Genomic DNA, 72,089 nt, shown 5'->3' with positions numbered 1-72,089 from the left:
TACAGCTCCCAGCTTCCTTGGGGAATAGGAAACTTCATATTCACCAATCCTCCGCCAAAGCAACATATGTGCACCTACAACTGTAGGGAATGGTAGTGTAGTGGTAATGTCACTGGGCTAGTAATCTCGAGGCCTGGACTAATGATCCAGTAGACGTGCGTTCAAATCCCACCATGGCAGCTGGGGAATTTAAATTCAGTTAATTAAATAAATCTGGAATAAAAAGCTAGTAATGGTAACCATGAAACTATCATGATTGTCAAAAAAAACCATCTGATTCACTAATATCCCTTTTGGGAAGTAAATCTGCTGTCCTTACCTGGTCTGGCCTATATGTGACTCCAGACCCACAGCAATGTGGTTGACTCTTAACTGCCAACCTACTACGACACACAATAAGAATGAAACCGAATGGACCACCCGGCATCGACCTCGGAACGGCACACCCTGCCCAGTCGACCCGGCAAAGTCCTCCTCACCAACATCTGGGGACTTGTGACAAAAGTGGAAGAGCTGTCCCCACAGACTAGTCCAGCAACAGCCTGAGATAGTCATACTCACAGAATCATACCTTTCAGCCAATGTCCCAAACTCCTCCATCACCATCCCTGAGTATGTCCTGTCCCACCGGCAGGACAGACCCACCAGGGTGGTGGCACAGTGGTATATAGTCGGGAAGGAGTGGCCCTGGGGGTCCTCAACATTGACTCTGGACCCCATGAAGTCTCATGGCTTCAGGTCAAGCATGGGCAAGGAAACCTCCTGCTGATTACCACCTACCGCCCTCACTCAGCTAATGAATCAGTACTCCTCCATGTTGAACACCACTGAGAGTAGCAAGGGCACAGAATGTACTCTGGGTGGGGGACTTCAATGTCCATCACCAAGAGTGGCTCAGTAGCACCACTGCTGAACGACATAACTGCCAGTCTGGGCCTGCGACAGGTGGTGAGAGAATTAACACGAGGGGAAAAACCTACTTGACCTCAGAATCACAGAATCTACAGTGCAGATAGAGGCCATTTCGGCCCATTAAGCCTGCACCGACACATATCCCACCCTACCCCCGTAACCCCACGTATTTAATCCCCTAACACTGAGGGTCAATTTATCATAGCCAAATCAACCTAACCTGCACATCTTTGGACTGTGGGAGGAAACCGGAGCACACAGACAGTCGCCCGAGGCCAGATTTGAACCCGGGTCCCTGGCGCTGTGAGGCAACAGTGCTAACCACTATGCCACCGTGCCCCCCCCACCTCGTCCTCACCAATCTACCTGTCGCAGATGCATCTGTCCATGACAGTATTGGTAGCAGTGACCACCACACAGTCATTGCGGAGACGAAGTCCCGTCTTCACAGTGAGGGCATCCTCCATTGTGTTGTGTGGCACTACCACCGTGTTAAATGGGATAGGTTCAGAACAGATCTAGCAGCTCAAAATTGGGCATCCATGAGGCGCTGTCGGGCAGCAGCAGAATTGTATTCCACCACAATCTTTAACCTCATGGCCTGGCATATCCCTCACTTTACCATCAAGCCAGGGGACCAGCCCTGGTTCAATAAGCAGTGTAGAAGAGCATGCCAGGAGCAGCACCAGGCATACCTAAAAATGAGGTGCTAACCTGGGGAAGCTGCAACACAGGACTACATGCATGCTAAAAAGCGGAAGTAGCATGTTAGACAGGGCTGAGCGATCCCATAATCAACGGATCAGATCAAAACTCTGCAGTCCTGCCACATCCAGTCATGAATGGTGGTGGACCATTAAACAACTAACGGGAGGAGAAGGCTCCATGAATATCCCCACCCTCAATGATTGTGGAGCCCAGCACGTGAGTGCAAAAGACAAGGCTGAAGCGTTTGCAATCATCTTCAGCCAGAAGTGCCGAGTGGACGATCTATATCGGCCTACTCCTGAGGTCCCCACCATCACAGAAGCCAGTCTTCAGCCAATTCGATTCACTCCACATGATATCAAGAAATGGCTGAGCACACTGGATACAGCACAGGCTATGGGCCCCGACAACATCCCGGCTATCGTGCTGAAAACTTGTGCTCCAGACCTAGCCGCGCCTCTAGCCAAGCTGTTCCAGTACAACTACAACACTGGCATCTATCCGACAATGTGGAAAACTGCCCAGGTATGTCCTGTCCACAAAAAGCAGGACAAATGCAACCCAGATAATTACCACCCCATCAGTCTACTCTCCGCCAAGACCACTCGGCTCCCAACCTCATTACAGCCTTGGTCCAAACATGGACAAAGGAGCTGAATTCCAGAGGTGAGGTGAGGTGACATCAAGGCAGCATTTCACCGAGTGTGGCATCAAGGAGCCCTAGTAAAACTGAAGTCAATGGGAATCGGGGGGGGGGGGGTGGGGGGAAGTCTCCACTGACTGGAGTCACACCTAGCACAAAGGAAGATGGTTGTGGTGGTTGAAGGTCAATCATCACAGCCCCAGGACATCATTGCAGGAGTTCCTTAGGGCAGTGTCCTAGGCCCAACCATCTTCAGCTGCTTCATCAATGATCTTCCCTCCAACATAAGGGCAGAAATAGGGATGTTCGCTGATGTCTGCACAGTGTTCAGCGCCATTCACAACTCCTCAGATAATGAAGCAGTCCATGCCCGCATGCAACAAGACCTGGACAACGTTCAGGTTTGGACTGATAAGTGACAGGTAACATTCACGCCACACAAGTGCCAGGCAATGACTATCTCCAGCAAGCAAGAGTCTAACCACCTCCCCTTGACATTCAATGGCATTACCATCGCCAAATCCCCCACGTGTTTGCGTGGGTTTCCTCCGGGTGCTCCGGTTTCCTCCCACAGTCCAAAGATGTGCGGGTTAGGTTGATTGGCTATGATAAAAAATTGACCCTTAGTGTTAGGGGGATTAAATACGTGGGGTTACGGGGATAGGGTGGGATATGTGTTGGTGTAGGGGTTACGGGGATCGGGTGGGATGTGTGTCGGTGCAGGCTCGATGGGCCGAAATGGCCTCTATCTGCACTGTGGGGTTTCTGTGATTCTGTGATTCTGTGATCAACATCCTGGGGTCAGTATTGACCAGAAGCTTAACTGGACCAGCCACATAAATACTGTGGCAACAAGAGCAGGTCAGAGGCTGGGTATTCTGCGGTGAGTGTCTCACCTCCTAACTCCCCAAAGCCTTTCCGCCATCTACAAGGCACAAGTCAGCAGTGTGATGGAATACTCTCCACTTGCCTGGATGAGTGCAGCTCCAACAACACTCAAGAAGCTCGACACCATCCAGGACAAAGCAGCCCGCTTGATTAGCACCTTAAACATTCACTCCCTCCACCACCGGCGTACCGTGGCTGCAGTGTGTACCATCTACAAGATACACTGCAGCAACTCACCCAGGCTTCTTCGGCAGCACCTCCCAAACCCGTGACCTCTTCCACCTAGAAGGACAAGGGCAGCAGGCGCATGGGAACACCACCACCTCCAAGTTCCCCTCCAAATCACACACCATCCTGACTTAGAAGTGTATCGTCGATCCTTCATCGTCGCTGGGTCAAAATCCTGGAACTCCCTCCCTAACAGCACTGTGGGAGTACCTTCACCACACGGACTGTAGCAGTTCAAGAAGGAGGCTCACCACCACCTTCTCAAGGGCAATTAGGGATGGGCAATAAATGCTGGCCTTGCCAGCGACGCCCACATCCCATAAAATGATTTTTTTTTTAAAAGGTGAGGGTCGGCAGGTGGGTGGGCCCAGAACATCTCCTGTGCAGCCTGACCTTCCTATAATCCCTTTGTTGGTCCTCCTTTTCTATCGAACACGTTAGATGGTGGTGATTCTCAGTAAAGGAGCTGAAGGGGGCAATAGAACAATTGACAGAAGGGATCATGAGAATTTAAATGCCAGCAAAAAAAAAAGTGAAGAGAAGCAGGTAAGAATTGGCCAAAATGCACCTAAACATTATGATGTCCTTTCCGTGACCTTCTGTTTACTTACCTTTACCTAGCAACCCTGAATTCCCATGTTGCATCGCATGATTTAGACATAATGGGGTCTGTTTTAACACCTCAGTTAGTTTAACTCCTCAGTGAAGTACCTTCACCACACGGACTACAGCGGTTCAAGGCGGCGGCTCACCACCACCTTCTCAAGGGTAATTAGGGATGGGCAATAAATGCTGGCCTTGCCATTGACAGCCACATCCCGTGAATGAATAAAAAAATGGAGCAGGGGTCTTACCGACTCCTTTCCCACCCAGATCGGGCCGACTCCTATTTTAAATTGCGGGCGGCAAGGACAACCACCCCAAGCTGGCAAGGTCCTCTGTAAATATGCAGATCGGGTTCCAATGATGGCATCAGGGCCTGATCTGCCATTTGAATCGGAGTGGCTGAGCAGTGATGGCCTCACCACCCGGCAAAACCTGTCGGCAACAGCAGCCAGAGCCAGAAGAGGTGCAGCAAGCAAGTTTGGTTTTAATGTTATTTCCTTGTGGGCCATGAGCCTTTAAGACGCTCCTTAAAACCTACCTGTTTGTGACCAAGCTTTTGGTCACCTGCCCCAATGCCTCCTTATGTGGCTCAGTGCCACATTTTGTTTGATAACGATCCTGTGAAGCGCCTTGCTACGACGATTTACTACGTTAAAGACGCTATATAAATGCAAGTTGTTGTTATTCTGAGTGAGGTGTGTCTGAAATGGATGATGGTGTTACATATGAAAGATGAAATTGCATTGTTACAGCCAACCTAATTAACTATCCTCTATACAATGTGACATGAATCAGTCATTCATGAAAGAAAGACTTATGAAATAATACTGAGCGGCCTGCGGGTGGCGCTGTCCAGGGAGAGTATAAATACTCGGGCACGGGCCCAGCTTGCGCAGGACATTCTTAACAGGAACTAGTGAAGGACACAACTAGACCTCCATGTTGTAAAGCAGTTGATTAAAGCTTTGTTTAACGCTTAGACCAAGTGCCTAGTAGTTTTCTTACGTCACAATGTATGAAGGATACAGAAACAACAGGATGAATGAGTGCCTCATGGGATGACTGAACATTCCAAGCGTACACATGTACCCAGGATAGGGAACAAGCAATAAAAACAGAAAATGCTGGAAACACTCAGCAGGTCAGGCAGCATCTGTGGAGAGAGAAACAGAGTTAACGTTTCAGGTGGATGACCCTTCGTCAGAACCCTTCATGAACAAGCAACATGCTTAAGGTTTCCCAGACATGAAATTTGTTTTAAAAACTGCTCTAGAAAGGTCAGGAAGACACTGAAGACAAAAATGAATAAAATCCAACCACATTACTTCAAGAATCAAGAATATTACAATTACATTTATATGAATGTAGTTACCTTCACTACACCATGAGGTAACATTTGTAAATAAATAAAAATTTAAAAATACATATTTCTCTGTGGAATGTTTGAAATGCCACAGTAGCTCCAGTCCATACTGGGACAAAATATGCCAGAGTGTTCTTATATTTTAATGATTCATGTAATATACTACAGTAAATGAATATTTAAAATATAAGACCGCTGCTGCAGCAATATGCAGTGTTCCACCATGATCTGCACTCTGTATTCTATTTCTAGACATACAGATTACTTGCTGTTAAGTTTTCAGATGGCGGATAACAAAGGATCTCCACAGGGCGAGACTCAACTTGGGGCAGCCTCAGTCAAGAAAGAGTGTGATGCTGCCCCAGAACCCTTGAGGAAAAGCCCGCAGGGGACTTGAAGGTTGCTAGTTTCTTCAGTATAGCGGACAGATTGCCAGCTTGTTGTGCCAACTGTATGCAGCCAATTGTAAAATATTACACCAGGTGACCCTATCAGTATGCATCTGGCTGTTACTAGGCCATGGACTGGTTCAAGCAGCATTGATGCATTTAAGGGGAGGCTTAATACACACATGAAGGAGAAGGGACTAGAGGTACGTGGGGGCAGGGTGGGAAGAGGTCATTAGAGTGGGAGGAGGCTCCTGTGGAATATAAACACCGGGCTGTTTCTGTGCTGTAGATTCTATATTTTCACTAGCATGGATGTTTTTCAATGGTTTGTTTAAGCAGGTGCATAGCCTCTTCCAGTATTTACAAAGTAAAAAGTCTTTTTCTTTGTCTTTTCACTATCCTTCAAGATGGTAATTGGCTTTAGGTTGAATTAAGCATGCCCAGAATGCTGTATCTGTGGAGACAAAAATATTTACATATAAATCCTAGACTGTTTGTGAAGTTTTGCAACCTTTGTTGATGTCTTGTGCTATCATTGTCTGTGCCTTCCTACCTGCTTATGGGGGAAAGCACAAAAAGGCATATTTATGTTTGAGGAACTGTTTAAATAGAAAAATATTTTAACTTTTGTCTCCATATTTCACCCTTTACTACCACTACGGTACAAGGCCATGTTCATTCGGAGATATCAAGCTTCATGTTTCCATTCATTCACATGCTAAATTTGAATTATTTAACTTAACTAAGTTAAGAGGCTGTGCGTCTGAATATGTGGTGTTCCTTATCTGAGAGGTAAATGTATTACCTGTTGCCACATGATTGCTAAAGGGTCTCAAATTATAAATAGATCCTGCCGCCAGTTATTTGAATTGTTATTTTGGTCTGAGTTACTGGAGGTAAATAAAATTTAACTTGGCGACTGTGTGTTGTAGCTAGATGAAATATATGTCCTTCTGGCTTCACATTCAGGTAAGTATATTTTTAAAACTTACCTTGTTGCTTGCGGCCTGACAGATGGTCCATTTAAGGACCGGCTATCAGGCCACATGTAGGCCTTGTTTTCCTGACTGCAGCCAACCCTGGTGCCGGCTGCCTCAGAGCAAACCAATCGTGCAGTGGGGGTCTCAAACTCAAACAGGCGTTAGGCCACTTATTTGCATATATAAAGGGCCTAGCGCCTCTTTCAGATTTGGGCATTGCACGCCAAATTTTTGGCATTTACCAATATTGTGGCTCATAATTAGCGTGTGTTTCTTGGCCACCATACAGGAAACTTTTTTTTATCCGGCACCGATGGGACCAACGTGGTGCCGGTTCATCAAAAATTCCGGATCATAATAATAATAATCATAATAATCATAATAATCAACTTTATTGTCATTGTTAGTGCACAAGTGCAGTACAACGAAATGTAGGCTTGCGGCTCCCGAGAGTGTACATTTAGATTAAGACATTTAAACATTCAACATTCATTTGGCTTGTTATACATTAACATAAACATAACCATAATAAAGTGCATTGGCAGATGTGCAGGCTTTAGAGTTTATTTGTGGAGTTCAGTAGGATGACAGCCCTGGGAAAGAAGCTGTTCCTAAATCTGGTCGTTCGGGTGCGAATGCATCCGTAGCGTCTCCCAGATGGCAGGAGGGCGAACAGACTGTGGCTGGGGTGGGTAGGCTCTTTGATGATGGTCCGTGACCTCCGTAAACAGCGTTTCTGGTATATGTGCTCTATGGTCGGTAGCCGGGTGCCGGTAATGCGTTGGGCAGTTTTGACTACCCGCTGCAGGGCTTTCCGGTCATAGTAGCTACAGCTGCCATACCATACTGTGATACAGTTCGTCAGGATGCTCTCTATTGTGCAGCGGTAAAAGTTAGAGAGGATCAGGGGTGACAGGTTACATCCCTTCAGCCTCCTTAGGAAATATAGGCGTTGCTGGGCCTTCTTCACCAGAGAGGAGGTATTGAGGGACCAGGAGAGGTCTTCCGTGATGTGGACTCCGAGGAACTTAAAGCTGTCCACCCTTTCCACCACAGCCCCATGGATGTGGATGGGGGTGTGACTTCCGCCTTTAGACTTCCTGAAGTCCACAATGATTTCTTTGGTTTTCTTGATGTTAAGGGCCAGGTTGTTATCGGCGCACCACTTCACGAGATGCTGGACCTCCTCCCTGTAGGCTGACTCATCGTTGTTGGTGATCTGGCCTACTACCGTGGTATCATCCGCAAACTTGATGATGGTGTTGGAACCATGAACAGCCACACAGTCGTGGGTGAAGAGGGAGTAGAGGAGGGGGCTCAGCACACATCCTTGTGGGGCCCCCGTGTTCAGGGTCAGAGGGGGGGAAGGTGTGGTTACCTAATTTGACAGACTGGGGTCTGTTTGTTAGGAAGTCCAAGGTCCAGTTACAGAGGGAAGTGTTCAGGCCAAGAGTGTGGAGTTTGGTGGCCAGCTTGTTGGGGACGATAGTGTTGAATGCTGAGCTGTAGTCTATGAACAGCATTCTGATGTAGGTCTCTTTACCATCTAAGTGATTCAGTGCAGAGTGTAGAGCAGTTGTGATTGCATCCTCCGTTGATCTGTTTGCACGATAGGCAAACTGGTGTTGGTCAAGAGAGGCGGGAACACTGGCTTTGATGTGAGCCAGGACCAGTCTCTCGAAACACTTCATTATGATGGGTGTGAGTGCGACAGGTCGATAGTCGTTCAGGCACGTCACAGCCGTTTGCTTTGGCACAGGAATAATGGTAGCGGTCTTGAAGCATGTAGGGACTACTGCCTGGGCTAATGACAGATTGAAGATGGCGGTGTAGACACCGAGCGCTATAGTAAAAGATACGAGAGCTGAGAGCTCCGTATAAAGCAACAAACCCTGTTGCTTAGCAACAGGCTCAGAACAATGGCCACAAGTTACAAGCATCTCTGTAGCTTAGCAACAGCTGCAGCCACACCCTTGCACAGCAACAGATGGAGGAAGGCAAGTAATATGAAGTATGAACCTACTCCTGAATTTTGCCGGTTAACCGAGATTTCCGGTTATTTAGGTGCCGGTAAATCGAAAGTTTCCTGTATTAGGCCATTTAGCACCCAAAAAATGGTTGTTGCACTGCACAATTTCTAGGCATTCTACCACCATCTGAGTTTGAGGAACATTTATGTGAAGGCACACGATATAACCAGTAAGCCAAAATACAGGATGAGCGTTTGCCATTCAACTTACTAGAAATTAAGGACGTGGATGCTTATATTGTTAAAACATTATAAACTTACCAGCTAAAAGGGTTAAATTATGAGGATGGGTTGCATAGACTAGGCTTGTATTCCCTTGAATATGGAAGATTAAGGGGTGATTCAATTGAGATGTTTGAGATGATCAAAGGAGTTGATATGGTAGGTAGAGAGAAACTATTTCCCCTGGTGGGAGAGCCCAGAACAAGGGGGCATAGCCTTAAAATTAGAGCTAGGATGTTCAGGGGTGATGTCAAAAAGCACTTCTTCACACAAAGGGTAGTAGAAATCTAGAACTCGCTCCCCAAAAAGATGTTGAGGCTAGATCAATTGAAAATGTCAAAACTGAGATTGATAGGTTTTTGTTCGGTAAGGGCATTAAGGGTTACAGAACCAAGGCAGGTAGATGGAGTTAAGATACAGATCAGCCATGATCTAAATGAATGGTCAAACAGGCTCAAAGAGCTGAATGGCCTACTCCTGTTCCTATGTTCATACGTAGCTGACAGTGAAGCTCTATGCAAGAACATTGAGCCAGCATTCCATGCTATTTTTGAACAGTAACCAGAAGGTCCCAACCACAACAGCTTTATAGATAATTACTTGTGTCCATAAATTTTGGAAAATGTTTCTGATCTTTGGGCATCCAAGCGACAACCCAGGTGGGCCTCCCTTGCACCATACGCCCAGTCCCACTTGGCAAACTGGCCTGTCACTCTTTCACGGGGCCAGGGGTGAAGTAACTCCTGGCCTGGGAATCCCTGCCCTGTCCATTCTCCCTCGTGCTAGTGTCCTAAATTAGGGAGGGCAGAGGCTCCACATTCAACAACACCCTGCAGAAACTGCCAGGGAAGGCTGCGACTCGACGTATCCAGGTCTCAGCCCAATCTGCAGCCCTTCTACCGGACTCCAGCCAGAGTTATGGTAGGACTGCGCTGGAAGGGGCATTGCTTTTACAACAGCAACAACAACTTGTATTTATATAGCGCTTTTAACGTAGTAAAACGTCCCAAAGCGCTTCACAGGAGTATTGTAAGAAAAATCGGGAGAAATTCCCCTAGAGGGCCATTCGGGGCGCTAAGTCAAAAATGTTTGAAAAATTAGCGCCAGGCGCTCACCTTTTCAAACATTTGAGAAATTCCCGTTTTTTGCTCCAAGAGGGAAATGGAGCTAAATCAAGCGCTCCACTCGCCTCTTGGAGCGCAAGAGGCGGGGAATGTCCCGATCCAGGGCAATGTGCCATGTTGCAGGGGCTCTTTCCTCAATTAAAGGCAAGGGCTCTCCGCTGCGAGCTCTGCATTTATTTTGGCATCTGCTGGAGCACCGGGGTGCGGGAGTGCCACTGAGTGCCGGGCTGACCGATCGCGACACTCAGCCCGTGTCCGGTGGTCAGAAATATATAATGGCCCAGAAATTCAGGTCGGGGGCTTCCCGCGGGTGCACGCCTCCGACCTGCACTTATCTTGTGTGCCGGCCGTTGAGCTGTGGGCCCCCGTGGAATTGCGATCCTGGGCCTTCTCCAACTGCCGGCGCGCAGTGCTTACGTATCCCAGGGGCGCAGTTAGTTCGATGCATCCCCTGGGATCACGTGGGCCATGGAGAGCCAATGGTAGCAGGGAATGTGACTTGTGTAGGATGACCTGCTGGCACAGAACTGCCACTGGTGTCAATGCCAACCAACTCCACTCCCACTCAGACCTCACCGTTCTTGGCCTCTTACACTGTTCCAATGAAGCTCAACGTAAGCTCGAGGAACAGCACCTCATCTTTCGATTAGGCACTTTACAGCCTTCTGGACTCAACATCGGGTTCAACAATTTCAGACCATAACCTCTGCCCCTACCTTTTTTTTCCATTTTTTTTTCTCTCTCCCACATGGCAGCTGTCTTTCATTCTGCCAGTGCCATTTACACTTCATCTAGAGCCATCTTTTCTTAACTTGTCCCATTATCATCTCCTTTTGCCTTGCACCATCATCCCTTTTGTCTCTTAATCTCTCCTGCCTTCCATCCTATCACAGACCTCTACTTTTGTTCTTTCCTCCCCTCCCCCTCTCCCTGCCCCTGCACTTGCTTAAAAACCTGTTCCATCTCCAGCTTTTTCCAGGTCTGACGAAGGGTCATCGACCTGAAACGTTAACTCTGTTTCTCTCTCCGCAGATGCTGCCTGACCTGCTGAGTATTTCCAGCATTTTCTGTTTTTATTTCAGATTTCCAGCATCCGCAGTATTTTGCTTTTGTAACTGTCTTGTGGTACTCCATTCAGGTCACTGTAAGAGAGCATGCCTCACAAGGCCAACCGATCTATATGAGCACAGAACGCTGGGGCCAAAATTCCTTGGAGCAGTGAGGGAGGACACTGAATCCGTCAGATGGTGCCCGCAGGGGAGGCAGGAATTTGGGGTGGAACTTGGATCCACTGTGTTGTTGCCCTATGCAACCTGGGTCCTAAATTTGGTTTGTTGGGTGAGGGGGCAAGTAAGTCTTCCATCCATCCCGAGGACTGCAGTCAGCTTTAGGGACATGTCTGCGGCCACTGCCAGGGTGCCCTGGCGTTCCAGCCAATATGCCCTCCTTAGGCCCAGAGGAAGCCACGGCCAGTAAAGGCCCCATAATTAACTGATCTCAGGATAAGTGATCTTTTCAATGCTCCTTGTTGGATTTCCATCAAAATTAAAACATTTTTCTCTCTTTTTCTGACCAATTAAGGGTCTTTGGGTTCCCCTATTACAGCAGCAGGGTGCTTCTTCAGGGGAGGTGCCTGTACAATGCAATTAAAGGCCTGCCCCATTATTAAAGAGGCCCCCGCCCCTGGGATTTTGGAGGGGTCAACGTCGACTGAAGCAGGCATACGTGTGAAAGCTGACTCATTTCCGGATGATATCACCAAGGGTAGAAAATTTATGATAGAACCACAGAGGTTTCTGATGTAAAAAGACTACTGAGCTCTTGGTTTGCGTATAAAACAAGGCTTTAATCAACTGTTTCACAACCATGAGATTCTAGTTACATCGCTAGTTCCTGGTTACAGAAACACCCTGAGCAAGCTGGGCCCACGCCCGAGTATTTATACTCCTTGGACGGCGCCACCAGCTGGCCGCCCAGTGTTACTTCATGAGTCATGATAAGATTCATGACCGTTTCCGTCACAGAAGAAGACCATTCGAGCACCGTGTCTGTGTCGGCGCTTTGCTAGATCAATCCAAAACTAATCCCACCTTCCTGCTCTCTCGCTTAGCCCTATCCTTTAAATGTTTATCTACTTTTCTTCGAAAGGATGTTATGATCTCTGCCTCAAGTACTCCCTCTGCCATAACATTCCACACTTTAACAATTCTCGATGTAAAGACATTTTTCCTAACCTCTTTCCTCACTCTCTTGAAGATAATTTGAAACATTAAATCATTACTGACTCCCTAAACAGAGCAAATAGTCTTTCCTTATTCACCCTATCAAATCTTTTCATAAATTTGAAATCCTCTATTAAATCTCCTCTTAGCCTTCTTTGCTCCAGTGGAAATAGTCCAAGCATTTCAAGTCTTTCCTTATAACCATGCTGTACACTGTGGCTTTAATGCCTTTTCTATAAAGGTTTTCCCAAACTATGGTCCAACTATTGCCTTCTACAAAATGTTAATTACCTCTTCAATCTTTTACTTTAAGAACATAAGAATTAGGAGCAGGAGTAGGCCATACGGCCCTTCGAGCCTGCTCTGCCATTCAATAAGATCATGGTTGATCTTCGACCTCAACTCCACTTTCCCGCCCGATCCCCATATCCATTGATCCCCCTAGAGTCCAAAAATCTATCTATCTCAGCCTTAAACATACTCAACGACTCAGCATCCACAACCCTCTGGGGTAGAGAATTCTAAAGATTCACAACCCTCGGAGTGAAGAAAACCCTCCTCATCTCAATCTTAAATGACCGACCCCTTATTCTGAGACTATGCCCCCTAGTTCTAGACTCTCCAGCCAGGGGAAACAACCTCTCAGCATCTACCCTGTCAATCCCCTTCAGAATCTTATATTTTTCAATGAGATCACCTCTCATTCTTCTAAACTTCAGAGAATATAGGCCCATTCTACTCGATCTCTCCTCATAGGACAAACCTCTCATCCCAGGAATCAATCTAGTGAACCTTCATTGGACTGCCTCTAAGGCATGTTTAAGAACATAAGAACATAAGAAATAGGAGCAGGAGTAGGCCATTCGGCCCTTCGAGCCTGCTCTGCCATTTAATGAGATCATGGCTGATCTTCTGCCTCAACTCCATTCACCGGCCCTATCGCCATATCCCTTGATGCCCTTACTAGTCAGAAATCTATCAACTTCTGTTTTGAATATACACAATGACTGAGCCTCCACAGCCCTTTCTCAGATAAGGAGACCAAAACTGTGCACAGTACACCAGGTATGGTCTCACCAAAGCCCTGTACAATTGTAGTAAGACTTCCTTACTCTTATACTCCAACCCGCTTGCAATAAAGGCCAACATGCCATCTGGCTTCCGAATTGCTTGCTGTACCTGCGTGCTAACTTTCTGTGTTCCCTGTACGAGGGCCTCTAAATCTCTCTGAACACCAACATTTAATAGTTTCTCACCATTTAAAAAATATTGGGGGAGAAATTCAGTATCGCCACGTTTGGGGCGTTATACTCGAGCGGGCGCGAAATTTAGCGCCCGGCGCAAATTATCGCCACCTACTGCTAAATTGACCTGCTTCGCTCCAGGAGGTGCTTGGAGCGCTAAAACAGGCGCTGTCTTAAGGCGCTAAGCTGGAGAAGCGAGGCGCTACCACTGAGGGCGGGCACAGCGCAGGTGTGGCCAGTTAGCGATTGCGCGCAGACACGCTGGCGCCGGTCAGCTCTTAAAGGGGGGGGGTCGATTTGGATTGCAGCCACACCCTGCGCATCGGAGCCCTGATTCTCGGCCTGGACAGACCTGCTGCCACATTCTAATGCCTAGGACCATGGAGAGGGCCAGGGAGCGAGCGCAGCGGTTCAATGAGGGGGCCCTGCAGGTTCTGGTTGGCGCAGTGGAGCGCAGGCGATCTATCCTGTTTCCGGACAGTGGCAGGAGGCCGCTGCCCAACGACTATCGCAAAGCTTGGAGGGAGGTGGCTCACAGAGTGGCCTCCAGCAGCATGGTGCCTAAGACCCCTGTGCAATGCAGGAAGAAGTTCAACGACCTCACTCGGGTCGTCAGTATCCTCTTCATCCCTGCATGTCCACCTCACTTTATGGCCAAAGGGTCCTGAAAGCCCCAATGCCCAGCCCTCATCCAACATCTATGGGCCTTTCATGAAACTCACACGCACATTCAGCACTTTACACACTGTAAGGGCTAATCGACCATGGGAGGCTGTGCAGCCAAGATCAGGGCTTCACACTGTAAGGGCTATTCCACCATGGAAGGCAGTGCAGCCAAGATCAGGGCTTCACACTGTAAGGGCTATTCCACCATGGAAGGCAGTGCAGCCAAGATCAGGGCTTCACACTGTAAGGGCTAATCGACCATGGGAGGCAGTGCAGCCAAGATCAGGGCTTCACACTGTAAGGGCTAATCGACCATGGGAGGCAGTGCAGCCAAGATCAGGGCTTCACACTGTAAGGGCTAATCGACCATGGGAGGCAGTGCAGCCAAGATCAGGGCTTCACACTGGGGGAGGCCGGCCTCACCTTCAAGACCTCAGCGACCTGGAGCAGCGAGTCCAGCAGATTATGGCAGGCCGGATGATTGGCCCCGTCGCCACTGGAGATGCCGACCCCGTTCTGGACAGCAATGGTAAGGTCATCACCTTTTTGACCTCTCTCCTTCCACTTGTGCCTCACACCATCATCCTTTGCCACTATCGAACCAATACAGTACATTGCAGCACTCATGCCTCCCTCGCTGCCGCCCTGTCCTCACGCTAAAGCAACTCTTGTACCTCCCTGCTTTCAGATGCTGATTCACCAGGTGAGGAGGCGGGCCCTCAAGCTGCCACTGTGAGTGATTCTGAAGGCAAGGAGGAAGAGGAAGCTGGACCATCAGTGCCACCCTCAGCCGAGGCAGCCCATGGCCATAATGGGGACACGTCTTCCCTGGAGGGGAGCAGGGGGGAAGGGTCTGAGGAGGGTGAAGCTCCGGGACCCAGCGGGCTGCAGCAACGCGGGGGGGGTGGGTAGGGAAGCTCGACGGCCTTCTCCCCGGAGGGAGAGTCTGGCCTCCAGTCCTGCTACAATGAGCGCAGAAGAGGTGCAGCTCCTCGCTGAAATGGGCGCCCAGGCGGAGCACAGGCACACTGAGCTCATGGCTGCAGTGGCAAGGATGCCCGAATCCATTGAGTCACTGGCAAGGAGTGTCCAGGACTTCGGCGCAGCACTGGCAAGGAGTCTGCAGGACTTCGGTGCAGCACAGGCAAGGAGTCTGCAGGACTTCGGTGCAGCACAGGCAAGGAGTCTGCAGGACTTCGGTGCAGCACAGGCGGCTTCCACGCAAGTGCTTAGTGGTGCAATGCAATCAGTGGCTGGTCTGATGCAGATGCAGATTGAGGCCACACGAGCAGTGACTGCTGCCACCCTCGCTGGATCGGGCACGAATCGCCGGGGCCCTCGCCGCGCCGCAGCAGGCCAGCAGTCTGTGCTTCAGCAGATTGCTCCGCATGCTGCAGTGCTGCCCCGTGGGAGTGCCAGTGTGTTGTCCGACCAGGGAGTGGCTGTCCTCTGTCAGGATGGCAGCATTCCTGCTGCCAACACTGTCACTTCTCCACTGCAGCTGCCACCACCTGTAGGACAGACTGCTGCCGCCCATGCAGAATTGGAGCAGTCAGCAGCCGGGCCCTCCAGGCCCAGAGCTGGTCCAGGCCGTACCTCAAGGGCATCTGCCGACTCAGTTTCTGACACTCAGCAGCCTTCCCCCAGCCTTGCTGCAGCCACTGGGGTCCCATTGCGGAGGAGCTGCAGGGTGGGAAGGGGCCAATCTCGCAAGCGAAGCAGATCACCCTCGAAGGGCAAAAAGTAGGAGGTGTGGCAAAATGCAATTAATTTTTTTAGTGAAGGCCGAGGGTCGTGGTCATTTTTTGTTTACTCTTTTGTTCATTGTCTCCAGGTTGTGAGAGCCAGTTATGTGTCTGACTGCTTTTTTGGGGGTATCTCTCTATTACTTTGTCATGTGGGAAGGGCACACAGTTTGTTAAATAAAGGAGTGTCTTTATTCAGAATGTACATGTTTGCTCTTTGAACTATTTGTTGCCTTGACCGGCTCAGGGGTTGCGGAATGGTTCCATTCATGTTCTTTCAATGGCACAAGCCATTCCCTCAGAGGGGGCCTAGAACCGACTTGCAATAAGCTGCTGACAGACGGCCCTTGCACTTTGTGCCTTCCTACCATCCTGGTGCTCCTCCTCCTCCTCCTCTGCTGGTGCTCTCTGGTGGCAGTGGCTGAGTCCTGAGGATTGCCAGGTTATGCAGCATGCAGCACACTACAACGAAATGGGAGACTCGCTCAGGTGAGTACTGAAGGGCTCCTCCGGAATGGTCCAGACAGTGGAACCGTTGCTTTAGCACACCGATTGTGTGCTCAATGATGTTCCTGGTCGTTTGATGGCTCTCATTGTATCGTTCTTCAGCAGGGGTGCTGAGCGCACGGAGCGGGGCCATCAGCCAGGTGCACAGAGGATAGCCCTTGTCCCCGAGAAGCCAGCCTCCTGGGTGAGCCGGGGCTTCGAAAAGGTCTGCCACAGAAGTCTGGCGCAGGATGAAGGCGTCGTGGCTGCTGCCTGGAAAGCGGGCATTGACAGCTAGTATCAGCTGCCTGTGGTCACACACCAACTGGACGTTCAACGAATGGAACCCCTTCCGGTTGCGGTAATCCTCGGCATTCTCTTGCGGCGCCCGCAAAGCCACATGCGTGCAGTCAATGGCGCCCTGGACAATGGGGAAGCCCGCTATTCTTGCAAATCCCATTGCGCGCTCTTGCTGCTTGTCCAGGGTCATGGGGAAGGAAATGTACTGACGTCTCCTTTTAAAGAGGGCATTCGTGACTTGGCAGATGCAGCAATGCACCGCGAACTGGGAGACATTGGCAATGTCCCCAGTAACGGATTGGAAGGAGCCGCTGGCATAGATGTTGAGAGCCACTGTCACCTTCACTGCCACCGGCAGAGACGTCCTGCTCCTCAGTTGAGGCTGCAGATCTGGCTGAAGCAGGTGGCAGAGCTCAGTGACCACCTCCTTGCTGAATCGAAGCCTCCGAAAACACTGCTCCTCAGACACGTTGAGGTATGAGAACTGTTGGCGGAATACCCTGGGAGGGTAAGGTCTCCTGTGCCGACGCCTGTTGGCCCTCCTCCGTCTGGCCATGATTGGCACTCTCTCTCGGCATCCTTGAGCCCTCTCAATGCAATGGAGAAACCCAACGTTTCCACCCATTGCAGCCCCCATAGTATGTGGCCACTCAAGGTTATGCCAGTGAAAAAGCAAACCAACTACAAAGTTCTGGGCCGAAGCCAGAAGTACCTCTGCGGGCGCTGACTCAATGCAGAAAGCTCTCTCCCTTTGTCTCTCTGCAAATCTCTCTCTCTCTCACAGAAGGAGTGGTCCAAAAATGGCTACCACAAAGAAGCCAGGAAGAGCCCCCTTTAAATAGCGCCTCCCCCCAGCCCCACAGCGACTGGGAACCGTTCCAGTCAACCAGTCGCTGGGAGCGCCTGGCGGAAAGGAGGGGGGGCGCCACTGAAGTTCCGGTTCGGGGCGCCCCCAAGGGCGTTGCACCATGAAATGACGTCAGGATCTGCGCGCGCAGCTGAGCGGGCGTCGAGGTTTTGCGCCGCCACTAAATGTCCACTTAATTTCGCGAGAGGCGCAGGTCTCGCCGCGCCCGGGCGCTAGCCGCATCACGCCCCACTTATCGCCCTCTTAAGGCGCTAATGGGTGGCGCTAACAACTGAATTTCTCCCCCATTCTGTTTTTCTATTCTTCCTACCAAAGCGAATAACCTCACATTTCCTCACATTATACTCCATCTGCACCTTATTGCCCACTCACTTAACCTGTCTGCCTCCCTTTGCAGGCTCTTTGTATCCTCCTTCTGGCTTACTTTATGCCTATATTTATAAAAACCAAGATGCTATTGGCCATTTTTATCGACCTGCAATTGCACTTTCAGGGAATTATTTGAACCTTTATTACTCCTCTGTTATTCACATCCTTCAGCGTTTTCCCATTCAGTGAATGCTCCCATTGCTTATTTTCACTTCCAAAATACATTGGTTACAGTACCAAGGTGGGTAGATAGAGTTAAGATACAGATCAGCCATGATCTAACTGAATGGTGGAACAGGCTTGAGGGACTGAATGGCTGGCTTATGCCTGTTCCTACCTCACACATCTCCATAGGTGGGATCTGGAGGGGAGTCCTATACTGCCTTTGCAGCAATTAGTTTGGGGATATGGAGCATGAATCCAAGGTGGCCTCGGTGAGGCCGATGGAGGCGGCATCAATAATCAAGGTTCCAGTCAGGCCCAGGCTGTTGATGCACTCCTCCGGGATGAGGTAGTGATAGGATTGTCCTTGTTTGCGAGGGAGCAGACATCATTAAGGGCACTGAAGAGGGATAGGGTAACCTAAGCTGGATTTCCCTGGCATAGTACATTGTTTCAGCTAGCATTTGTCTCTTGCTTTATTAAAATAATTATATTGCAATTGTTCTTGGGGTTACAACACATTGATGTACATTGCATTTATACTGTTTACAAAGTATAATACACATGCCGGAATGTAGCTGATAGTTTTTGTGAATTGTGAGTGCTGCTGGCAATACATTCCAGCTAGCGGCCCTAATGTATAGTTTTGCTGTGGCAGTGCCTGTTCGTTGTTCCAGCAGAGCTTTGAGAGTTTTCCTGTTTGGAGGTGGAAAGGATTTGCCAGCAGTTCTCTTCTGTAATCTCCTCCAGCCCCACAAACACGCCCCCCCCCCAACCCCCCACCCCCCACCCAACCGAGACATCTGATTCTGCACTCTTGAGCATCCCTGACTATAACCACTCAACCTTTGGTGGCCGTGCCTTCTGTTGCCTGGTACCTAAGCTCTGGAATTCCCTCCTTAAACCTCTCCGCCTCTCTACCTCTCTTTCCTCCTTTAAGACGCTCCTTAAAGCCTACCTCTTAGACCAAGCTTTTGGTCATCTGCCCCAATTTCTCTCGGTGTCATATTTTTTTTCTTATAACACACCTGTGAAGCGCCTTGGGACGATTTACTACGTTAAAGGTGCTATATAAAATACAAGTTGTTATTCTGAGTGGAATATGTCTGAATGGATGATGATGCTACATATGAAAGATGAAATTGCATTGTTACAACCAACCTAATTAGCTATCCTCCATACCATGTATGAAGGATACAGAAACAGGATGAATGAGTGCCGCATGGGATGACTGAATATTCCAAGCGTACACATGTACCCAGGATAGGGAACAAGCAACATGCTTATCTGAGGAAGGATGTTCTCCTTATCTGAGGAAGGATGTTCCCCTTATCTGAGGAAGGATGTTCTTGCCATGGAGGGAGTGCAGCGAAGATTCACCAGACTGATACCTGGGATGGCAGGAATGATGTATGAGGAGAGATTGGGTCGATTGGGCTTATACTCGCTGGAGTTTAGAAGAATGAGAAAGGATCTCATTCAAACTTATAAAATTCTAACAGGATTAGACAGACTAGATGCAGGAAGGATGTTCCCGATGGCGGGGGAGTCCAGAACCAGGGGTCACAGTCGAAGGATAAGGAGTAAGCCATTTAGGACAGAGATGGGGAGGAATTTCTTCACCCAGAGAAACATAGAAACATAGAAGATAGGAGCAGGAGTAGGCCATTTGGCCCCTCGAGCCTGCTCCGCCATTCAATGCGATCATGGCTGATCATCCAAATTCAGTACCCTGTCCCTGCCTTCTCCCCTTACCCCTTGATCCCTTTAGCCTTAAGAAATATATCCAACTCTTTCTTGAATATATTTAATGAATTGGCCTCTACTGCCTTCTGTGGTAGAGAATTCCACAGGTTCACCACTCTCTGGGTGAAGAAATTCCTCCTCATTTCTGTCCTAAATGGCTTACCCCTTATCCTTAGACTGTGACCCCTGGTTCTGGACTCCCCGACCATCGGGAACATCCTTCCTGCATCTAGTCTGTCCAGTCCTGTCAGAGTTTTATAAGTTTCAATGAGATCCCCTCTCATTCTTCTAAATTCCAGCAAGTATAAGCCCAATCGACCCAATCTCTCCTCATACGTCATTCCTGCCATCCCAGGTATCAGCCTGGTGAATCTTCGCTGAACTCCTTCCATGGCAAGAACATCCTTCCTCAGATAAGGCGACCAAAACTGAACACAATACTCAAGATGTGGTCTCACCAAGGCCCTGTACAAATGCAGCAAGACATCCTTGTTCCTGTACTCAAACCCTCTTGCTACGAAGGCCAACATACCATTTGCCTTCTTAACTGCCTGCTGCACCTGCATGCTTACCTTCAGCGACTGGTGCACAAGGACACCCAGGTCTCGTTGCATTTCCCCTTCTCCCAATCTATTGCCGTTCAGATAATAATCTGCCTTCCTGTTTTTGCCACCAAAGTGGATAACCTCACATTTATCCATGTTATATTGCATCTGCCATGCTTCTGCCCAATCAGCCAACCTGTCCAAATCATCCTGGAGTTTCTCGGCATCCTCCTCACAGCACACACGCCCACCCAGCTTTGTGTCGTCTGCAAACCTGGAGGTATTACATCTAGTTCCCTCGTCTAGATCATTTATATATATTGTGAATAGCTGGGGTCCAAGGACTGATCCCTGCGGTACCCCACTAGTCACTGCCTGCCACTCGGAAAAAGACCCGTTTATTCCAACTCTTTGCTTTCTGTCTGCCAACCAGTTCTCTATCCAAGTCAATACCTTGCCCCCAATCCCATGTGCCTTAACTTTACACACTAATCTCTTATGCAGGACCTTATCAAGAGCCTTCTGAAAGTCCAAATGCACCACATCCACTGGTTCTCCCTTATCTATTTTACCAGTTACATCCTCAAAATATTCCAGTAGTCAAGCACGATTTATCTTTTGTAAATCCATGTTGACTTTGTCCGATCCTGTCACTGTTTTCCAAGTGCTCTGCTATTACATCTTTTATAATGGACTCTTAGCATTTTCCCCACTACCGATGTCAGGCTTACCGGTCTGTAATTCCCCGTTTTCTCTCTACCACCTTTTTTGAATAGTGGGGTAACATTAGCTACCCTCCAATCAATGGGTACTGTTCCAGATTCCATCGAATGTTGGAAGATGATCAGAGAGTGGTGAACCTGTGGAATTCTCTACCACAGAAGGCAGTTGGGGTCAATTCATTAAATATATTCAAGAAGGAATTAGATATATTTCTTAAGGCTAAAGGGATCAAGGGATATGGGGAAAAGGCAGGGACAGGGTACTGAGTTTGGATGATCAGCCATGACTCTATTTTCTCTCCACGGATGTTGCCTGGCCTGCTGAGTTTTTCCAGCATTTTCTGTTGTAATTTTCTATGCTTAAGGTTTCCCCCAGACATGAAATTTGTTTTAAAAACTGCTACATAAAAGGGAATGACAAAAATGAATAAAATCCAACATGCATGAAATCCAGCGTGCTTTCCCTCAGACTCTGCCTGCAGTACATCCTTCAAACTGAAGATTGTCTCACCCTTGTTTAGAGGGACGGAAAATGACGTCATCCGCACGGCCGCCGTCACAATGCCGGTGCGTGTGACGGCACAGGGGCATGACGTCAGCGTGACGCCGATGCCCTTTGTGGGAAGGTGGGGGAGGGGAGGCGGCGCCGGCCGCACAGAACAATCAGTGTCAGCGGCCGAGGGAGAGAGAGAAGTGCCGTGTCACTGGGCCTCGCATTCAGGTAAACCGCGGCTTCGTCACACTACCCGAGCGGGGTTGAGGCTGAAGGAGCGGGCTGGTTGAGTTATTGAGTGGCGGTGGTAGTAGTAGGGGGGGAAATAAAATATTGTTGGTTCATTCCCGCTGAGCGGCCCGTCGCCATGACTGCTGAACACGTCAGGTCGCTAACGTTACTTGGCGGAAAATAAAAAGGGGGGGGGGAGGAGAAAGGCCCTCGGTGCGATATTAGGCGCTGGAAGATGAAGCGCGGCCGGTCGGGATGCGGTGGCGCTTTCCCTGTTAGGCCGGGAAGCCTTGGGTTGGAGTTGGCAGCTGCCCCCCCCCCCCCCCGGGCTGGAAGTTGATGCTCAATGGGATTAGCCCAGACCAGTTCGTGCTGGCTCAATCTGAGGGCTGGGAAGTCCCGCCCACCTCTCCTCTGCTGATTGGAGGTTTGGATGGCATCCGTCGCCTGCGCAGCGCTTGATTGGCTGTCCGCGCCGTCAGGTATAGCACTGCTGGTGCTTGGGGCTGAACGACATTTTCTGGACATTCCCCATTAATGGTGTTTCCTTGTTCTTTGTTCCCTACTAGAGTTTAAAGTTGTATTGCCTCTATTGTTTGGTCGGCAACAGTTCGACAATATTATTATTGAGGTTATTTCGATTTATTTTCTTAAACAGAGACTCAGGGCGTCATAAAATGTAGAGATTGTTAAAGTGTGTTGGTGAAGTAGAAAGCTGAAACAGATTATTGCTGTCTGTTTTTCTTTTGAACCATTGTGGTAATTGTTTAATTGTGAAGCCAGCAGACAATTGATTATAGGTAGGGGTGAAAGAGAACTTTGGTGCTTTGCAGATTAGTTTGTAACATAATTTCAGTGATGGGATTTAGGGTTTAAAACTTCACTCGTGTGGCTATAATTGTGGCTTCTTACTCAAGTACTTTTCTGACCTTTTATGTTTTCAGCATTACTAAGTGATTGTATATGTTGCAATGAATGGCTATTGAATTGAACTGTCTTTGACATTAAAGTGTCTGTTGAGTTTAGGTTCCATGAACTTATTTATGCGTAGTTACTAACTTCAAGGTCTAACATTGAGGATTTTGTTGATGGAGTCTGAAAGGATTATCTCTCGTACTGACACTTAAATTTGTATAATACTTATGGTTTAGAACACACCTTCTCTTCCCCCTCCCCTCCCTCTGAAAATAAATAAATACAGCTCTTAAATGTCAATCCTAAATGTCAATCCTGATATTTACTTCACCAGATAGTTCTGGAATAAAGGTTAATTAAGTCATTAGTTCAAATATGCACCCAACAATGTTTTGTATTCTGTAGCACACTTCACAAAGTATTTAATTTCAGACTATAATTGCTGTCCTAATGCTTTAATGGATCCTCACAAGGGAAAATGAAATCGGGTGGTTCTCCAGTCTTGCATCTGTGTGATGTAGTCATTGCACTGCTGAGAATTGTGGAAGCCACACTCGATTAAACACACACACTTGTGAGATTTTTGTGAACTGTCTTGAGCCCTTGAAGACCCAGTCGCACTGTTGTCATCAGAATTGTTTCTCATGTATTAATACCAGTAAATGCTGTTCAAAAGCCTGAACTCAAGCCAGTAAGCGATAATACTTTTGGTAGTTTTGAAGTAATTGCTTCACTTCAGCATCACATCAGTGCTTCACTTCAGCTGAAACTGCTCCCTGAACCAATCCACATTTGTATGAGCAGGATCTGATTGTACTGATGTGTACTTTTTACAGTATAGTATACAGTATACTGCTTATAATATGAACATTTTACATGTGACCTATTGCTCTTTAGTGAAACCCTAGTTATAAAACCACAGTGTCATTGCAGTGTTGAGGAATCCTAGCCTGGTTGGTGATGGGCACAGTGGCACTTTGGTTTCAAGTGACAGTTCCTTTTAGGTCACAGAGCTGATTTACCTTGCAAGAGCTCACTGTCATTGGGACCGAAGATGATGTCTTGAGCTTTTTTTCGCTGCAAATTCATCAGTTTCTTCTTTCACACTCCTAACCACTTAAATATGGATAATTATAGACAGCCTCTTCTGCAAATCAGCAACGTGTATTTTGGTCCCTCTGTATTGGCTTTTTTTTTAAGGTAAAACTTTCAAGTAAATTTGAGCATTTTCTTAGTGCAGGGATTGCACAGCACAAAGAACATTGGCTTGGAAACTAGCCTTAAATGGTAAATTTCTAATGGAGCTAATGTAATGTGGTGATGTACATATATATCAGATTGGGATGCTATATTACTGACCATAGTTATGTGGCCCTCCAAGAATTTTGTTTCCCCCCCCCCCCCTCCCTGTGTACCAGACAACCAGAGCTTTGATATATAATATGTCCAAAGCTTTGAAGCTTAAATGGGCTTGCAACAACTATAATTTAGAAATATCTAGAGTTTCTATTTGTACCTAGAAACTTTCACTGCAAAATTATAACTGGCTCTTGAAGAAAACGTTGATTCTGAGCAAATTTGTATTTCACATCGAGCCTTTAATATTCAAGCACAGTTTCAAGTGAATGTTTTTGTGCTTGCTGACAGCATTAGATGCAAATACAAGTTTAATGGACAATCTCTCCTGCTGTCTGGCAGATTCTGTGCTGGAGGTTTTGGGGGGGTGGGTGGGAGGGAGAAGAAAGTGGCCTGGTTTTGTTTTTCTCCTATCGTGATGGTGGTGAATCTTATTGGAGTACAATTCCATCGGTGCCAACAGTACTCTTGTACCATGGCAGGCATCACACCTGAAGCTGAGCCAAATATTGCCCACATGAAGGCTTTCCAACAGGATTAACTGGATGGCAGTCAGAAACAAGTATCCTGGATGATTTTATTTCCCTTAAGACACTGAAGTGTAGTGTAGTGCCTCTCTTGCTACACAGACAAATGATCAAACCAGGGTCGACCTTGGTCTCTATTGGCAGTACCATTCAATACAGAGCCACCAGGGGAGAGAAGTATCTGACTTTATATACAGGAAAACTCCAAATGACAAAGCTTCTTGCTAGTGATTATTACACAGAATAGTTTCTGGTTATTGATGGTGTTGAAAACTTGGACACCCTAAATATCCGTGTATTAAACATTTACCAATAGCCTGATATCTTTCCAAAATCATTTAATGGCTGCTTTCTTGGGGTGGGCGAGTTTCCACTCAAATAATTTCTATGTAGACTAAATTATTTTTCAAAATTGATGTTGAGTATTCTGTGTATCGAAACTTATTGGGAGTTTAAAATTTTACTTTGCACTTTAAAGAAAAAGGCTTTTGAGTTTACTAAATGATGTTTCACGGTATTTTTCAATAATGCTACTTGTGAATTGCAAATCTAGTGAGGCGGGGTAAATGAGCTCAACCTTAAGCACTGAACAAATCACTAAATTAGCATTGTCGCCTTAATTATAGAACTCCTCCATTGATGCTGTTGGGGTAGTGGATTCTGCCCTTATTCACATTATGGAGCTGATTCCATTTGTAAATTGTGCATGCTTGACCGTTTGGTTGAGTGTCGGCTGTGGCTCAGTGGGTAGCACCCTCACCACTGATCCAGAAGGTTGTGGGTTCAAGGCTCACTTCAACACAAAAATCTAGGCTGACACTCCAGTGCAGTGCTGAGGGAGTGCTGCGCTGTCGGAGGTGCCGTCTTTCGGATGCGACGTTAAACCAAGGCCCTGTCTGCGCTCTCAGGTGGACGTAAAAGATCCCACAGCACTATTTTGAAGAAGCGCTTATCCCCGGTGTCCTGGCCAATATTTATCCCTCAATCAATGTCACTAAAACAGATTATCTGGTCATTATCATGTTGCTGTTTGTGGGAGCTTACTGTGTGCCAATTGGCTGCCGCATTTCCTACATTACAACAATGACTACACTTCAAAAAAGTACTTAATTGGCTTTAAAGCACTTTGGGATGTCCGGTGGTCGTGAAAGGCGTTATATAAATGTAAGTCTTAAGTTTTTCTTACCGAATTTTCCTTGAAGGCTGAGGAAGATCATATTGGTCTCTGATTTGGTGGGGGTGGCAGTTTTAGTCTGTCTAAAGAGAGAAAAGGCACTACTGTAGTAGGTGTGCTGGTTAAAGCTTGAAAAAATGGGTAATGACATTTGTGCTAGGGAAAGTTGCCTCTCTGGGCCTCACTACAGTACCTTGTTTACCTTACAGCATTACTGCTGAAGTTGCAGCCTTCCCCAAGGCAAATGGAACAGATTAATTACACAACTTGCTGTTGCCGGCAGTTACGTAGACTGAAAGGGGTCTATGCCAATTAAGCTAATCTCAGTGGGGTGCCTTGGCTTCAAATTGGCCAGAACGTCACAAGCGCACACACCCACCCCTCCCTTAGTTTTACAGAACTTCTGTTCTAATAGAAGCCGGTTCTTTTCCTGTTTAGTCTGCCTTATTTGTTTTTGGACTGGCAACAGCAGGTAACTGCATTTGGAGCAACTGCGTAAATATAACTTTAAAGCAATTGTGCACATGTGAATCCAGAGAGCAGAGGTTGCCTGTATGGGTGAACTGAGAAGATGGCCTGCTGCATGCAAACCCAAAATGATGGATCATACCTACATACTACCGCAATTTGTCTCCCACAAGTGACAGCTTTCCAGGGTCACCCCATTATATCATTCCAATAGGCAATCCTGTGAAATAAATGGGATATTAAACACGCGGATGACAACACTCCATCCTTAACCAACAAATGCTGCTATTTCTATAATCTCACCTGACTCTTGTGTTTCAATTATAGTAACCATTTGATTTATCAAAACAATTGGATCTCGCAGCCCTTGTATGTAGCAGGTTTGACGCTAAGGAATTATGTCAGATATGACAGGGTTCACAGTGAAACTCTGTATTTCTTCAAGAGCAATCTTCAATTAGCAAAAATGTCTATCTGTTGATATGAATGGACTGAAAGAAATTGCAACATTGGGGGAGAAGGGTAGTACATGTCCTTCCAGTCAGTCAATCTGTGGCAAGTGCAGAATACTTGTGCAAGTGACAACAACAGCAGTTATTATTCCTGTTGGTGCTACAACCAAAAGGTCATAGCCTCACCTCTTTTTCCGGTACATTGATGACTGTATCGGTGCCGTCTCCTGCTCTCGCCCTGAACTAGAAAATGTCATTCACTTTGCTTCCAATTTCCACCCTTCCCTCACCTTCACATGGTCCATCTCCGACTCTTTCCTTCCCTTCCTCGACTTCTCCGTCTCCATCTCTGGGGATAGGTTATTGACCAACATTTACTACAACCACTGACTTCCACAGCTACCTGGAACTACACTTCCTCCCACCCCGCCTCCTGTAAGGACTCTATTCCATTCTCCCAGTTTCTCCGTCTCTGCCGCATCTGCTCTGACGATGCCACCTTCCATACCAGTGCTTCCGATATGTCTTCCTTTTTCCTCAACCGGGGATTCCCCTCTACAGTGGTTGACACGGCCCTCGACCGTGTCCGTTCTATCTCCCGCACTTCTGCCCTCACCCCTGCCCCTCCCTCCCGGAATCACGATAGGGTTCCCCTTGTCCTCACCTTTCACCCCACCAGCCTCCACATTCAACGGATCATCCTCCGCCATTTCCGCCACCTCCAGCGTGATCCCACCACCAAACGCATCTTCCCCTCCCCTCCCCTTTCAGCATTCCGTAGGGACCGCTCCCTCCGCGACACCCTGGTCCACTCCTCTACCACCCCCAGCACCCCTTCCCCTTCTCCCGGCACCTTCCCGTGCAAGCGCAGGAGATGCAACACATGCCCTTATACCTCCCCCCTTCCCACTGTCCAGGGCCCCAAACACCCCTTCCAGGTGAAACAGCGATTTACTTGTACTTCTTGCAATTTAGTATACTGTATTCGCTGCTCAGGATGTGGTCTCTACATTGGGGAGACCAAACGCAGATTGGGTGACTGCTTTGCGGAACACCTCCGTTCAGTCCGTAAGGGGGACCCCGAGCTCCCGGTGGCCTGTCACTTTAATTCACCGCCCCATTCCCGCTCAGACCTCGCCGTCTTTGGCCTCTTACACTGTTCCACTGAAGCTCAGCGTAAGCTTGAGGAACAGCACCTCATCTTTCGATTAGGCACCTTACAGCCCTCTGGACTCAACATAGAGTTCAACAATTTCAGATCATAACCTCGGCCCCTATCACATATATATATATATTTTATTATATTTTTTATCCACACTTTTTGTTTGGCCCTTTTCTTCTTCCCTCCCACATGGCAGCTGTCCTTCATTCTGCCAGCGCAATTCACACCTCATCTAGAGGTGTTTCTTAACCTGTCCCATTACCACCTCCTCTTGCCTTGAAGATCTCCTTAATGCCTCTCAATGTCTCTTAATCTCTCCTACTTTCTATCCTATCACTGACCTTCCCTTTTGTTCTTTCTTCCCCTTTTCCCAGCCCCTAAACTTCCTTTAAAATCTGTTCCATTTCCTGCTTTTTTCCAGTTCTGACGAAAGGTCTTCGACCTGAAGCGTTGACTCCGTTTCTCGCTCCACGGATGCTGCCCTGGCCTGCTGAGTTTTTCCAGCGTTTTCTGTTGTTATTTAGGTAATAATAGTTCCTTTTTATTTCTTTGATTTTTTTTTTTCCCCTTTATCAGTGGAGGAACACTTTTGACATCCAGTATATGGGTCAAGTTTAATAAAGGCTAGATAAAGAGTACGGCTGCCTGTTTTATTTGCATCCTGTGAAGAAAATTTCTTGTTGCAAGTCAATTTACCACTTTCCACACCAGCTGATTATTTTTTTAATTGGCTTTGTGTGCGTTGCCTTGTGGAGAGTTTTGTGTTGTACACCTATGCCGGCTAAGAACTTAAAGCTGCCAAAACTCACTTCCTGTAGCACTTTTAGAACTGATGGGGAGAGGACCCTTTCAACCCACTCGTCTGGATTCAAATCCAGCTTTATTTACCTCAGTCCTTCAAAATAGGTTTGCTTTATTTCTTGTAAATTATAAAAAATAAGCTTGGGTGATTATTCTGGAAACTGTTAACTCTAGTTCTACCTTTTGTTAATAGCCTTTTGTTTTATCCCCTTCTGTTTCATGAAACACTGACTCATAACTAACACCGCTAGTTAGAAACCAGCATAATTATCAATGGACTAGTAGGAGTGTGATACACTCACGGATCACAGAGTCCTGTTCCAGCACCAACCAGTGCTCCCACAGGAACAGTAAGTCCTTTTTTATGAAACATTTTCCTTTGTTGGCAGATGAGCAGCTTCTGTATTGCACTATGGTTCAGCAGCCTCAATACTGAGCCTCAGTAAATGCTTAAATACAAACTTAAAGTAGCTATATTGCAGTGTGTATCTAATTAAGACTTAGAAATGGGGCCCACCATTCGCGAGCCAAATGGATACACCACAAGACTGGGAAGGTGCGCTTAAAAAGCAAACCTGTTTAATTTCTCCAGAAACCGTTAGCATAAACAGCAGTACCTGTTTACTGATGAAAGGTGTTTTAGAATGGACATGATTCCTAATCTTCCCCCTTGTTCCCTTCTACATGAGAACTGTAACTGATCGAGGGCTGCAGCACCTGTGTGAAAATCTTCTGAGCTATGTAATTGTGTTGCCAATTGAAACTCTCAAAACCAGTGACATTTGAGCCAAACCGGCGTGCAGACTTAAACTGAATCTAATGGCCCAGAAATTCGGGTCCCAACGTGTGAGTACACACGGGGTACTCGCGCGTAGGCCCAACGAAAGTGCCGGTTTCGTGCATGCACGGGAAACCGGAACTTCCGTTCCCCGAAAGAAGGGGTTCAGAGGTCGAACGCGTGTGCCGGAGAGGCAGCGCGTGCGCATTGAACTTGCGTTTTTTTTGCAGGTTTCTCTGGGAGGGTAAGCCTCCAGCAGTTACACTTGTAAAAAGCAGGCGCAAGGCCTGCTTTTAACAAGGTAAGTGGTGAATTAATTAAAATTAAAACCTTTTTTCCACTGGTTTATTATTTTTAAATACTTTAAAGAAAGGTAAGTTTATTTTTAGCCCCGTTAGAAAATGTAATTCATTTTTTCAAAAATTTAAATTATTGTTTAAAATAGTTACTTCATGTAATTTATAGTTATTTTAAAAATGTGATGGTTTAAAAAAAAAATTATTTGAAGTTTTAGTGATGTTTTGGGGCTTATAGTATTTATAGGTTTGACAGCTCTTCCTGTCAAAGTTATGAATGAAGCATTCCCTGCTACCATTGGCTCTCCATGGCCCACGTGATCCCAGGGGACGCATCGAACTAACTGCGCCCCTGGGATACGCAAGCACTGCGCGCCGGCAGCTGGAGCAGGCCCAGGATCGGAATCCCACGCGGGCCCACAGCTCAACGGCCGGTGCGCAAGGTAAGTGCAGGCCGGAGGCTTGCACCCACGGGAAGCCCCCGACCCGAATCTCTGGGCCATTATAAATTTACTTTGTGTATATATGGCATGCCTATATTTTGTTTTGTCTGTTTTAACATGGGTTGGTGCTGAGTAATTAAAATCCAAATAATAAGGGTGCATTAAATGAGAATGAATGTAAAGTGAATGGATGCATTCCTACTTGGAAAAGGGCATAGGTTTGTCTGGAATCATTGATGATAAACCTCTTGTGCCTGGTTTCCCTGACTCTTGTTTTTGCCTTTTGCCTTCAAACTATTGGGGTCTAATCTGTCCAATTTAACAAGTACCATACTGTGAAAATGAGCAGAATTTATTGTTATTTTCTGATCTAATTTGTCCTTCTAATGCAAGACAATATGTAGGCAGAGAAAATGCTGGATACATTCAGCAGGTCAGGCAGCATCTGTGGAAAGAAGGTAGGGTTAACATTTCAAATTGATGGCCAATTGTTGGAAGGGTAGTTCAAATCCTGGCGCAGACACGGTTATTAAAAACGAATGCTCTTAAAACAACTTTAATCCATTCCGGAATGTTCTTTAGTAAACTTCCTGTGGTTTAATTTAAATAACCTCCGCATTTAACTTGAATGGAGGTTTTCAGAATATGAATGTGTAGGAGGTACAGTAATTAACGGTATTAGTTCAGCTTTATTGTGCCGGGTGGTTCACTCGTGGCATTTGCTATGTACATGGTTAAATATACTGACTCTCTCTAACGTTCTGTAGTCCGCAAAGATAATAAATATGCAATTAGATGCCTTCTTCCCCTGCCCTCCCCCCTTTCCCCCCCCCCCCCTTCAAAGAAAATCCAGAACTGAGGGGGTTTTTAAGTTTAATTCTTGGCCCAATCCAGTGATGGAAATTGTCCATTAGACCAGTGACTTTGTTACAGTGTTCACTTTGCTGCCATATTAGCAAAATTGTGTATTCTCTACTGTTTTTAGTACCGGTTTTCTTCAGTGGTAGTGCTCTTGCCTCTGAGTTAGGGTGGTGGTGGGGGGGTGGGTCAATCCCCAATTCATGACTTGAGCACATAATCTAACTGAGGGAGTGCTGCATTGTCTGAGGTTTCTGTATTTTGGATGAACAGTTATAAAAAGATCCCATGGCACTATTGAAAGAAGAATCGAGGTGTTCCAGCCAATATTTATTTGTTACTCAACCAGCACCGCCACCATTAACCTGGTCACTTGTTGTCATTTGATATTTGAAGAACCTTACTGTGTGCAAATTGGCTGCTGTGTTTGCCTACGCTTCAGAAATAAATTGTTAGCTGTGAAGTGCTTTGGGGCAACCTGAGGATGCATGTAAGAAATCACACAACACCAGGTTATAGTCCAACAGCTTTATTTGAAATCACAAGCTTTCGGAGCGCTGCTCCTTCGTCAGGTAAAGTGGAGAGATGCATAAAAACACAGCTTATATAGTCAGATAATAATGTCAGATGTTTACAGGTAATCTTTCTAACTGCCATTTATCACACCTCGGCAGAGAGATAATCACAGCAATCAAAGGTGTAAATGGTGTCCAAACAGGTCAGTCAGGAAAACATTACATCAAAGAACAATGAGGTGGGGTCACAAGGGGTCAAATGTTGCAGATGCTGGGGTCTGTATGAAAAACAAAAAAAGACAAAAAACTTTTTTTTTGCTGGAAATCACAGCAGGTCCGGCCGCATCTGTGTGGATGCAAAAAGTCCTATATAAATGCAAGTTTGTTCTTTGGGCACAGCTATTTTTTCAGCCTTCATTTTGAGTCCTGAAACTCTTGCAGGCTCCAAGTTTTAGTACAAGTTGGCACAAACTAGCATGTCTCTTGAATACAGTAAATGTTTTCCCTCTTCTCCCATTCTAAGCTTTTCTTCCTGCAATCTAATCTTGGAAGGCAAAGGAAATGCTATGGTACTTCACAATCAGTTGTGTGTGGGAGAGAGAAATGAACAGCTGTGAATTGCATGAGAAATGCCAAACTCTTACTTTCCAGGACTTTAGATAGTGCCCAATGCATGCCTCGAGCTCAAAGTTTTATATTGACTCCTTTACGTTCCTTGACTGCATACAATTGGTATCCTTAAAGGTGTCGTTGATAGCTCATGTCGCTTAGGGTCTACGTTTGTTTTGGTAGTGCAGTAAAGTTACTGAGACTAGATCTGCCAGATAAAGTCCTTAAAAGCTGCTGAGCTGTGACTTTGGAAAGTTAAATTAAATCCTGCCTGTGATCTGTTGAAATAACAAGTTAAAGCAAGCTTTGGATGAGCTGATTCTCAAGGTTAATTGTGATCGACGGTACAATGGTAGTCGAATGTGCTGTACCAAAGACTAGCTGCTACAGTTCTTTTTGATTTTCGCTTTGCCATTGAGGAAGGGTACTGAAGTGCAGTTGAGAGCTTCATCTTTCTTTATTTTTGGGATGTGGGCGTTGCTGGCAATGCCCATCCTAAGTTGCAGTTGGTGGTGGTGGGCCGCCTTGAACCGCTGCAGTCCGTGTGGTGAAGGTGCCCTCTGAATGCTGTTGGGAGGAAGCTTCAGGATTTTGACCTAGCGACAATGAAGGAACCGCGATTATATGTCCAAGTCAGGATGGTGTGTGACTTGGAGGGGTAAATGGGACGCGATGGTGTTCCTATGCACCTGCTGCCCTTGTCCTTCCAGGTGGTGGAGGCCACGGGTTTGGGAGGTTCTGCTGAAGAAGACTTCCTGAGAAAGGTGAAGGGAAAATTGGAGGGCAAACTATTCTGCCTACTCTCCAACAGACTAAGTAAGAGCAACACTTGCAGATTTTAAAAAAATGGCTACTGTGCCTGCTGGTAAGACCATCCTTGGTACCTGCTTAATTTGGTCATTGGATCCTTCCCTATACAGGAAACTTTTTTTTATTTGGCACAGACGGGACCGACGTGGTGCCGGTTCAGCAAAAATTCCAGATAACCGAACGCTATAGTAAAAGATACGGAGCTGAGAGCTCCGTATAAAGCAACAAGCCCTGTTGCAGCTTCAGAACAATGGCCACAAGTTGCAAGCGTCTCTGTAGCTTAGCAACAGCTGCAGCCACACCCTTGCACAGCAACAAATGGAGGAAGGCAAGTAATAAAAGTTACCTGAACCTACTCCTGAATTTTGCCGGTTAACCGAGTTTTCCGGTTATTTAGGTGCCGGTAAATCAAAAATTTCCTGTACCATTGTTGCGACAGACTACAGCTGGTTGCTCTTGTTGTATATTTACTTCTAACCCTAGTCTAAGGATTTTGTTCAGTGCACTGCAACACAAACTCATTGTTTAACCCTGTATGTGTACTGACCAACATCAGGCCACTTTTATGGTTCAATAAATTCAAACCATCAATAAATAAATCTGTTATTAGTATACTCATTTGTTAGTGCTACTAATCTCTTGTGCTTCCCATGACACTTGTTAACTTTACGCAGTTTCACATCAGGTTAAGGCTAATGCCTTCACCCACATACAGTAAAAGATACTGTAATCCTTGCCTCATAACTTTGTCTGAGTCCTCCCTATCCTTTAAAATCGCTGTATTCAGAAGACATTTAATTGTGTGGGCAGCCTTTTATTTGCATTCATTCTTCCTATCTCATTTTGTAAAATAAAACCCCTTTTTTCGAAGCTAACGCTGTTCTCTGACCTTTGCCAGAATTGACTTCTATGTGGCTGCTTTTGTGCCTTCAGTGAACTGTTTTTTGTCTAGGGAGCGGGGGTGAAGAAATGGTCAGACTAGTCATGTGCATGTTACACTGCTGTACAAACTACTGGGTCCCCTCTGGGTGTTCAGATTTAACTTGCAAGTAATCTCTCTCTGCCTATCACTAATTTTGTACATTTTAGTTTCTAAAAGCTTTTTTTAAAAAAAAAAAAATCCCCTCCCACAAACACAGCCACATAGAACATCTTCCCAATGCTGTTCCAGATGTTCTCATCCTGATTTGATACAAAACATCAAAGACCAGTGATGTGGTACAGCATGTGAGTATAGTCTGCTGTTAATTCAAAACAATTTTTTTGCCCCCCAAAAAACCCTCATTATCCAGTACTTCAAATTAAGCTATTTTAATAAAATGGCACAGGAGACTGTTTTTGCTTGATTTGAATTTGACCTGACACAATGCAAATTAAACAATTTTGAATTGAGAGAGAATGACTTGTATTTATATACCACCTTTCATGTCCTTGGGACGTCGTAAAGCACTTCACCGCCAACAAAGTACTTTTAAAGTGTAGTCACTGTTGTAATGGAGTCAAATGCGGCTGGCAAATTGTGCACAGAAATATCGCACAAACTGCAGTGGGATCAATAACCAGAAAGTCTGTTTAGTAGTGTTGACTTGGTTGAGAGGTGATCTTATTGAAACATATATTATACTGAGGGGGCTCGACAAGGTAGATGCAGAGAGGATGTTTCCCCTCGTGGGAAAATCTAGAACTCGGGGGCATAGTTTCAGAATAAAGGGTCGCCCTTTTAGAACTGAGATGAGGAGGAATTTCTTCTCTCAGAGGGTCGTAAATCTGTGGAATTCTCTGCCGCAGAGAGCTGTGGAGGCTGGGTCATTAAATACATTTAAGGTGGAGACAGATTTTTGCAAGATAAGGGAGTGAAGGGCTATGGGGAGCGGGCAGGGAAGTGGCTTTGAGCCCAAGATCAGCCATGATCTTATTGAATGGCTCGAGGGGCCAAGTGGCCTATTCCTGCTCCTATTTCTTATATTCTTATGTTATAAATGTTGTCCAAGAGGAGTAAACCATTCTAGTGTGCTTTGCCAGGGGGTTTTCAGCTGAAGATTCCTAGCATGGAGAGTCTGAGATCTCTGGTGTCGACACGTTGCAAGACTGGTTGCCGGCCAGATTCTTTTCCCTGTAGAGAAAAGACAATGGGGATGATCACCATGGGCACTCCTAGTGCGTATCCTAGAAGACATGCAAATAAATTCTCAAACCTGGGAGCAAGTTGGCTGTTTCTGAGGAAGAGGGGTGTTGGTGCATAGCTTGGAGAGGAGAAAATACTGAACTGTTATAAATGTTATATCGATATAGAGGCTAAATTTGTATTCCAAGGAGTGTTTTTGTGACCCAGCGAACTACTTGGCACTTAAATGATGAGATTGTGCACAATCCAGAACAAAAATTCAAAGAGTTTTGAATGGCTCTACCCGGAGCTGTGAAATGCAGCAAGGGCAAAATAGTCCGTGTGAATATTTTTGAGGAATCTCTCCACCTATTAAGACATATAAAGGCCGGTGTCTCATTGGGATTGGCACATTTGGCAGGGAATTGGTGCACTGAGTGTGACTGGGCAATGTTGTCAGTTGGCAGTGCACAGCGTAACAGTTGTTACTTTGTGTACTATGCTAGTGATTGTCTGTGAATGGATTGTGTGTTGTGTGTCAGCACACACTCGCACTACTGTGCTGCTGTATAGAGACAGTTTTTTAAACATGTTTCTGAAATTGCCAATGCCACATGTCTGAATGTAAAGGTGCAATAAATTCATTTTTAGCTTTGACTTTTAATTTTTCAGCTGGCTGTTCTGAAGCCTTTAAGCCCTGAAAAGTTGTGTTTTTCAAAAAACTGCCTTGTTGCCAGCAATGGCCTTTCAGAGAAATTCTCGTATCCTTTTTATCCCTCTTCCAGTTTCTCCCTGGGTCCCTCTTTTTTATAAAGGTAATGATTCCTTTTGGGGTAATATTTCCTGGTTGCCAGCAGCCTATTGGTACCTTTGTCCAAGTGCTTTTTATTTTGAGTGTTGGTGCTACTGAGCTGTGGGAACCATCTGCCTCTACGCACTCACTCCCAGCAGGAGTCGCAAGATAACAAATGAGAGCAGAAAGCTTGCACCCGGGTCGTTGTTGCCTCTGCTGCGGGCGGCTAATTTGGTACAGACCAAGGATCGAAGCTGGAATTTTCCTCGTCTCTGTCGCTCAATCTGATACTGTGGTGCACTTCCCCACTAAACAAACAGAGGAACTTCCAGTATCTCTCATTGTTTTGGGAATGAAATTTTTGAATTGGATTCTGACCGAGACTCGTGTGTTGTTGTATGGAACTCATTAGTGACAGAATTGTGGAACTGATGCAGTAATTTTCACAGAGAAACTTAATTTTGAGACTTGAACTGCTTTTGCAGCAAGAGGAGACTGTTGTAACAGCAGGTTTGATTGCAGTATATTTAACTAGCAATCTCTTAAAAGCAAAGATTTTTCATTAACCTTCCTGTATATTTTTTATACAAAATGTTAAAGTGTGGACATACCAGGAGAGACATGGAGTTAGGTCCTTAAGAAGTTAACTGTAATGGGAGAAAATAATGTATACAGTTGAAAGAACATGATCACATTTTTAAAAAACTCTGGGTATAAATTTCAGCACTCTACTGATTTATTCAGCCGCGCAATCCCAAATCCGCCCTCCTGATTACACTACTGGCACGTGCTGTGGGAGCAAGGTGAAAAATTAAGAGTTTTTCGATTGCCCCTTTGCAACATTGGTAACAACCACTCATAGATTTCACAAAACATTTTTAAATAGAATACTTTTACAGATTTCTCTTATCCTGAAAGAGTTCAGGATTTTGGGATGAGTCTGAAATTAGATGGTAATATTGAAATGGTCTAATTCTACTGTGCTTTTATCATGTGCGGTTGCAGCCTATTTGATCTGCACTCTCTCTAATTTCAGATTGTACAGTGAGTGTATGTAAAACAGGATGGCCCAGGAGACAAATCAGACACAGGTGCCCATGCTGTGTACCACGGGCTGTGGTTTCTATGGCAACCCACGAACCAATGGAATGTGCTCAGTTTGCTACAAAGAGTATCTGCAGAGACAGCAGAACAGTGGCAGGATAAGCCCACCAGGTAAGTCGGGAAGCTTCAGCATGGAACACCATGAAAAAACTTCTCCAAATGGGACCGGGGAACAATATGCTTTTCTGGTCATTTCCCTTTATGCATTTCTGGTAAGCCAAGGAGAAAAAACATATTGGGCCATAATTTGCTGTCAAAATAACAGTGAGGTTAATGGCACTCACTGTTATTTATGTACAAATGTTACAGCAACTTCAGGCGTTGGCAGTTGCGAGGTTAAACGTGGAAACCCAAAAGCTTGCTGTCCGAGATGTGCCACTCTGTCAGCTCTGCGGAAACAGCATCTCTCTGTCTGCCTCATCATTGAAATGCATTGACCAGAGTGAAGTTGCTGTACTTGTGTGGCAGATACTAACTAAACTTGCCACAGAAAGTCAAGACTTGTCCATTTCAGTCTAAAGTATCATTTTAACATTGTGATAAGTGTTAATTACTGCCAAGCAAACTCTCTGGCACTGAAAATGAACTATTACAAGTGTGCAGTCTCATTCCTTCAGGTTTTAATTGCTGTTGGAGATTTTTTAAATGTAAAATTTAAAATTGCATTTTTTTAACACTTCCTTTCTATCGCTTTTCTCTCTCTCTCTCAATCCAGTCTTTCTTCCCCCTCTTTATTTCTCTTTCTGTATCTGATTTGACATTGAATTCACCCATTCTAACTTAACAATTCCTACTCAGTCCTCGTGCTATTAATTTCACAATCCTTCAATCTGATTGGTTAAAGAGATGCACAGTTGCGTGTCCTGTTTCCCTCGCTGCGACGTTATCAGTTCACATTTTCAGCAACTTGCCACGTCAAAAATTTACAAACCTAAACCAGCATGGGCAAGGCAAACTAACAGCGGGCGCAGTACATTGCTCTGTCGCAGTAAATTGTGGGCCATTACACATTATTACGACTCACCCTAACAATGCTGACTTCTGCTGGAGGGACATTGCACAAATCAACTGGTGAATCTGTTGTGTTTGATGCAGCTGATTTGACAGTCTGAACCAGAGATCAAAATTGATTATAACTGGCATAAATACATTCAGTCTGTAAAACAATTGCTTTGGAGCAATAAAAGTGGCTGTACTCAAATTTGACCAAAGATATTTTACTTTGTATACTTGTGTACAAAGTTCCCTTTAAGCATCCATGCAGCTCTCTGAAGGTCCCACGCAGCTGGCTTGCGGCAAAACCGCACGTGTGTGTGGTATTTTGAATGGGCCGCGTGGCCCCCAAAAGATTGCAGGGAACGTTCCTTGTGTATAATATAGGAAATTTACGCCATGTTTTGGGGTTAAGTAAAGAGTTGGGCTCATATACAAGAATGAAAGCTAAAGATTGCATGTACTATCCCAGGTAGTTTCTTCTTGTCCTTTTCAGTTGTGCTTAATTAAAAAAAAAAATAATAATTGCCAGAACAAAGATTAGAAATTCAGCACTGTACTTGTGATGCTCTGGCTGGAATTTGCTGTAATTTGGCTCCCACTTTCCACGTCCTAGATGAAAGTTGCCGACTGTGCTCGGCATGTGGCTGGACTCTGTTCCCTTCCCGCTCGCTGCCTTCCAGATGCAGGTTGATTGCTGTGCCTCTGAAGCTGTGGCCGAATCCAGCTGCAGCATGAATAGTCGTCCACTTGCCAAAGCATTGCCAGTATAATGCTAACAATAATATTTAACCTGCCTTCTTGCATGTTTCCTTTCATTTAAAAGCGGACGTAATTAAAAAGAGGGCATCTACTTCTCCACCTGCAAGTGAAAATGTATATATTTTTCGAGCTCTGTAGCACATGAAATTAGTTTTCTTGTGGAAGGAGGGGGAAGAGAGTGTTGTGACTGATGTGACAACTCCCTAATGTAAGCAAAATTTGAAATCTATTTTTGAAGGTCAGGTTTGCCTGGGAAGTGGGGGGGGGGGGGGAAATGGTATCTTGTATGTAAATGCATACATATGGTTATATACATGTTGACTCCTGAAAATAGTTCTATTAGTGAAGAAATGGTGAATGCTGTTTTAAAAAGCTTTCTTCCTCCTTCAAAACAAAAAAGACACGGTAACAGTTAGCTTTGCTATATACACAGACTATTTATTGGAGCTAAATAGTTGTGTGATTGTTTAGGTTCATGATAAAGATATTCTTGGTATTGAAGTGGTTTAATTACTAACAAATTTATTTCAATTTCTATATGTGAGCTGGAAATTAATATGGCCCAGTGAGATGGGATGTCATTGGTTCTCCTGGTAGTCTTAAGGGTTAAAATTTTTTTGGTTTCAAACTCCCCAGTAATCCAGGGAACTGGATTATTGTCAAAATCAGCAACTTGGCTGCATCTGATTACGTAGAAATCCTCCTCTGCACTTTGTTCAAGCCCAGCCTAGCCCTCCCACTCCTTCAAAGTTTGAAAACTTGGGAAACTTTAGCTCTTAAAACTTCCTGGAGCTGGGGGGGGGGAGGGGACTGATAAAGGTTGACTCCTGGCTGGTCAAACAACTGTAGATCAGCCTTTCCCAGTCCTCCAGGCCTGAAGATTAAAGAGCTGACGTTGAAGTCAATTTTCACACACACAAGAAAGGAACTGGCACGAGTTTGCAGGCTGCATAATAACTCATGGGCCAGATTTGCCCCATAGGCTGCATCCTGGCTATCTCCCAAATCCACTGACTGAATAACAATCTTACTGTAAAATCCAAGATTACAGTGCCTAGGTAATAAATTGATTTAATCTGGAATCCTGTATACATGCACTGCAACCTTTGTACAATTTTAAGGCCACGTCTTTTTCCTCACGGTTAACTTGATTTTGGTTCTGTTTTCTCTTTCCTGATGATGGTGAGTTTCAGGATTACAATTTTTTTAGATACAGGCTGTGAGATGTGCATGTGTGAACATAATTGACTACATTAGCAGTCCTCCAGCACCACACCTGAAGCCAGAGAGGATTGAAAAATGGTCAGGGCCTCTACAATTTCCTCTCTTGCTTTGCTTAACAGCCTGGGACACATTTCATCCGGGCCTGGGGATTTATCCCAAAACGGGAGAAAAGTATAGACCGAGTAATTACAGGCCAGTCAGCCTAACCTCGGTGGTGGGAAAATTATTGGAAAGAATTCTGAAGGATAGGATAAATCTTCATTTAGAAAGACACAGATTAATCAAGGATAGTCAGCACGGATTTGTTAAGGGAAGGTTGTGTCTGACAAATTTGATTGAATTTTTTGAGGAGGTAACAAGGAGGGTAGATGAGGGTAGTGCATTTGATGTAGTGTATATGGACTTTAGCAAGGCTTTTGATAAGGTTCCACATGGCAGACTGGTCACAAAGTTAAAAGCCCATGGGATCCAGGGCAAAGTGTCAAGTTGGATTCAACACTGGCTTGGAGACAGGAAGCAGAGGGTAATGGTTGATGGGTGTTTTTGTGACTGGAAGGCTGTTTCCAGTGGGGTTCCGCAGGGCTCTGTACTAGGTCCCTTGCTTTTTGTGGTATATATCAACGATCTAGACCTGAATATAGGGGGTATGATTAAGAAGTTTGCAGATGATACTAAAATTGGCTGTGTGGTTGATACTGTTACCGCAGTAAGATATATCAATAAATTGGTCAGGTGGGCAGACAGTGGCAAATGGAATTCAATCTGGAGAAGTGTGAGGTAATGCATTTGGGGAGGGCTAACAAGGAATGGGAATACACATTAAATGGTAGGACACTGAGTAGTGTAGGGGAACAAAGGAATTTTGGAGTGCATGTCCACAGATCTCTGAAGGTAGCAGGCCAGGTAGATAAGGTGGTTAAGGCGGCATACGGAATGCTTGCCTTTATTAGCTGTGGCATAGAATACAAGAGCAGGGGGGTTATGCTTCAACTGTATAAAACACTAGTTAGGCCTCAGCTAGAGTACTGCGTGCAGTTCTGGTCACCGCATTACAGGAAAGATGTGATTGTACTAGAGAGGGTACAGAGGAGATTTACAAGGATGTTGCCAGGAGTAGAGAATCTTAGCTATGAGAGAAGACTGGATAGGCTGGGTCTGTTTTCTTTGGAACAGAGGAGGCTGAGGGGAGACCTTATTGAGGTGTATAAAATTATATGGGGCATAGATAAAGTGGATAGAAAGGACCTATTTCCTTTAGCAGAGGGGTCAAAAACCAGGGGGCTGTAGGAATTCGGGTTGACCTCAGTAGGTATTGGACGAATGCCTACTAAATAATCGAGTTTGACTTCAGGAGAACAATCTAGAAGTTGTTTATTTACAAGAACAGCCGAAATACAGCAGGTAAGGCGGTTGGATGCAGGAGCACCGTGAAGTAGGTCTTTCCCCAGCGGGGACGCCACGAGGACTGAGTCTGCAGTCCTGTGGAGAGCGTGATGACGTCATCACGCTCGGCTGTGTTTTCCTGCGCTTCGGGTGTCACGTGACCGCGTCGTGGCGTTAGCGCGCGCTTGGGGCGGTCACGTGACCCACGCCGATACGTCGGCGCGTTTACCCGGCACTGAGGCTGGCCGTTGAGGCCGAAGTCGCGAGCGCGGGAGCTGGAGGCCGAGCTGGGCCGGCGCTTGCCGCGGGAGCGGGAGATCGCGTCGCTCACGTCGGCTGGCCGATGCAGCCGAAGTCGCGGTAGGCCGGGCTGTGCCGGCAGCCGCCATGGAAGGCCGAGCCGGGCCCATGGCCGGCGCGCGTGCGTCACGTGATGCGTGACGTCAGCGCGTTAGGTCGCCTCTTAAAGGAGCAATGGCCCAAACAGGTAAGTTACATACAAACTAGTTAGGTTAAAGTGAATTATGTACATAGTTAGTAAGGAACAACCGGTGGTACCGCCACAGGGCACAGATTTAAAGTAATTGGGGGAAGGTTTAGAGGGGATTTGAGGGGAAATTTCTTCACCCAGAGGGTTGTGGGGGTCTGGAACTCGCTGCTTGAAAGGGTGGTAGAGGCAGAAACCCTAACCACATTTTAAAAAGTACTTGGATGTGCACTTGGGATGCTCTAACCTGCAGGGCTACGGACCAAGAGCTGGGAAGTGGGATTAGGCTGGATAGCTCTTTGTTGGCCGGCGCGGACACGATGTGCCGAAATGGCCTCCTTCCGTGCTGTAACTTTCTATGATTCTATGACCTCCCTAGTCCGTATGGCTAGCTACTTGTTGAATAAATTCATTTCATTGAAAGAGTCTTTGCAGTACCTTTCCTCAAGTTGATGCCCAGTACAGCTTGCATTGATTTGTATATTAACTGAAATGGCTTTCAAAGATTTAGCCATTAACAATTAATGTGTGTAAAAAATTATGCAGCAATTTTCACTTTTGTCAAATTGACTACATTAAGAGGGAAGGGGTGAGTACATATTTTAAAATAAATTGCTGGGTAGGTTTACCAGGTTGCAGTATAGAAGTTCAATGCTTGTTTGTATTCTTTCAGTCTGTAGAGTTGCTTATGTTCCCTAAGATGTATATGTAATGGTTCTTGCCCCACTTCCACATGTTTCTTATTAATTGTGGTATACATTCTGTTAAAGCTACAGTAAAAGGATAAACTGAAATGAGAGTTGACAAAGAAGGAAAATCTGTCTAAACTAGAATAACAGGGCTAAGCAATCCCACAATCAACGGATCAGACCAATGCTCTGCAGTCCTGCCACATCTAGTCGTGAATGGTGGTGGACCATTAAACAACTAACTGGAGGAGGAGGCTCCATGAATATCCCCATTCTCACTGATGCTGGAGCCCAGCACGTGAGTGCAAAAGACAAGGCTGAAGCGTTTGCAACCATCTTCAGCCAGAAGTGCCGAGTGGATGATCCCGAGGTCCCCACCATCACAGAAGCCAGTCTTCAGCCAATTCAATTCACGCCACGTGATATCAAGAAATGGCTGAGCGCACTGGATACAGCAAAGGCTATGGGCCCCGACAACATCCCGGCTATCGTGCTGAGAACTTGTGCTCCAGAACTAGCCGCGCCTCTAGCCAAGCTGTTCCAGTACAGCTACAACACCGGCATCTATCTGACAATGTGGAAAACTGCCCAGGTATGTCCTGCCCACAAAAAGCAGGACAAATCCAACCCGGCCAATTACCGCCCATCGGTCTACTCTCAATCATCAGCAAAGTGATGGAAGGTGTCATCGACAGTGCTATTCTGCACTTACTCACCAATAACCTGCTCACTGATGCCCAGTTTGGGTTCCGCCAAGACCACTCTGCTCCCAACCGCATTACAGCCTTGGTCCAAACATGGACAAAGGAGCTGAATTCCAGAGGTGAGGTGAGAGTGCCTGCCCTTGACATCAAGGCAGCATTTGACCAAGTGTGGTATCAAAGACCCCTAGTAAAACTGAAGTCAATGGGAATTGGGGGGGGGAAATCTCTCCACTGGCTGGAGTCATACCTAGCACAAATGAAGATGGTTGTGGTGGTTGAAGGTCAATCATTACAGCTGCAGGAGTTCCTCAGGGCAATGTCCTAGGCCCAACCATCTTCAGCTGCTTCATCAATGACCTTTCCTCCAACATAAGGTCAGAGATGGGGATGTTCGCTGATGACTGAACAGTGTTCAGCGCCATTCACAACTCCTCAGATAATGAAGCAGTCCGTGCCCACATGCAACAAGACCTGGACGACGTTCAGGCTTGGGCTGATAAGTGGCAGGTAACATTCGCACCACACAAGTGCCAGGCAATGACTGTCTCCAACAAGTGAGAGTCTAACCACCTCCCCTTGCCATTCAACGATATTACCATCGCCGAATCCACCACTGTCAACATCCTGGGGATCACCATTGACCAGAAGCTTAACTGGACCAGCCACATAAATACTGTGGCAACAAGAGCAGGTCAGAGGCTAGATATTCTGCGGCGAGTGCCTTTCCACCATCTACAAGGCACAAGTAAGGAGTGTGTTGGAATGCTCTCCACTTGCCTGGATGAGTGCAGCTCCAACAACACAAGAAGCTCGACACCATCCAGGACAAAGCAGCCCGCTTGATTGGCACCCCATCCACCACCTTAAACATTCACTCCCTCCACCACCGGCGTACCGTGGCTGTGTACCATCTACAAGATGCACTGCAGCAACTCGCCAAGGCTTCTTCGGCAGCACCTCCCACACCTGCAACCTCTTCCACCTAGAAGGACAAGGGCAGCAGGCGCATGGGAACACCACCACCTCCAAGTTCCCCTCCAAATCACACACCATCCTGACTTAGAAGTATATTGCCGATCCTTCATCATCGCTAGGTCAAAATCCTGGAACTCCCTACCTAACAGCACTGTGGGAGTATTTTCACCACACTGACTGCAGTAGTTCAAGAAGGCGGCTCACCACCACCTTCTCAAAGGCAATTAGGGATTGGCAATAAATGTTGGCCTTGCCAGCGACGCCCAGATCCCATAACCGAATATAAAAAAAATAAAAAAAAAAGTATCCACCCAGCACTTAAATCACAAAATTACGATTCTTAAGAATAACAAACAAATGTAGTGGTGGATTTATTTGAGAAGTTGCTGTATATTCTCATTGTTGTGGTTAAGTTGAATGAGTTTGCATTAATACTTTCTTTGCCCAACAGCAGCAAGTGGGGTCAGTAGTAACAGCAGTTCAAGCACAGAGTCCATCCCTGTTCAGTGCACGGAAGGAAACCCTGAAATGTCTGCAGATGCCTCTGGGAATGCCACGTCTGCCAAAACTAGGTATGTCTGCTATTTATGAGATTAATAGAGTTGACCTAGTGGGATTATTAGGATGGAGATAAATGTGACTATTCTAAAAGTTATTTTTTTAACCAAAAGCAAAATACTGCAGCTGCTGGAAATACTCAGTAGGTCAGGCAGCATCTGTGGAGAGAGAAGCCGAGTTAACGTTTCAGGTCGCTGACCTTTCATCAGTTTTTTTTAACCATTGCAGTTCTCTCTCTTCCCCTTCCTGAAAGTACTGAGTGGTGCTGGGGTATGATTTCCCTGCCACCCTTCAATACCTCGCCCAGTGTGTAAGCCTAGACTTCCCATCCCAAGTACAGAACATAGGTGTTTATTGTAGCACTTGGCAACCAACTATCCCCATACAGACTGGGAACCAAACATAGAAACATAGAGATAGGAACAGGAGTAGGCCATTCGGCCCTTCGAGCCTGCTCCGCCATTCAATGAGATCATGGCTGATCTTCGTCTGAGATCATAGCTGATCTTACCAGTTCAGTACCCCGTCCCCGCCTTTTCTCCGTAACCCTTAATCCCCTTAGCCTTCAGAAATATATCCAATTCTCTCTTGAAAACCTGGACCTTCTGGCCTGCATTGCTCAGTTACATGCTGGTTAAAATTCAGACTGATGCAGTTGGTGAATTAGGGTTGGAGCAGAGCAGTTGGCGCTTTTCTTTGCATCTGGCATCTGCCGTACTTTACCTGGGACTGCCTGGGAGTGTTCACATTGTGATTCCTCTACCGTCCCTAGCATAATTATAAGAAATTGTTTTAAAAACTGTGTACACTAAATTCTGAAGAATGACCAAGTGTCTGGTGGTAATTTAGTCTCGGGCTTGCTGATCTTCATAAAGCAGCCGCTACAGTATATGGTGGATCATATTGGGTACAGAAAAAAACCTTTCATTGTTACTCTTAATCGCTAGAAGATATGCTGCCATGATGCATTTGATGACATTTTGAATTCTGTTTGTGATAACCCCTGTCTAGCACTCCTGTAACGCAGCAGATGACTGCGATGAGCATCTCTCAAGATGAATCGAGCACTGAGACTGAGGGAGCTCTAAAAGTTGAAGTCATTACAGCATCAGGTTGGTTTCCTTCCTCTGAAGTAGAATTGTTCAGTGCCTTGAGTATAAAGGCTCATTGAGAATAAGAAGGGGGGAAATTAATTTCCTTTTGATAAATAATCACATCAGTTATGAAAGATTTACTAAGTGGGGAAATAGTTTTAATCTGGTTATGGTGTTCAAACTGGCAGAATTCAATACCACTCTAGTGCTACCGTGTACTGAAGTCAGTGCATAGGAACAGGAGTAGGCCATTCAGCCCCTTAAGCCTGTTCCACCATTCAATTAGATCATGGTTGATCTGTATCTTAACTCTATCTACTTTGGTTTCGTAACGCTTAATACCCTTGTCTAACATTCTTAGCAATCAGATTTTTGAAATTTTCAATTGAGCTAGTCTCCACAGCTTTTTGGGGGTGGAAGAGTCTTCCAGATTTCGACTACCCTTTGTGTGAAGAAGTGCTTTCTGACATCACCCCTGAACGGCCTAGCTGTAATTTCAATGTTTTGCCCCCTTGTTCTCAACTCCCCCACCAAAGGAAATAGTTTCTCTTCTTCAACTCCTTTGATCATTTTAAACACAGCAATTAGACCATTCTTAATCTTTTATATTCACGGGAATACAAGCTTAGACTATGCAACCTGTTCTCATAACTTAACCCTTTTAGCCCTGGTATCATTCTGGTAAGCAGCAGCAATTTATTTTTAATCCTCTTCAGCAGCTAAAGCTACTTTTATATTGTAGTTCTGATTCTGGGAGCCTGGGTTTATACTGTTTAACCTTCGTCTACAAGTGTACTGCCGGTTTATGGAGCTGATCTGTGCAGGCTGGGCTTCCCGAATCCAAGCAACCAGTATTTCTGAAATAACAACAGAAAATGCTGGAAAAACTCAGCAGGCCCGGCAACATCCGTGGAGAGAAAATAGAGTCGACGTTTCGGGTCGAAACCCTTTTTCAAAACTGGAAAGGAAATGAAATAGATCGAAGGCAGGGCTGGGATAGAACAAAAGAAGTGAAGAGACATTAAGAGGTATTCAAAACGAGACGAGATGGTGATAGGACTAGTGGAGACAAAAGACGGCTCCGATTAGGTGTGAAATGTTCTGGCAGAATGAGAGACAGCTGCCATGTGGGAGAGAGAAAAAAAAGGGGGGGGGGGAGGGAGAAACCGCAAAGGAATGGATAAAAAATATAAGTAAAAATGTAATAGGGGCCGAGGTTATGATCTGAAATTGTTGAACTCGATATTGAGTCCGGCAGGCTGCAAAGTGCCTAATCGGAAGATGAGGTGCTGTTCCTCGAGTTTACGTTGAGCTTCCGTGGAACAATGCAAGAGGCCAAGGACAGTGAGGTCTTTCTGAATTGCTTTTAGTATGGTGCATAGCTGTGTGAAATGTCTTTACTTTAACCTGTTTGTTATAAAATTCAAATTCTATTTGTCAGAATCTGTATTCCATCCAAGCATTTGTCATCAGTCCAAACTTAAATCTCTTGGATGTTATATTTCCAGCTGCTGTGAATTTGGAAACTTCAGAAAGTTCCACAGAAGGCGAGGAGAAGGTGCCAGAAAAGTCAAAACCCAAAAAGAATAGATGCTTCACCTGTAGGAAGAAGGTTGGACTGACTGGTAAGGATAGTGTAACCACCTGGGTGCAATGTAATCTTGGTGTAACTGGAGTACCTTGAACTTGAATTGGAGTAACAAGAAGATAAACTACATTTAACTATAGGTGTGGAACTGTCTCTCGTACTGAGTAAGGCAGACACTTTGAATTGGCAACTTGGTTCTTTTGCCAAGATTTTGAACTGTAAAAGATCTATATTTGTATTGATTCCTTCAAAAGTAAGGTAGGGCACTAATTAGCATATAATTATGACTTGATTCATCCATTGCAGTGAAGCAGTTTCTGTACCAGTGCCCAGAGAACAAAAAATTTAAGTCCATTCTGGACTCAACATTTGAAATCTTCATACGCAAGCTCCTGAATCCTGTGGAAAGACCTTTTTTGTCACTTCTTTGTCTTTCAGGCTGTGGTTAAAGAGGAATTTAATGGAGTACTCACACACCCACCGCCCTCCTCCATGCTATTTTTGGCTCCCACCCTTACAACCTTTAACTGCCTCCTAGAATGTCCCTCTTGAAGTAAATACTTCCTTCAGCAAAATAATCGTTCCCGAAATAAATTCATTTCCAACCTCGGTTTTAGCTTAATCTTAACCCTAGTCCTCACTCCAACATAATGGAGTAGCTTTATATATTAGACCTCGGGAGCCTACTGTCAACAAGGGCAGACGTCGACGATGAAGTCCAACACCGCCTTCAGTGTGCCAGTGCAGCCTTCGGTCGCCTGAGGAAGAGAGTGTTTGAAGACCAGAACCTCAAACCTGGCACTAAGCTCATGGTCTAAAGAGCAGCAGTGATACCTGCCCTGCTGTATGCCTCAGAGACATGGACCATGTACAGCAGGCACCTCAAAGCACTGGAGAGGTACCACCAACGCTGCCTCCGCAAGATCCTGCAAATCCATTGGCAGGATAGGCGCACCAACGTCAGTGTTCTTGCTCAGGCCAACATCGAAGCTTTGACCACGCTCGATCAGCTCCGATGGACGGGTCACATTGTCCGCATGCCCGATACGAGATTCCCAAAATAAGCGCTCTACTCGGAGCTCCGGCACGGCAAGAGAACCCCAGGTGGGCAGAGGAAACGCTTCAAGGACACCCTCAAAGCCTCCTTGAAAAAGTGTAACATCCCCACCGACACCTGGGAATCCCTGGCCCAAGACCGCACAAAGTGGAGGGGAAGCATCCGGGAAGACGCCGAACACCTCGAGTCTCTTCGCCGGGAGCAAGCGGAAGCCAAGCGCAAGGAGCGCACGTCAACCCAAGCACCCCACCCACCCGCCCCTTCAACCACTGTCTGCCCCACCTGTGACAGAGACTGTAGGTCCTGCATTGGACTCATCAGTCACCTGAGAACTCATTTTTAATGTGGAAGCAAGTCATCCTCAGTTCCGAGGGACTGCCTAAGAAGAGGAGACAACTTTGATGCCCAAATTAAAATAAAAGCACTTTCCTTGTAACTAAATCTAGTATGTTTGAGTGCATAAATGGCATATGGAAACTTCTTCACAGTTTAAAAAAAAATATTTCTAACTCAGAAGAGTAGGGAAGAAAAATTTGAAGCTTTTTTCTAGATGAATGGTCTCTGCTCCTTTCTCCTACCATAAAAACCTTTTAATGTTCAGTCCTAAAATAAGAAAAATTGCACAGCTGTATCTCCATACCTCTTATTTTGCATTACAGTGCCCAGCAAAATTCACATTGAAAACCATTAAAGGCGCTGTTATGCAGAATGGGAGGTACTTTAAGGTATCTTTGCAAACTTGCAGCCTGAGCTGTTTTCACTAACATGTCTGGCTTCTAATGGCAACTAATGAAGTGTGATGCTGGGTATTGATCTGCGCATACAATGAAGATGGTGTTGAAATTCATAAAATCAATGCCTGCTGATTCTTTCAAAGGACCCTAGAGGGTAAAGGTAAATTCTGGGTTCAAACTGAGTGTCTAAAGTGAATTTAAAACAGTCTGGGAATAACATTTGGGACTGGTGACTGTGTTCAGGTTCACTTTAAACTGAAGCCAAATGCTGATTGGAATATGAGCTTTTACCAGAAATTATGCCAGCTACACACTGTTCTGAAGCAGCTTCAAGGAGCAACGTGACATCCTTATAGAACATGCCATTGTTATTCCTTAGATCTAGGACTTTTAAAATAAATATTTCATGGATAAAAAGTAAACATTGACTTGCATAATGGGAGCTCATGTTTGGCATGAATGTGTACTTAAAATATGGTCGTATTTATAAAAAAGAAGCAACTGGCTTCTCATACTGTATTGGCTCACTTATTGTCTAGGAACACCCAAGATAGTAGAAGTTAGATGAACATTCAAACTTATCCTATACCGTTTCCAAATTAGAAAATCTTGGCATATTTTGTTTGTGTGGATGATCTGTGTCTACACGAGAAGTTTATAATCTTGGGAGATTTTTCTCTCTGCTTTTATTTCTTCCACTCCCTTCCTTCCCCCACCATCTCCCCAAACCAGTCACCACCAGCTGCTGCTACCAATTTGCCAGTTCAGTCATCTGATAAGTTAGTTTTCAACTTCCATTCTACCACTGGTCCTTTTTGTACCCTAGCACTTGTGTGCCAAATCATACTTTTTGCAGTATTGAACTGAAGACAAAGCTGCTTTTCTTTAAGGTTTTTCCCTATTTTTCTGTCCAACAGGATTTGATTGTCGTTGTGGAAACCTTTTCTGTGGACTTCACCGCTACTCGGACAAGCACAACTGTCCTTACGATTACAAGGCCGAAGCAGCAGAGAAGATCAGGAAAGAGAATCCCATTGTGGTGGCTGAAAAAATTCAGAAATTATGAACTGCTATATTGTAGCAAGACTTTCATGTGGGAAAATCCAACATGGTATCTTGAAGAGCCCGGCTTAAGACAAAACCTGTTTTTGTGCAAACGGATAGGCATGAGATTGGCAGATGGTTTAGTCAATGGCTTACTGCTGATGGAAATTTGCCCTGTGGTACAATGAAGAAACTATATTATCAGGTATGGAAACTTAACCAGCAAAGGAACAAGGTGAACTGTACCACACAAGCAGTCCTTTTTCAGCAGTGGCCTTTTGACTGTGCCTTCTGTCTTAATAATCTACTGAGATCAAGTCTGCAGGGAACCAGGCCAGTGTACCCATTTATGTGCCTGTAGGTACTTATGTCCCTTTACAGAAACCTGAGTAATGACCTCATTGGCATACTCCTTTTTTAATGAGCTGTGAACTTGTTCTGTGTGTTTGATCTAGGTGATATGTACCTTTTTTCCCCTCAGGTAATTACCGATGTATTGCAGGCATCTGGAGTTGTGCAATACTCTTGAGACTGAAAGATGGACTTAGAAGCTACCATGGTACACAAGAGAAGAGAAGATGTTGAAATCGATCTAATAAACTGATTTCATTTAACTCTGAATGTTAATTTTAAAAGCTAAAACTAGCAACTATCATACACTATCCTGTGTATCATGGCTGCTTTCTGAGCTTTAAACAAGGGTGCATTCACACAGGTAAGTATAGATATGCTATTCATAACACAATTTCTAAAAAGGTATTTTTTTATGGGTCTTTAGGGCAAGCAGGAGGTTAGCCAAAGGGGTCTTTACCCAGACAAATTAGAGGGACAGTATCTCTTGGTCAGTTTGCTGTGTCCTGGATTTACTGTGATGGATTATATCAACACAACACAACCTACCTTTTTAACATGAACCATTTTTGTGGAAATCTCCACAGCATGGCTTTAAAAACAAAAAATCCAGGCCTGACAAACGACTCCGTTTTTTTTGCAGTATTATTGAAATGGCCTTTATTGAATTTTGAATGAAAAACATTGGGTCTATGGGAGCCAGATTTATTTTAAATTGAGCCAATGTAGAGCAAGAAAAAGTGATTCTGTCTCTAATGGGATGTGACACTGGTTTGGGTGTGGTCCGGTTCGCTGCACACTTCAAGCTGAGCTACATGCAAATAAATTGCAGTGTTGCAGTCTTTTACCAGTTTTTTTTTTCTCCTTTTAATAGCTATTTCAGCTTTGATAGTTACTCACTTTGTAACAATGTACAGTTTAAACTTGTAAATTTGAAAGGGATGTGGGTGGAAGACATATATTGATGATGATTGAATGCTTTGGGTGCTAGTTGTGTGCTTTTCTTTCCCTCCATTATTTTCCTCCTTTCTCCTTTTAATGAAAGTATGATATAAAATGATAATATATTGTAGTTTGCTTGAATTGTGTGTTTCTAGTTATGTTAGTTTAGCTCTGGATTTCTGAAGTTTTGACCAGATGTTGTGCACATGCTCCAACTGTAGCCTTTCACTGTGTATCGCACCTAAACCAAGAGACTGATCTGTTTGGCATTGTATCTGCTGTTGCTCGCTCTTCTTGGCCCACACACAAATTGTGGGGGAAACAAACTGAAATGCTGACCCAACCACCAACATGATTCATCAAAATCTGATCTTGTGGAACCCCATTGAGAGAATGGTTGGTCAAATTCAGTGTGTGTGCTTAAAGGGGAAGTACATTCTCATGAAGTGGCCATAATCAGCATAATCCAATGTACAGGAAACTTTGGTTTATCTGGAGGTTAACTGTCCGGAATGCTCGAGCCACCGGCAAAAATCAGGAGCCGTTTTGTTAGGTTTATTTTCACCAGTCAGGCTCTGCAAGGTCTCGCTGAAGCTGTTGCTAAGCTACAGAGACGCTTGCAAGGTACGGCCGACTGGTTTGTTGCCAGATACGGAGCTCAAAATCTCCGTATGTTTCAACATTAGCGCTGGTTTGTCCAGCAGTTTTGATGGGACGGCAACAGCTCGGTGCCGGATAGCACAAAGTTTCCTGTATCAAGATGGATGGCAGGACATCACAAATGGGAAAAGCCACCCATAATCCATATTGGGTGGGCAGAACCTCAGCAAAAAAAGATGGTGGACACATTGATAAGTGTACAGATATCTCTTTATCCAAGTTAGGATTATGAGGCGATTAAGCAGAATATACTTCCGTTTTAAGCTTCACAAAAGTCCATTTTATAGCAAATTGGAAAAAGTAATCTTCCCTCAAAGTTTTTGTGGTTTGGTCAAATTCCCTCCTTCACAAATCTTAAGACTAACTTGAATTTTATGGAATCAAATGCATAAAATGACTTTCTATTTTGTTGGCCTTTCTGTGCTGGATTTTCATTGCATACAGGAGGAATGCAAATCGAAACCTGTTATATTCTAATAGACACCAGCAATATAAGTAGGTGACACACTTCATTTTTGGAAACAAAGTATAGCTCCTATGCAATTGAAATATGTACTCCAATCAAAATGACAAACTATTTTAAACTGCCAAAATGCAACCAATAAAAAGCAGCTTCTTACAAAGTTGATTAATGTTAAATGTATTTACAGTATTGTAGGTGTGCATTAAATCAGATCAGTATTGCTCCTCCCCCTCTTCCAAACTGCAACTTTTCAGTCTCATGGAATTGCTGTAAAATTTCATCAGTTGCGCCTTCATCGAAGTTTTTATGATGCACAAACCTGAGGGGACCATCTTGGGCACTTTTTGTCTCTCTTTATTTCGGTCCACCTCCACTTACCCCAAGGTACTCCTACGGAGCTTTGTGTCCTCATTTTAAGGGCACATATTTTGTATTTTGGGTGGGGGGGGGGGGGGTTTAAAAACAAAACAACCCCAGTACACCACTGTTGACATCTTCCTACTGTACACCTTGCAGTGCAGTTGCAGTCTGTCTTGTGTTGTAAATTAAGTGCAAATATGTTGTACCTCAAGTTGTGGAGAAATTACATATCCAGCAACATTTGTAAAAGAATTATGAAGATGGAATATTTCAAAGAGTGTTCATTTTTGGGATGGCGGCAGAATATCAAACCACTCCAACTCTACAGAGAATTAAAATATGCAAATCAACCACCATGTTTTACTATTCTCCAAACCTAGATCTTTAAAATCAGTGAATTTGTTTTAATGAATGAAGAGACTGGTTGTTGTCTTGAAGCAGTCTTTAATCTTGCTCTTTTTAAACTTGTATAAAAAAGTTTTCTTTGTACTGTATAATTTCATAAATTCTCTTTTCCCCCCCCCCCCCCCCCCCCTTTTAATTTGGGCGTTTTAATGTGCACTGTAATTGTGAACAGAAGTAATAGAAACCCACCACTTGTTAAACATGTTTTTGGTATTTTATTTTTCCTTTACGTTCAGTTGTCAGAATTCCCTTTCTCACATACATACAATATTCTTAATTGGACTTGCCATTCTCAAGTAATTCAGTTATTTATGCCCTCTCTGAACTTCTGAAGATGTTGCCCAAATGACTTCTGTGGCCTATGGAAACCAGATTAATTTCAAAAGGAACTATGGCTCATCAAAGTACCCGTGCAGTTAATTCACAATAGTTAATGGTTTAAATGGCACGTCATTGAGGAAAAGGAGACTTCCATTTACAGTCTACTCCTGTTAATTCAAAGTCTGTTTTTGCTCAAAAAAATTAATTTTCCCATTTTAATAAAACAGCACAAAAGGCTTTGTTTAGCACAATTTCAGTTTGAATTGACATACTTTTGAATTAAGAGTCCTAGACTGTATATAGCACCTTTACCATGGCTCTCGAACATCCCAAAGTGCTTTACCTGCAATAAAATACTTTGGGGTGATTGTCCTGAATGGCAGCCAGTTTCCACACAGCAAGATGTTGGATGTATAACCATTTTTTTGGGTGGGGGGGTGGGTGTCATTTGAGAGTGGAATATTGGCCAGGACACGGGAAGAGCTTCCTGGTTGTCTTCAAAGTGTCATGGGATTTTTTTTTAACATCCACCTGAACTAAAGACGAGCAGATGGGATCTCTGTTCAGTGTCTCTCTAAAGGACAGCAGCTCCAACAGTGCAGCATTCCCTCAATGCACTGGAATGTCGGCCTAGATCATGTGCTCAAGTCCTGGAGCGGGTTTGGTGTTGATATAAGAATTATTCTGGTCTCAAGTGTTGACCAGTCCCATGAATTTTCCAGTTTGACTAGGCTTATCTTCCTGACTTTGTTTTTGCACATTAATGTTCTAACTAATTAAATATAACCTGGCAATCTATAGAAGTTCAGCAAGCTAGGCAATATCAGTAAATTGCTTAAATTTTATAGTGAATGTAGGCTTCATTTTTTTTAAAATGCACACCCTTTTCCATTTGTCCAGTTCAAAAGCACCTGAAAGTGCTATGTAATCTTTATCTGCTAGGTGTTTTGAAGTTGTTTTAATATGCTGTGGCATTCACTTGCAAAATGTAGAGTTTTAGAAGTTTTCTCTCAAAAAATGCCCTGGATTGTTTCCTTTCACGCAGCATATTTTATATATAGTTCTGTTCCATTTTGATGACCTAATGCCTGTTTGCATACAATTAAATCAGCATTTACTTAGACAAACTTGTCCCTTCACTGTTAACGCTTGTGTTTGTTCTTAACATCTCTATTGTTGGAAAGCATTTTTCCCCCTAAGGTTAAGTGAATGTTGCCATGTTTTCCTTTCTATCAATCTCCAGTTTCTTCTTTTCCCCTCCCCTTTTCTGGCCATAACCTCCTGCAGGCAGGACACTTTCTCCTAGACTACCTATGCCAGTCTTCAGCTGGCTGTTGAGAAGTGCATGGGAATGGTCTGGTGTTGCAAGAACTTTCAAGTTGGAGACGGTGAAAACTTGCCCTTCTACAGAATAATGGACTCTAACTTCAAGGGTGTAATGATGTGCACTTAGTTTAAAGGAGCTTTTTTTTGGCTATCAGTCTTGCCATACACAAGCAGTCTTCTACAATACGGTCTTGTGTGATGTGAATTATGCAATTGTGTCTAGCAAAGTAGCCAGTTTTTGATTTAAAAGCATTTTTGAAAGCTTTTTGAAATTGCAGAAGTTGCTGAACTTTTCATACATTGTGTGTTGAACTTGCTTACTGGTGCTGATTAGAGTAAGTAGTATTTGGAAGATGAGGCTTGCCCCTATTATAATTAGGACTTCTGGGCAATGCTATTGTAAGTTATATTATAGCTATTCTTTCGGAGTTGTTTAGAAAAAGCAAAGTATGCAGCTTTGATTAGTCTTTTACATTTAAATAGAAAGTACAGTAGACCACCTGTCTTTGCAGCTTGGCAACAAGTAATGATTGTTTAACTAATGAAAAGATGATCCAGTTGCAAAATTTAAGCTTTGCATTAAATTTTATTATTTTCCAGTAAACAATCTGCCATTGATGGCAGATACTGGCATCATAATGCGTTCTTAGCCTAGTTAGCTGAATTATTCCATACTGCTGATTCCTGCAATATGATAGATAGATAGAAGTCGAAACTGTGAAATATTTGGTTACCTGATTGTCGAGTTTGATATTCAGAGATTGAAAGGTGCTGTTTTGCCAAGCATGTGCGCAAGTACTTACTCAAAATGCAGTACTCTAGATGCTTAGTTTAACTTTTTTTTAAGTGCGTGTTGAACTCGTACCATGGTTGAATTTGACCTTTTTTTTTAAAAAACATATATATTCTAGATACCTTTTTGAGTAAGGGATATATAAGCACATACTTGTCCATTAGACTTGAGTTGAGAGTGTGAATTTTACAATGTGTAAATTGAAACTTGTGTTCTGCATAGCTACCAAAACACTCTTGGAAAATTGAGGTTGTAAGAATTCTTGAAACATTTTCATCTTTAATTCTTGAATTTTCTCTGAAATCCCTGATTTATGTAAATGCTGCATTGTGTGGTGTGGCTAATTTTCCCTGTAAAAGTGCTATCCATATTGCTTAGTATACAATCTCCGAGGCAAGTGCTAAAATTGACACAGTTTTAATAAATAGTTTTCATGTGTATTTGGAGATTCAGCATTTTTTTAAACTCTCGCTTGCATGGATCTTGATTTCAGCTGCTTAGTATTTCTCATTTTCTAATATTGGTGGGTCAAAAGGATTTTCTCTGTAAACTGATGAAAAGCCTAGCTTCTGAGCGGAACATATTTGCAGCTGCTCCACAACAGGAAAGAAAAGATCAGTGGGGACGAATTGATGTGCAAGAAGACGCACTACGCCCCCAAAAACCTTCAAAGGCTGAAGTTCAAGGCGCCTTTTGAAATATTGAGGTTGAATTTTTTTTTTAATATACATGGGTTATTCAGTATACTGTGTTCGATGTTGACCAATGCAAAATGATTGGTAGTGAAGTCAGGGCTATACATCCTCTAGCATTCTGATTTCACTGTAGCTTGGACAGCACTGAAGTCAACTAGCTGCTTTTTTTTGGTATTTTTTTTTCCTTAACTTTCCCATTTCTTCCCCTTCACTGGTAAATTGTGGTGGATTTAGCCACTCAAATTATTGTGGCATGTTTGCTCCTTTAAGAACCTGCCTGACTCAAAATCCCACTTTTTTTTTTCCAAAAGGGCTTGAGACTGGAAAGTAAGCTGTTTTGAGCACTTGACTCTAATTGGCAGAGAGAAAAGGATGCTACAAAAAAAAAACATGCTGGCTAGTTATATCCCTAATTGAATAAAATCCAGGCAATTTTGGGAAGGGTAGGTGCTTTTTGTGATGAGCTGTATTCTAGAAGGGCGGCAAGTGATGCACAATTAATAAATGTTTAAAACTGAACAAAGCTTCCTTGACCATCTTTACCATAGAAATGGGTCTGTATATTTATCAGTGAAAATGTGGTATTCTGCTAAAGCTGGCTGCTGATGCCACCGATTGTGGGGAAATATCACTACATATTTTTTCCAACTCCAAGCTAAGCAACATGGATAGTTTAATGGCTATTAAAAAGAAATTGTTTCATGAGTGACCCTCTAATTAAAATACTATTTTTAATGTGCAGTTTCTTGCCCAGCAAAATGCAGGCTTCTGGTTTTAATTGCTGCATGCACTTCATTTACTTTAGTTATATTTTACAGTATATTGACCGTTTATTGTACATTAATTGTCACAAACTCTAGGATTTTGAATTTGTACAGAGCACACTTTATTATATTCAAGTAATACATATGTTTTAGCTTGTGTTTGGAAAATGTTGTAATGTGTAAATAAACTGTTGTACAGATACAAACACGATGTAAAGTTCCTTCCTTTTTTTTTCTTTGTCTCTAAGACTCGTCGTAACTGGTTAGTTTTCACTTGTTTGTGGCCATAATATATTGAAACACTAAAATAGATTGTAGCATCATGCAGGTTTAAAGATCCAGTCTGCCCTATGCAATTATCAAATCCTTCCTAAAATAACCTGAGTTCTGACCTCGGAGGAGGAGGAGAGTGAATTGTTCCAGTTCCCTTTTAATTAGATATATAAAATGAATGAACTTTACAATCATGTGGGTGTAACTGAAACCAAAGCTGCTGTTGGACAGGAGCCTATGATCCTGGTGACGCACATACTGTTGACTGACTATAAATGGAAACCAGTACAACAAACCTTGCATTACCCACATGATTTTGTGGGCGAGCTATTTAAATATTTTCATGGGTGTTATTACAAATGTAGTTGGTGATTTTAAATATTCCTCATTGAGTTATCTATCTGTGTACTGGGTCCTTGATATATGGCAGCATTGTTGTTTTGGCCCCACATACTATGATTTTAATTATAATTGAGTTATGGAATTCATATAAACCTAACTCCAGGACTCCCAAGAGCAGATTTTATTTAACTACTACCAACATTTCTGCCAGTAAGCATGCAGGTTCCTACATAGGATGCGGCTGTTGGCAAAATGTCTGTATAAATGCAGCTTGATGTGCTACAGCAGTGTGAGCAACTAATTGTAATTCCAGCAGCATAATCATACTGGGTGATCTTGCACTCTGGTCTAATTGAAAATTTATTAAAATGTTTCATTTTTATAAAACTTGGGTTAAGCAGCTCCAGTATTCTATCTGCTTTATAGTTACTGATGAATATCTCGACTCAATTGTTGATTAATCCTGCTGTAATGCAGTCCTATCCAATTATCCCAAGAAAAGGCCTAGCTAAAAAAGCTACAGCTTTAGCAGTATAAGACGACTCAGTTTAATTAAAACTTGAAGCTTAGCTTTGATAAGTTCGGACACTTATTAAACATTCCTTCAACTGCTTGAAGAGCTGGATAACTTCAAACATTCTGGAATTAGCAACATCCCTTCAGTTTTGGGGGTTGGATTCTAATGTAGTTAAGGTTGCTGGAGGGAAGGGGCAAGGCCTCCATGGGTGAGACCCCCATAAACATTTAGCTTGAGCAATTGTTACCTGGTTCCTAGTGGGTTAGTAGTCCACAAAATACACATGCACAATTTAGCACTAAACTGGTAGTCACTAATAGAGTTCATGTGTATGACCGGTATGGGGAATTTAGTGATTCAACAACTCTAACAACTTGAATTTATATAACGCCTTTAAGATGGTAAAATGTCACTAAGTGCTTCACAGGAGTGTTTTCAGACAAAATTTGACACCAAGCCGTATAAGGAGATATTGGGAAAGGTGAGCAAAAGCTTGGTCAAAGAGGTAGGTTTTAAGGAGCATCTTAAAGGAGGAGAGCGAGGCTTGGAGTGGGAATTGCGGAGCACATGGCCTAGACAGTTGAAGGCACCAATGGAGCCGCCAATGGAGGGGCGAAGGAAATCGGGGATGCACAAGAGACCAGAATTGGAGGAACGCAGAGATCGCTGAGGGATGCAGGGCTTGAGGTTGCAGGTTATAGGGAGGGGCAAGACCATGAAGGGATTTGAACACCAGGATGAGAATTTTAAAATCAAGGTAATGCTGGACTGTGAGCCAATGTAGGTCAGTAAGCACATGGGTGATGCGTGACCAAGACTTGGTGTGAGTGAGGATATGGGGAGCAGAGTTTTAGATGAGCTCAAGATATGGCGGGTGGTAGATGGGAGTCCGGCCAGGACAGCATTGGAGCATTGGAATAGTAGAGTCTGGAGGCAGCAAAAGGATAGATGAGGGTTTCAATAAGAACATAAGAAATAGGAGCAGGAGTAGGCCATTTGGCCCTTCAAGCCTGCTCTGCCATTCAATAAGATCATGGCTGATCTTTCTCATTTCTACTTTCCTGCACTATCCCCATATCCCTTGATTCCCTTAATCAAAAATCTATCGATCTCTTGTCTTGAATATACTCAACGACTGAGCCTCCACAGCCCTCTAGGGTAGAGAATTCCACCCTCTGAAGAAATTTCTCCTAATCTCAGTCCTAAATGGCCAGCCCCTTATTCTGAGACTATGACCCCTGGTTCTAGACTCCCCAGCCAGGGGAAACATGCTCTCTGCATCTACCCTGTCAAGCCCTGTAAGAATTTTGTATGTTTGGCAAGATTTTGTATCTCTCCTTATAGGAAAATCCCAGGAACCAGTATGGTGAGCCTTTGTTGCACTCCCTCTGTGACAAGTATATCCTTCCTTAGGTAAGGAGACCAAAACTGTACACCATACTCCAGGTGTGGTCTCACCAAGGCCCTATATAATTGCAGTAAGACGTCTTTACTCTTACACTCAAATCCTCTTGTAATAAAGGCCAACATACCATTTGCTTCCCTAACTGCTTGCCGTACCTGCATGTTAATTTTCAGTGATTTGTGTACAAGGACATCTGGGTCCCTCTGAACACCAATACTTCCCAATCTCTGCATTTAAAAAATACTCTGCTTTTCTATTTTTCCTATCAAAGTGGATAACTTCACATTTTGCCACATTATATTCCATTTGCCATGTCCTTGCCCACTCACTTAGCCTGTCGAAATCCCCTTGAAGCCTCTTTGCATCCTCCTCACAACTTACATTCCCACCCAGCGTTGTATCATCAGCAAACTTGGATATATTACTTTTGGTCCCCTCATCCAAATCATTGATGTAGATTGTGAATAGCTGAGGCCCAAGCACTGATCCTTGCAGTACCCCACTAGTTATAGCCTGCCAACCTGATAAGCTCATGGACGTCAAGGGCCTTGTTCGCAAGAGAATGAACATTCTGGAGGGAGATGCGGAGAGGGTCACTGATGGCTGCCCCACTGCCGGCGTCCACAGGGTCAGCGCTTGGCGGCGGGGGGGGGGGGGGGGAGGAGGGTGATTGAGTTAGATTGGCAAGATTTGCCCCCAGTGGGCAGGCAGGTTGGCAAGAGAGTAGGATGGGACAGTTGGGGTTGCTGCTCGTAAGGTGGCAGCGACAAGTGCCTCGATGGGCCCTTTGTAGGATGCCAAGAAAGGCACCGAGGGAAGCTGTGGCCTTATCTAAGAGGGAGTCATGCCTGGGATGGCAGCAGGAGAGTAGGAAGGCCGAAGAGTAATGAAGGATTGGGGTAGGGATTTGGGAGGGCGGTGTATCCAAGAGAGGAGAGGTGAAAGGAGGCATGATGACAGGAGAGTGCGGTCAGGGGGGGAATAGAGAGAAAAGGAAAATAGGGGGGAAAAGTGGAATGGCTTGGGTGAGAAAAATCAAAACAATTGAGGAAAAAGATGCTTTTGTCCATAAGCAAGGTTCAATAAAGATCAGCTAGTAACCAAAAATTTAAGGACTTTATATACAATTTTTTGTGGTCTGAGATGGGAGATATTCATTGATGTTATATCACATTCACAAGCCTGGCTGCTGTGCCTCCTGCCATTCAGCGTTGGATGGGTGGGAGGGCGTTAGGTGGGATTAGGCAAAATGGGTGGGTGGGGCAAGTCAGAAGTGTGATGATTGGGTGGGGCAGAAAGGTTAGCTTTGACAGAGTTAAAGGGGGGGTGGAGTTACTGAGGTCTGAGATCACTGGGGCAATTTGTTGGAGCAGTAGGAAGAGGAATCTCTGGTTCTGGATGTGAACGTAATGGAAGTGGGTCGTCCTGGGCTGGGAGCATTGAAAGGGAAATGGGTGCTGGAGAATCTGGTCATTGTCTGCCTTGATATGTTCCTGGCTGTTGGGTACTTCTTACAGCTCTGGATATACACAAATATACTCGGCAACACATACCTACCTGGTGAAATGTTTAGCAGGACTGGGGAAGGGGGTCATGGAGTTTACTGTGAACAATTGATTTCCTTACCCACTGTAGCTGGATGAACAGGTAGCATAGCTGGGCAATGATATATTTCAGTAAACAAGTCATTGTTTTTTAAGCATGGGTGTCATAATCATCCTTTTTAATCCATCTGAACTTCTTCTATTTCTGAATTTATTTAAAAATCACTTCAAAATAGTTTGCTGTGAAATTTCACCCCAAACAACTTGTAAAATTTATCTTGCTGTTTTTAACTAATTTGGAAAAACAAACTGAGGAGCACTGTGGGTTTTCCAGTGTGAAAACGGATTTTCTATAAATCACAGTTGTTTTGGAATTTGAAAAACAAAAAGAAGCACAGGGTGATCCCTCACTCCAGATTTAGAGGGATTTACATATTATTTTCTACAAGCTACCACCCACAGGAAAAAAAAACAGCCCAAGGGAACATTTCCATCAGTTCATAGTTGACTAATTTAAAAGCTGTAAAAAGTCCATTTAAATGGCTGGATTCTCACCTGCAATAAAAGGAAAGAGAGTAAGAATGTTCAGATTCCTGCACAGCAGAGGCTTCTTGGCCCAGCTTCCCACTTTGCTAATTCTGTGCCGCAGGAAGAGGTACGCTCCACAGAAAAGATTGGTGCAATAAGCCTAAAAGCAGTTAAGTGGCTGGATAAATGTTTTCACACACCGAGGACCTGGCTCCAAATGTGTAAGACAGTCAGACCTAAAGAAAGCTGTGGAAATAAGACTACACAACATCTTCATATACTAAATAGCTGACTGACTATGCAGACTGCAACATGTTACCTTATACCTAAAGCATTCACTCCCTCCACCACCGGATTACCATGGGTGCAGTGTGTACCATCTACAAGATGCACTGTAGCAACTCGCCAAGGCTTCTTCAGCAGCACCTCCCAAACCCGTGACCTCTTCCACCTAGAAGGACAAGGGCAGCAGAGGCATAGGCACACCACCACCTGCAGGTTCCCCTCCAAGTCACACACCATCCTGACTTAGAAGTATATCGCCGATCCTTCATCGTCGCTCCGTCAAAATCCTGGAACTCCCTCCCTAACAGCATTGTGGGAGTACCTTCACCTCACAGACTGCAGTGGTTCAAGAAGGCAGCTCATCACCACCACCACCACCTCAAGGGCAACTAGGGATGGGCAATAAATGTTAGCCTCGCCAGCGATGCCCACATCCCATGAATGAATTTTTTAAAAACTGGTTAATCTTTTACTGCTGTGCTAGTTAAGGCATTAATACTAATTTTACAGCCCCTTGAATGCTTATACTGCAGCAGTATATAAGTACAACTTCCAACTCGTAATTGAAACTGTTGTAAGACGGAATTCTAAAAGGAGATTCACATAGCCCCAGATTTTATGGTAAAAATAACGGTGAGTCTGACACCATTATTAAATCATACAGACCCCAGCATCTGCAATATTTGACCCCTTGTGACCCCACCTCATTGTTCTTTGATGTAATGTTTCCCTGACTGACCTGTTTGGACGCCATTCACACCTTTGACTGCTGTGATTATCTCTCTGCCGAGGTGTGATAAATGGCAGTTGGAAAGGTTACCTGTAAACATCTGACATGATTCTCTGACTATATAAGCTGTGTCTTTATGCATTTCTCCACTTCACCTGAAGAAGGAGCAGCGCTCCGAAAGCTTGTGATTTCAAATAAAGCTGTTGGACTATAACCTGGTGTTGTGTGATTTCTTACATTTGTCCACCCCAGTCCAACTCCGGCATCTCCACACCATGACCATTATTAAAGAGTAAATCAGACAGTAACCTCCGGCGACCGCACATGCGCAGTTAAATGCAGAAATCAGGAAGTTGCTGTCCGAGTTGCCCTGCTCCTTCAGAAGCTGCGCTGTACCGGTTTCTCGCCGAGAGACTCGGCATTGAAACACATAGAAGGGCCTGAAGTAGATAGCTATCTACTAACTCGCCAGAGAAAATTAGGGCTTGTCCATTCCAGTGTAAGTACATTTTTAACATGTGATAAGTCTTAATTACTGCCAAACAACCTCTCTGACACTGAAAATTAACTTTTACAAGTGTGGAGTCTCATTCAGATTTTAATAACTTTTGGAGATTAAAAAAATATTTTTTTTTACTTTTTCTCCCTGTCTCTTTTATCTCTCCCTCTTAATCCCATCTTTCCTTCCCTCTCTTTATTTCACTTTCTGCACAGGATTTGGCATTGAATTAAATATTCTAACTTACACTTCCTGGTTCAGACTCTGCGTGTTTCACTAAGGATTCTTCAATCTGATTGGTTAAGGAGATACACAGTTGCCTGCCCTGTTCACGCAGGTCCCAGATCCCCTGTAGAGGGCGCTGCGCCGAAATGGATTTCCAATCACCACACGTTCCAGTGCAAAAGCCCACAGGAAGTCTGTGGGCAAGTGTAAGGGTAATGAGTGGCTGGTGCCGTTCGCTCGCCGCTGACTTCAAAATCCTGGCCAATGTCAATCCATCTGCCAAACCTAGCTGCGTGATTCATGCTCTTTTACTGACTCGAGGGGCTGCGATAGACACTTGTACGTCACTGCATATGCTTTTTAAACTTACAGCATCTCAAGATTGCTGTACTTGCAGGTGGAAAAGAAGGAAATGCATCTGAACAGGAGAGTGCCTATGAAAATTCAAGCTGTTGATTCTCTATGAAGAGGCCATAGTGGGAGGGTGAGAACTGAGGCCTTATCCAAACTCAGGGCTAGTACCAATCTGCTCATGCTGTGTCTTGCGATTGAGTGAGGGAGGAATAGTAAATAAATACATGCTTTAATAAACACAAGTTACATAAGCAACCAACCCCTTGTGTATAGTTATCTGGTCATCATCACATTGCTGTTTGTGGGAGCTTGCTGTGCACAAATTGGCTGCCACGTTTCCCACATTACAACAGTGACTCCACTTTAAAAGTACTTCATTGGCTATAAAGTGCTTAGGGACGTCCTGAGGTTGTGAAAGGCACTATATAAATGCAAGTCTTTTAATTGCGAAATATATATTTTTGAATGCTTTTATTATATTAAAATTATGTTAAGACTGTAGTCAGCAGACGGGGGTTGGGGGGGGGGGTGTCCCAAATGGAAGGAAGGTGTCAACATACCGTAGACAGCATTTCAGGCATCACACACTTTTTTTATGAAACATCAATAAATTACAACTGTATAATCTTTAAACAAATTACAACTGTATAATCTTTAAACAAAAGTTAACAAAGAGAGAAAGAAAGCCACTCAGCTCTTGGTGCTTTTTCTGACCTTGAGATAACTGAGCTATTCTCCCAAGGAGCCAAGCCAATTGAGGTACTGCTGAATTAAATAGCACCGGACGGAGCCCTCGGATAGCAGGTGAGAGTCCTGAGAGCAGGTCAATACAGTCGAACCAAAAAAAGGATGTAAAGAAAAAATTGCCATTAGGCATGTAAAGTGCTTCTGCAAAATTGAACACTTCCCTTTAAGGCTTGTGCCAGTAATGTGCACCATATTTGCCCAATCAGTGCATCATTGCCTCAGTCCTGCTAGAGTTCTTCCTGAATTCTTGAGTTGCACCACAGTAGTGTTTCCATTGTGCGCTCACCCTCTGATCTCATTCAGGAGAGGTGATTGACAAAAGGTATTGATTTAGAGCAAATGGACATAGTTGGGGAGGGCTCTGTATCCACAGATGAACACGCAGGAACATACCATGTCCACTGTGACCCTAATGCACACACTGTTTTTATTTTGCTTTTCTGGTGGGCTTTGCCTTTGTGAAAGAGGTAATGTTATGCAGATCACAGTTGGTAGTAAATAAAACGAACGAACAACTTGCATTTATATAGCGCCTTTCACGACCACCAGATGTCTCAAAGCGCTTTACAGCCAATGAAGTATTTTTGAAGTGTAGTCACTGTTGTAATGTGGGAAACGCGGCAGCCAATTTGTGCACAGCAAGCTCCCACAAACAGCAATATGATAATGACCAGATAATCTGTTTTTGTTAGGTTGATTGAGGGATAAACATTGGCCAGGACACCGGGGATAACTCCCCTGCTCTTCTTCGAAATAGTGCCATGGGATCTTTTATGTCCACCTGAGAGAGCAGGCGGGGCCTCGGTTTAGCATCTCATCCAAAAGACGGCACCTCCGACAGCGCAGCACTCCCTCAGTACTGCACTGGAGTGTCAGCCTGGATTTATGTGCTCAAGTCCCTGGAGTGGAAGATTGTTGGCTCGATGGGATTTTTTTGATTGATGTTTTACTATGTAGCACTAATTGCAGCTGTGAATTGAGTGTGGTTGAGGGAGTACAGGAATTAGGCTAGGGCCTGTTTTGAAGAGGCATCCTCCCTTACAAAACCAGCCATGAAGCTTCCCAGCTCTACCTAAACATTGCTGCAGATTATCAACATTGACAGCAATACCAAAGATCTGACATCAAGCCTATACTCCCCAATCAGACCATAAGTGGTTGTGCTCAGGAATGTTGCATGTTGGCTATATGAAAAAAAATTATTTGATTAACATTTGTGATGGGAGAACCCACAGCTAATACCTTCAAGCAACCAAAGAGTCAGTTGTTGGCTTTATGTTTAAGCTTATAATTGGGGGAAAATAATCAACATTGCAGTACAAACACAAAACAAATGATGCTGGTGTACCTGTCCTTTATTATACAGTGCAATAAATTTATGTAACTAAAATATTGTAGAATTTCAACTACCGTGAGGTTCTGTTATCTGACATACGCTGTTGGATACAGCCATCTGCACTTTGAACACCAGGCTCTCAGTTCTTGCACTGTTGTGCAGAATTTGGATAAGAAGTGCGTGTTTTTAAATGTACACACACATCCTGTAGCCAATGCATCACTTGTGAATGTGTTCACAACCTAACACCATGGTAGTCTTTCTCAGGATTGATGGTGTAAATTTGACCCATGTCAAGTTTTAAGGAATAGGAGGAAAATTCCATTTTACATGATCTAAACAAATGTGATATAAAACATTTAACTGACTTGAGCACATAAGGTGCTGGTTGGGAAATTCAGGTCAGTTTAAAATATCAGTTCGAGTCTCCTGGAAAGTTCAAGCTGCGAACACTATTGCTAATTCTCTTTTATGGAACACCGTGGATTTAGGTTAATTGAGGTGTGACCCTCTGGGAAGAAAGTGTACACTCAATATTGTGCCAACAAAATCTACTGTGGATTTCTTAGTTGCTTGGTTTGTTGACTCTTAACCATGATGATTGATTTCCATGCAGGTAGGACACCCAGCTGACTAAACAGGCCCTAGGTGTGAATCCATGTCGTAGTTGTGAATGGCATAGTGCCTAACCCACTGCATTGTAAGAACACTGAAATCAATACCCTGACAAGAATATTCATCAAGGACACCAGAGGCATCCTTAACTCCTTCACCTAAACACCTTGTCAAGCTACTGTCTGGCGTTTATCTTCTAGGCATAGACTGGGTGGTAATGATGCTTAAATTTGTCTCACTGTCTTACATTATCCAGTTCAGATTATATTAGCATTTACACAATCGACTGAGTGAATGAATTGTCCCAGTCTTGCCAATTATCAAAGAAATCAGAAAACAAAATCATGAACTAACAATTGTTTATTAACCTTAGGATCATAGTTAGTAGTACTTAAACTTAAACATTGAGCATGCAAATAATTGGTAGATAATTGAAGCCCATTGGTATTAAAGGGGCAGTGGCAGCATGGATACGAAACTGGCTAAGAGTTAGAAAGTAGAGAGTAGTGGTGAATGGTTGTCTTTCAGACTGAAGGGAAATGTACACATATGTCCCCCAGAGGTCAGTATTAAGATTATTGCTCTTTTTGATATGTATTAATGAACTGAACTTGGGTATAAAAGGCATAATTTCAAAGTCTGCCGATGACACAAAACTCGGAAATATAGTAAACAATGAGGAGGATAGTTGCAGGCTTCAGGAGGACATAGATAGATTGGTGAAATGGGCAGACACATGGCAAATGCATTTTAATGCAGAGAAGTGTGAAGTGATGCATTTTGGTAGGAAGAATGAGGAGAGACAGTATAAACTAAATAGTACAATTTTAAAGGGGTGCAGGAACATAGAGACCAGTTCACATACACACATCTTTGAAGGTGGCAGGACAAATTAATTAGTAACAATACTGTGGAGGAGAATTCCTAGAGTGTATACGGGATGGTTTCCTGGACCAATATGTCGAGGAACCAACTAGAGATCAGGCCATCTTAGACTGGGTATTATGTAATGAGAAAGGATTAATTGGCAATCTTGTTGTGCGAGGCCCCTTGGGGAGGAGCGATCATAATATGATAGAATTCTTCATTAAGATGGAGAGTGAAGTAGTTGACTCAGCGACTGGGGTCCTGAATTTAAATAAAGGAAACTACGATGGTATGAGGCCCGAGTTGGCTAGGATGGACTGGGGAACGTTACTTAAAGGGTTGACGGTGGATACGCGATGGCAAACATTTAAAGGTCGCATGGATGAACTACAGAATTTGTTCATCCCTGTCTGGCATAAAAATAAAACAAAAAAGGTGGCTCAACCGTGGCTAACAAGGGAAATTAGGGATAGCATAAGATCCAAGGAGAGGACATATAATTTGGCCAGAAAAAGCAGCAAACCTGAGGATTGGGAGCAGTTTAGGATTCAGCAAAGGAGGACAAAGGGATTAATTAAGAGGGGGGAAATAGATTATGAGAGTAAGCTTGCTGGGAACATAGAAACTGACTGTAAAAGCTTCTATAGATATGTGAAGAGAAAAAGATTGGTGAAGTCAAGTGTAGGTCGCTTGCAGTCAGAATCAGGGGAATTTATAATGAGGAACAAAGAAATGGCAGACCAATTAAATACATACCTTGGTTCTGTCTTCACAAAGGAGGACACAAATAACCTCCCAGAGATGTTGGGGAACATAGGGTCTAATGAGAGGGAGTAATTGAATGAAATCAGTATTTGTAGGGAAATGGTGTTAGGGAAATTGACGGGATTGAAGGCCGATAAATCCCCAGGGTCTGATAATCTACATCCTAGGGTACTTAAGGAAGTGGCCCTAGAAATAGTAGATGCATTGCTGGTCATCTTCCAAAATTCTATAGACTCTGGAACAGTGCCCATGGATTGGAGGATAGCTAATGTAACCCCACTATTTTAAAAAGGTGGTAGAGAGAAAACGGGGAATTATAGACCGGTAAGCCTGACATCGGTAGTGGGGAAAATGCTAGAGTCCATTATAAAAGATGTAATAGCAGAGCACTTGGAAAACAGTGACAGGATCGGACAAAGTCAACATGGATTTACAAAAGGTAAATCATACTTGACTAACCTACTGGAATTTTTTGAGGATGGGACTGGTAGAATAGATAAGGGAGAACCAGTGGATGTGGTGTATTTGGACTTTCAGAAGGCTTTCGATAAGGTCCCGCATAAGAGATTAGCGTGCAAAGTTAAAGCACATGGGATTGGGGCTAAGGTACTGACTTGGATAGAGAACTGGTTGGCAGACAGGAAGCAAAGAGTTGGAATAAACGGGTCTTTTTCTGAGTGGCAGGCAGTGACTAGTGGGATACCGCAAGGATCGGTGCTAGGACCCCAGCTATTCACAATATATATTAATGATCCAGACGAGGGAACTAGATGTAATATCTCCAAGTTTGCAGATGACACAAAGCTGGGTGGGCGTGTGTGCTCTGAGGAGGATGCAGAGAAACTCCAGTATGATTTGGACAGGTTGGGTGATTGGGCAGATGCATGGCAGATGCAGTATAATGTGGATAAATGCGAGGTTATCCACTTCGGTGGCAAAAACAGGAAGGCAGATTATTATCTGAACGGCAATAGATTGGGAAAAGGGGAAGTGCAACGAGACCTGGGTGTCCTTGCGCACCAGCCGCTGAAGGTAAGCATGCAGGTGCAGCAGGCGGTTAAGAAGGCAAATGGTATGTTGGCCTTCATAGCGAGAGGATTCGAGTACAGGAACAAGGATGTCTTGCTGCAGTTGTACAGGGCCTTGGTAAGACCACACCTTGAATATTGTGCGCAGTTTTGGTCGCCTTATCTGAGGAAGGATGTTCTTGCCATGGAGAGAGTGCAGCGAAAATTCACCAGGCTGATACCTGGGATGGCAGGAATGACGTATGAAGAGAGATTGGGTCGATTAGGCTTATATTTGCTAGAGTTTAGAAGAATGAGAGGGGATCTCATTGAAACTTATAAAATTCTAACAGGACTGGACAGACTAGATGCAGGAAGGATGTTCCTGATGGCGGGGGAGTCCAGAACCAGGGGTCACAGTCTAAGGATAAGGGGTAAGCCATTTAGGACTGAGATGAGGAGGAATTTCTTCACCCAGAGAGTGGTGAACCTGTGGAATTCTCTACCACAGAAGGCAGTTGAGGCCAATTCATTAAATATATTCAAGAAGGAGTTAGATATATTTCTTAAGGCTAAAGGGATCAAGGGATATGGGGAGAAAGCAGGGACAGGGTACTGAATTTGCATGATCAGCCATGATCGCATTGAATGGCGGAACAGGCTCGAGGGGCCGAATGGCCTACTCCTGCTCCTATCTTCTATGTTTCTGTAAGGTTGTTAGAAAAGCACATGGGATCCAGGCTTAGAGACATAGGGCTGGATTTTCTCAGCGGTGTCGGGGTGGTGGCTGGATAGCTGTTTGTGGGGTCCCAATCCCACTCCCGCCTGCAGCTGCTCTGTCAAAGGGATTTTCCCTGATTGACCTTGTTAAGCCCGCCCTGTGGGCTTCCTGGCCAATTAACAGGAAGCGGATCTGATGACGTCATTTGATGACGCGTCATCAGCCGGTTTCCTTAAAGGGACCACGGCCACATTGAGTTTGACAGATGTTCTGTCAGTGTTTGACAGCATTGAGGTGCTGTAAACACTGCCAAGCACTGCACAAAGGTGGACGCTTGCACCCAGGCTCTCCAATAACTCCCTCCATATGCTTATGGAGGGAGTCACAGCACGCAGGGAGGTTCTCTTCCCTTCCAAGGGCAGAAGAGAACTCCCCAGGACACCAATGCAGTCTGGTTGCACATTGCACGGGAGGGCAAAAGCAGGGATGTCATCAGGAGTCCCTGGCTGCAGTGGTGCCAACCTTTCAATGATCTCAGTGGATCACGAAACATTACTGCAAAGCCACACTCAAACTCATCCTGCTGTGCCACTCAACACATCCCCATCACTCTGCCTTTCATACCCTACTCCTGCACATCCTTACTCACACCAACTTACCCTGCACCTCCACCCATCCCTCTCTATCTACATTATCACATCCCCATCTCATTAGCCACCCCTCATACTCACCCTCATCCTAGTGCAATCATATCAACTAACAACACACAAGGGTAGGCACTTGAGAGGTTTAGCCAATGTCCATGTGAAGTTTTGGTAATGTGTTGTCATACAGTGAAATCTATATTTTCAACACTGCCCCTTATTGGGCAGATCTGTGTGCACCTTGAGAAGTGTCTTACTGAGCTCCAGTGAATGTTGAGACATAACTCCTGCCCCCCCGCCCCCGCTATAGTGATGAGTGTGCATGGAATGGCTTGGACAGTAAAGGGATGCTTTACGGTGCTGGTGTGGGATGGTGTCAACCTGGCGTATCATGTGGCAGCCAAGGTTTACAGCATCAAGTGAAGTAAATCTGGCCATGGTGATGCCATCGCTGGCCTCCCGGGCAGCAATGTTGTCAGGGGCTGATGCTCTGTGTCCAGTGCAGCATCAGGTGATGGTGGAGAAGGTTGGTGTTGTTGGTGCTGCTGGTGTGCCTGATGATGTTGGTGTTGGGGCTGAACATGGGAGGAATCAGAGGAGCAAGGTGAGATCGTTTCTAGGGCATCGATGTTGCAGCAATAGATGGCAGCTGCAGGTGAGATGACAGAAGCGATCTGTCAATGGTGAGAGAGGTTGTTCCAATGAGGTGGCACTGGACATACAGTTGGCTCTAAACACTTGCAAACTAAAGAAATCTCTATATGGCTTACAAATGAGGTAACCAAAAGTTTCTGTGATCTGAAACTGACCATCTGCAACATGGCATCATTTACACCACTTCTGCAGCTGTCAGCTTATCAGATACATCAGAGCAGACTCAACTCACGCCAGGGTGAGCTGTAAAATTGGAAGGAAGCCTCAAAATAGCATCACATTGGCTGTTAACAAGCCATTTAATGAGCTCAATTGTCTCCCCCGCCGCTTGGTGTCAGGTCAGTTCCAACACCTGGGAGACTCGCGTGGAGGCAGGTTGACAGCGGGTTTCCTACCTGCTGTCAATCTTTGCTATTTTGACAGCTGACTCAATTCCAAACCCGCGCTCTGAGCGCCGGCAAAAATCAAGCCCATGGAGTACAAAAGCAAGGAAGTTATGCTAAAAATTTATAAAACGCTGGTTAGGCCTCAGCTGGAGTATTGCATTCGATTCTGGGCACCACACTTTAGGAAGGGTGTGAAGGCCTTGGAAAGGGTGCAGAA

The 72,089-nt window shown here is 44.6% G+C and overlaps 1 protein-coding gene across 4 annotated transcripts; it reads left to right on the top strand.

The window, feature by feature from the left end:
• Nucleotides 1-21,802: 21,802 nt before the first annotated feature.
• On the top strand, nt 21,803-53,729 carry LOC147108139 (AN1-type zinc finger protein 6-like). Of its 4 annotated transcripts, none has more exons than XR_015080532.1 (7): nt 21,803-21,888; nt 36,989-37,167; nt 44,725-44,845; nt 45,843-45,943; nt 47,434-47,550; nt 50,222-50,553; nt 50,830-53,729. XR_015080532.1 is itself a non-coding variant. In XM_086004640.1 (6 exons), the coding sequence occupies exons 2-6, from the start codon at nt 37,017-37,019 to the stop codon at nt 50,368-50,370; spliced, it is 639 nt and encodes a 212-aa protein (XP_085860766.1). In that variant the 5' UTR covers nt 21,803-21,888; nt 36,989-37,016; the 3' UTR covers nt 50,371-53,729. The 4 variants fall into 4 exon arrangements, 2 of the variants coding, with proteins under 2 accessions (XP_085860766.1, XP_085860767.1); XR_015080531.1 differs by having other exon boundaries at nt 50,222-50,705; XM_086004640.1 differs by having other exon boundaries at nt 50,222-53,729.
• Nucleotides 53,730-72,089: the final 18,360 nt, after the last annotated feature.

This window comes from Somniosus microcephalus, chromosome 13, assembly GCF_052327205.1.
Source record: "Somniosus microcephalus isolate GS21.2 chromosome 13, FLI_Smic_1.0, whole genome shotgun sequence".
Taxonomy (NCBI): domain Eukaryota; kingdom Metazoa; phylum Chordata; class Chondrichthyes; order Squaliformes; family Somniosidae; genus Somniosus; species Somniosus microcephalus.
This window is presented reverse-complemented; position numbering and strand designations above follow the sequence as displayed.

What these genes read in the sequence shown, in the direction of transcription:
- LOC147108139 (XM_086004640.1), top strand. Translation starts at nt 37,017, where the DNA reads ATGGCCCAGGAGACAAATCAGACACAGGTGCCCATGCTGTGTACCACG. An exon ending in GCCACGTCTGCCAAAACTAG is followed by an intron (nt 44,846 to 45,842) that starts GTATGTCTGCTA and finishes ACCCCTGTCTAG; the next exon opens with CACTCCTGTAACGCAGCAGA. An exon ending in GAAGAAGGTTGGACTGACTG is followed by an intron (nt 47,551 to 50,221) that starts GTAAGGATAGTG and finishes TCTGTCCAACAG; the next exon opens with GATTTGATTGTCGTTGTGGA.